Source organism: Pistacia vera, unplaced genomic scaffold (genome assembly GCF_008641045.1).
Source record: "Pistacia vera cultivar Batoury unplaced genomic scaffold, PisVer_v2 Contig363, whole genome shotgun sequence".
NCBI lineage: Eukaryota > Viridiplantae > Streptophyta > Magnoliopsida > Sapindales > Anacardiaceae > Pistacia > Pistacia vera.
In genome coordinates, this window is record NW_022196183.1 from 361,973 (window position 1) to 431,380 (window position 69,408).

Here is a 69,408-nt window from a genome sequence, read left to right on the forward strand (position 1 = left end):
TTTTGGGAATACTACTTTTAGTATTCCCAAAAAAGTTAAACAGTAAAATACCCAAAAACTCAGATTTTTGGGAATACTACTCCCAATATTATTCAACTTTTTTTAAACCCCTTAAATTTGATAATTTAATTAAATACCCCTAAATATTTTTTTTTAAATTACAAAAACACCCCAATAATCCACATTTACCAGATTCCGGCCACCACCATCGGAAAATGGTCGGAATCTGGTAGGATGGCGCACTACCGGCTGAATCTGGCCGGTAGTGCGCCGATCTAGACTTTTCCGGCCAGATCTTTGGCCGTAACAGTCGGTCACGACGGCCAACAAACGGTCATCGTTGACCATCAACGACGACCGTTTGTTGGCCGTCGTTGAGAGCAAATACGGTCAGATCTGGCGGTTGACGGCCAGATCTAGCCGTAGATCTGGCCTTTGCCGGCCAGATCCACCGTGGATCTGGTCGGAAAAGGCCATATCGACGCATGACCGATAAGATCTAGCCGGTCATGCGCCCAAGTGGTGGCCGACTGGGGGTGTTTAAGGGTGGGTTAGGGGTATTTTTGTTAACTTTTAATATTTTATTATAGGGGGTGTTTTATAAAAAAATAAATATATAGGGTATTTTATTAATTTATAAATCCTACATCGTAATACCCGCTTAATTCAACTTTTTTTTTTAACTTTTTTCAAAAAAAAATTCTCAAAACCATCAAATTTTGAACCAAACGGAGCTAATGTGCCCAAGTTTTTCCCTCTTGGCCTTTTTTTGGTTTGACAGACCGCTCTATTGACCAATAGGCTTTTAGCTGTTAAATAATTATTAAATCAAAATAATATTTTAAAAAAAAAATATATAAATATATATATATAAGGTTTAAGAACCTTAAAGACACATTGCTCATTAAAAAAAATATTTGCTCCATTTGGTTCATTATTATGATGGTTTTTTAGAATAATATTTTAAAAAAAGTTAAATTGGACGGGTATTACGATATAGGATTTAAAAATTAATAAAAACATTCTCTATGTTTGTTTAGTTACTAAACACCCATATAATAAAATATTAAGAGTTAACAAAAACACCTCTAACCCATCGATTAAATACGAACAGTCGGCCACCACCGTCGGAGTGTGGTTAGAGTGTTTTTACAATTTCTAAAAAAAATATTTGGGAGTGTTTAGTTAAATTAACAAATTTAAGAGGTTTAAAAAAAATTGAAAAATATATAATAATATTTTGAGAATAATGACATTTTACTGTTTAACTCTTTTGGGAATACAAATAAAGCGAACCAAACGGAGCTATTCTTTCATTCATCACCTCTCATGTTAGTTTATATAAAAAAATCTTTGTAAATTTGTTTATACGTTTAGCATCAGTGTAAATATACATAAAAATTCAAGAAATACAAGAAATTATATTTTTCCCAATCTTACAAACAAGATCCAAAAATCAGAGTTGGCTTGATTTATTAGTTCAAATGGCTAACTTAAGCATCCAAGAAGCCAAATGACAACCCCATTGGTGTCTTCTTTAATAATAGATTCATCTTTTGTGGTTGTAGGGAAAATAATTTAATGTTCAGCTTAGACGAGAAACTAATAGCTCATATTTTTGTTGAAACAAAGTAAAAATTTTAATAAATAATATAACAATACTAAATAACAATGTTTTGAGACATGTCTTGAAATGTAAAATATTGCTTGCGCAAAAAACAAGGTAAACAATATGCTTAATAAAGTAATCTATCACTCCAAAGTGAGTCCATTACGGCATTACTAACTACCCATATAAGCCTATGAAAACAACCCATAAGAGGCCCACTATGGCAGCCCATAAGGCCATAATATACTTTTTTTTTTAGATTAAAGAAGTCTCAGTTTTTAATAAATTTTATAATGATAAATTTATCCCTATATTAAATTATTAAAATAAACTTTAATTTCATATTTTTTACAAATACTTTTTGACACCCCACTATTATCTCATAAATCTTATTATTATTATTTTTTTATTCAAATCATTCTTAAAACAAACATATATAGTTTAAGGGAGAAAGAAGATTTGCAATAGAATATCTCATATTACAACCAATACAAAATTATAAGTTTTAATTGCTTCACATATAAATTTATTGTTTTTTTTTCTTTAAAGTAGTACTAGCTATTTTAATCTATATATTTTGACGTTGTTTAACTGTGTTATGTTTTTGAGATTATTTGTATGGATTTCTGTTACCTTTAATTATTTCTGAACTTTCAAGTTAATCATCTAAAATTTTATTTTAGAAATAATGATTGTGAGGATATATACATAAGTGAAGGGAATAAAATGTTAAATGTTTTAAAAAAAAAAAAAAAAAAATTGAAATGAAGGGAGCAAGGGCGGACCCATGAATGAAACTTAGGAGGGTCAAAGGGTAAAGTAACAATTAACATAAATATAAATAAAAATAAACACAAATATTTGTATTAATAAAATTTTCATAAACTGATATATTTATAATTGCTCTTGACGAGATTTTATCTTTTGAAAATATTGTATAATGATTTTATTATCAATACTATCAAATACATTTTTCTCGATATACATAACTAAACTATGATTCAACCATTAATCACTTGTTCTATTTCGCAAACGATTGTTCATAACATTTATTGTTGAAAATGCTCTCTCTACATTAGTAGTGACAACCAGTAAAATCAATACTAATTTTATCAACATATAAACTAATAGAAACATTTTATCCTTCTTAGTTTCAACAATCACTCTTGCAAGATCTTCAATCCCATTCAATTCCATAAATTTGACATTAGAGCGTACATCCAAAATATAAATATCAAATTGAGAATCAAGCACTACAAGTTCTAAGTTAGAAAAATCTTTTAAATAAAATTAAGCAAGGCGCATCAATTTTTGTTTATTAAAAGCAACAAAATTTTCATTTGGGCATAAGCATGCCAAACAAATAAGCAATTTAATGTTTACCTTATTAAAACGATTATTCAACTCTTGAAACTGTATATATAGGACACTAAAATTCTTTGATACGATAATGATGTACGTTTGTGATACCTTTAGTCTTCCGTTGTGATCGCCCTTTAATAAAAAAATTGTCATCCATATTTGAAATATCAATGTCAGGTTTGGCACAAAAAGAACAAATTTTGTTGAGTAAATTCTCTCATCCACTATTCCTCATCAATTGTAAAGCTGGCTTACACACTTCAATCAAATTTATAACATTTACAATATCTTGATCTTTTTTTTGTAGTGCTTGACAAAGTTTATTTGTAAAACTAAGTAAATCTTTCATTATAAATAGACTAAACACAAAATTAAATGATTGTATAAATTTTAGTATATTATTAGAGAAAAATAGGGATTTGAGAAATGGAGCGGAGCACATTGGAGAAGAGAAAAAATTGGGATTAGGGAAAAAAAGGGAAAATATATTATTAGTGAAATTTAAAATTTTTAATTAATTTAATTTACTATAATTTTGTAATTTAGTTTTTTTATGGGACAAAATTGAAAAAAAAATATTTTAAAATAAAACCCAAGTGAGGTCACTTGACCCCATGTGGGTCCCCCCCTTGGAAGGGAGTTTATGGAGTGTCATAGGAAAAAAAAATATATATGTATAATTTTAGAACTTCGAAATTGGATGTCTTAAGAAATTGAGCTTCTTTGGTCCATTAAGGCGGAGGAATGGGTAATCACTCATACATCGCCCCATGTTTTGCAATCCTTATAGGTGATTTTAAGTTATTTAAAAAACATGAGGGTTTAATATAAATGAGAATAGAACCAATTATATTGCCTCAGAAAAAGAAACTTTTTGATGAAATTTCAAAGAAGTTCTCATTTCCAAGTCGTTGTCAACAAAAAATCTTAAATAAGAGTATTATTACATATACAAACTAAATGTATAAATTGTTGTATACAAACGGATGTGATACCACTTTTCTATTCACTGTCATTTATCTATATTTATTAAACATTTGTTAAGTTGACTTTTTTATATACATAATACATTTATCTATTTACTTTTTGACATATTATCTTGTATAAATTAGTTTGTATAAAGAGTTTATACGTTTAGTATTATTCTAATAATCATCTCATAATACAATATTTATATCAAACTAACATTATCCTTAGATAAAAACAGTAGATGCGTCGTATAAGTAAATTACGAATTTGCCCTTAAAAATTATAAGAAGTGTCCAAGATCCAAGGTTATGGGCCCAGGCCTGGGCCGAACCAGACCCTTTTGTCCAGCCCATCTCTACCATTCTGAAATCTAATCATGAAAAAATGGTGCAATGATTTTATTTTATTTAATTTTTTCTGTTTTATCAATAATTAGATCTGGGTTATGAGGGATGCTCTGTAATTTGCTTTGAAACCCAGAAATCTTCAAAGCAAAATTCATGTATATATTTTTTTTCTCAGAACTCTAAGAAAGAAAACAAAAAAGGGCCAAGTTTTAGTTTTTACATTAAAATTAAAACCAGAGATAACAACAATTTATTAGGCTGAGAAATAAGAAACTTTCCAGAAACCATGGGAGATATCATGTTTCATATATTAACAGTCTGGACAGACAACCCCAGAACCATTTCAAGGTAGCAATCTTGTTGATCAGAATTTACAGATCCCAAAAGGGTTATAAGTATAATTCTATTGAACATATTTCAAGAGTTAAAATAATATTCTCCTTATTCAGACATTATATTGATTACACTAATGCAGAGTCATTACTTCATTCAATTACAAGCTTCTCCTCTCCAGCTTCATTAAGTTAAAATTTATATGAATTGCAACTTCTACTTTTTCTATTAATTTACCAACGATTTCCTTCCTGATCAAATTTGAACTGAAAGTCATTAAAGAACAACTACAATTTCCAAAATTTGGTAAATCACAGTTGTTGTCTTCTCATAGGACTACTGCATCATGGACATATTTAGCTTATGGGTAATCACGTTGCACATATTCGATCTTTGTTCCTGCCATCTGCATATGAAAATACGAGAAAAAGCCAAAGCTGAATCCGTTTCAAGCTACCTTTTGGATGTTTTATATAGATCCTGATCAGAACTTTGATTTGAAACACAAGAAAGAAAGATCCAAATCCCTATGAGAAGAGATGCTTCGTTACATTAATATTTTTGTCATCCAAGTATATAACTAGGGATTGGGATTAGGATCAGGAGTCTTATTTTTTTACACAAATTTTGACGCAAAAGACATTTGAATGGCTGAGATTGAAACTAAATTTTGTGTTATTTTTCAACTGCATCAAATGTGCAAGTTGCATTGAATCTTAACCATCCAAAGTGCTAAATCCAATGCCTAAAACTTGTTGTCATTAATTGTGTTAAAAAAAAAAAGGAACCCTCCCACTAACTAGATTTGTACTTCTTTGCAAATTATAATATCGAGATTCAGAAACCCAAAGTATAAGCATTATCAAGTAGTAATCTCTTAAAATAAGACTATCGTTTTACCAAGAATATTAAACATTTTCGTTATTTAAACTGTTGAAAGGAAGAAGAACAAGAGATATGAACATAGTAAGTTGTAGAAAGACTTGGCCATGGCAACATGTAGCAGAGGTACTGCAAAATAGTGGCAATTTAACATGTATATATATATAACAGACCGCGGCCCTGCTGCTATACTGTATTAGTTTAATTATATCTTAGTGCTTTAGTTTCAACTGCTAGTTATATATTTTATTTGGTTCGTAACTAGGGACAGAAGAGTTGGCAGATCCATTGCCGCCTACACAGAGTCAACTTTCAACTTCATGAGCTGAAATTGCTCCCCACAACTAACTGTGGCATTCCTTTGCTAAGGAAAAAATTAAATAATAGTAACTATAATAACCTGAACATTGCAGCAACATATCCATATTCTTTCGTTGACTCCTTTGCTGAGATAGCAAACAAGTCCATTAGAAAGAACAAAGAAAAGAAAAGAAATGATTGGTGTAGAAAATGTTTTGACTTTATTGCATAACTATCTGATAATGATAGAGCTGGATGCCGGCCTTGTCTATCTGGCATGAAAATTAAGCCTAAGATTGTAGGAGAAGAGCCAATGTTCTGAATTCCTAATATGTACCGCAAGTCAAGAGTATTTCAGAAGATTGTTATCTTTTGCATTGTAATATAGTAAGTTTGTTTGTCTTTCTAATGGCTTCAGGTTGTGGAATTATAGCTATCAAGCGATCCCATTTAGACCGACTTTGGTAGTAAAACCTATCAGCTGCCCAAGATATAGAAGTCTCATTAACCCAAAATGAGAGCAAAATTTTGACATTTTAGTTAAGATACTTGCGTGGCACTTATTTGAGAAGATGCTAACAAAGAATTAATCATTTGATGATGTTTTTTCTTATTTTTAATTTGATGACAGCCTCAGATAACTACCACTTTAAAATAGTCCGGGGGAACAGCTAATTTGAAGCTTAGTTGATGTGATAAGTGAATAAAATACTTCACCAAACCTGGAAAAGATGTGTGCCCCAGTACTTTAGCCAGACCACACCAGCGACAATTGTTAGTGTGATGGCTTGAAACGTTGACGTTTTATGACTTAAATGAGACGACGTCGTTTTGAGCTAATCTGAAGAAGTAATCCTAGCGTTGATGAAGAGAAGATCCAAAGGCTGGAAATTAACCCTTCGATCAACCATATAAAAGCTAAACTTTTTGGCAGATTGATATACAGTAATTTTCGAGTGAACTCTCTCTTCTTCTTTGATACAAAATCGAGTCTGTTAGGGTTTGCGATTTTGGGTGCTTGAATCTTGTAACTTGGTGATTGAGTGACTGGTTCAAGTCATTCTGGGTGTATTTGTATACACAATTAGTAGGGTTTCGAAGGGTAGAGTCTCTAGGGTGAGTTACAGGTTGGAGAAGAGATTTAAAGGGTTTTTCATTACTGTGTGTAATCTGTACTGTAATCTTGACAGTGTTTAGTGCAGCAAGTTTGTGTGTTTCTGGAGCTCAACGTGGACGTAGCTTGCTTAGATTAAGCAAGTGAACCACAGTAAATTCTTGGTGTTCGTTTGTATGTGTGGTTTGTGATTCTTGATTGTGTGGTTTGTGGTTGGTTGATTTTGTGGGTGTGGTTATAACAACAATGAATTGGAATACCACTATTCGAACATCAATCTGGCATCTGTCTGTTAAACTTAACAGAGATTATTAATAAAAATATGATTACCAGCTATGATTTATACAATCATAAGTTTAAGATATATAAGACATATAGACATTCAATCAACATTTTGCATATACTGAATAGTTACAAACTAAGATAAGAAAACATGCTTACTGACTCACTGCAAGGGTTGTGTCAGTGAGTAAAGGTTCTGCGGGACTGGCTAAATGCGTGGGCACATGATAAATAGGAACTGGCATCTTCACTGGGAGATTCGGCATTGCAGCCTCAAACTGAAGAGCTTGAATTGCTTGCCTTATTGAAGGTCTAATATTGCAATCTGGGTGAGCGCACCAAAGTCCAACGATCATCGAACAATTGACTTGTTCCGCATCAAACACATTCTCCAATCTTTCATCAGCAGCTGAAAGAAGACTTCCAGTTCCATAGAGATCCCAAATCCACTCTACCATATCCATTTGAGATCTCTGCTCCACAGGATCAACTGACCTTCTTCCAGTAGCAATTTCTAGAACAACCATCCCAAAACTATAAACATCGGATTCTTTACTCGCTTTACCCGTTCTTATATACTCCGGCGCCATGTAGCCTAAAGTTCCGGCCAAAAGAGAAGCTGACTGTGGACCCAGCTCATGATCCATAAGCCTAGCTAGTCCAAAATCACCAAGCTTCACATTGAAATTAGAATCCAACATTATATTGCTGGGTTTAATATCACGATGAACAACACACTGCTACCATTCTTCATGAAGATAGAGCAATGCAGAGGCTAATCACAGAGTTATCTTGTACCTCAAGGCCCAAGTTAGAGGACTCTTAATCTTGCCAAAAAAATGATAATCAAGGCTTCTATTTGGCAAGAACTCATAGACAAGTAAAAATTCACCTTTATCGTGGCACCAACCGATAAGTTGAACCAAATTCCGGTGCCTCAATTGGCTAATCACCTTCACCTCGGTTATGTACTCTTTTCTTCCTTGTTTAGAACCCTTGGAAATTTTTTTCACAGCCACTGCCATATCTGTATCATGAAGGAACCCTTTGTAAACGGCACCGAACCCTCCTTCACCTAACTTTCTGTCATTTGAGAAGTTATTGGTGGCCACAACAAGATTATCATAAGAAAACCTTCTTGGTCCTGCTCCTCTTTCAAGATCATTATTAATCGATGTTAAGTTAGCCGCATCTCTTGCTGTTTCTCTCCTTATTCGTTTCTGCCTCCGCACCCACCAAATTCCAAATGTTATAAGAACCCCACATGTCAGAACACCTAGTGATACTATTAGGCCAATAGCTAGCTTAATCTTTTTCTCATCTTTTCCCTTACTAACTTCTTTTACATCCAAACTTGAACTGAACTCCCAAGTTAAAAGTTGATGTCGCTCTGTAAGGAAACAAGTGGCAGCCGAAAACCCAATTGTGACCCACTCAGGTAGAACCTCCATAAGATCAACTTGAAGTGAAAGACTAGAATTTTCTGAAGAACTAGAGGTTGAGCTATAGATCCATGACACATTCAAAGTCTTAGTAGTAGCATTATAAATGATCCATGCTTCAGCAGTATCTCCACTGTGCAAGCTGGCATTCCAGTATGTGTAATTAGCTGAGGATATCGAGTTAGTGTTGATACCAACGTGTTGAAATTCAGGATCCCATTCCTCATTCGGGAAAGTGTCGAACTCAACTAAAACTATTTGGTTCTGAGACGAGTCAGAAGTGGTGGTATTAAATAGGCCTAAAAAACCGCCAGCTGAATTGGGCGGGATTTCGAATCCAACAGGAGCAAGGAAGAAAGCAAGCCCGGCTGCATACGCAGAAGCGTTCTTATTTTGTGTGTCGATAATGAAGGAGAAATGGTTTGTAAAATCAGCAAGTTGTCTTGTTTCAGAGTTCCAGAGCGGGACTTTCTCAGCATACTTGACTCGACCAACCTGACATATATAACTCAGACTGTTGAATTCAACAGCTCCAACATTAGGCTTTGCATCTCCTTCATAGAGTAAGTTGTTTCTGCCATTGTCAAACCGAGTTATTTGGAAGGAAACTGAAGCGGCAGAGGGAAGAAGGAACATAAAAGAAAGAAAGAGTTGTAACATGGCAAGCTGTAAACTAATCAAGTTGCAGAAAATAACCATGGCAGGTTTTGCTGAAATGGGCTTAATTAAGACGTAGAGTTTCATCATGATGCGTGCCAATTTTAGTCTATCTCTTGGAGCACAAGATTCAACTACTACCAAATTTTTAGATGGTATGAAAATAGAATAGAGATAAATGAGGTTATAAAATAATCAAATGGAACGTTGATTTTAGCTGTTCAATATTTTGAAGAAATTTCACAGAAAGACCATCACTGCAGAGTCGTTGAAAATAAAAAAAAAAAGTTAGCCGGCATAATAGTGTGATGTTGAAGTGAAGTCTAAAATAAATTTTGGTTTCATATTTGACCCAATATTTTTAAGTAAATGTTATGAATCGGGTTTTTTTCAAAATTAACGATTTCATCAAACAATTGAATAACAGAATTTGAAAATATATTTTGTTAAATCATCAAGATAGGGTATAGGATTTTTTTTTTTTTTTTTTTGTTTCCTTGGTGTATTCATGATATCATTCATCCGAACTATGGATTATAGCACTTTCTTTCCTTTCTTTATTAATTTAATTTTGGGTATTGTCCTAACTCTAAATTGGAGAGAGCAACAATTTGTTTATTAAAGTCTTTGAGCTATAGTAAGAGCAGTTTACCAAGAAAGTTTGACTAAAATTAAAGTAGAATAACAATTTGTTTTAGAAAATTATGTCTGGAAGACAAACGTATAAACAATAAAGAAATGTAATTTGACATTTCAAAATAAAGAATTATAAAAATGTGGCCTTGCGCTATTGGCTTAAGTTGTCTACCCCTTAAGAACATCTAAAAATCAAACATCTGGCTTAGTTGACCAATTGACTAAGCCAGGTAATGTTGAAGATCGATGTGACTTGCATTTCTTATGTAAGTTTTAGCTTTATTTATATACGTCAAATTACATCACCGTTGATTTGAACTAAAAAATATAAACTAAACCAATTAACCAAAAAAAATCACAACTCTTCCAAATTATATAAGCTAAAAACCTTTATATTATTTGTAGAATGTTGGCATTGCATTACTAAATAATTTTGAAGCTTGGGAAATTAAGACGGTGATTAGAAAGAAATTGTCGAGCTAAGAAAAGAAAATTAACCTAGCAATTAAACATATTGCCTTAACCAAAAAAGAGTTATCAGTTTAGAAAAAAAAAACTTTTAACAAAAAAGATTGTTTTCCTTTTAAACGTGTCCCTAGGTTTGGCTGTTTATAAGAGAATTTCTGCCAAAGCAATTTTTGATGTATAGTCATACGAATAAATCAAATCTCTTGTATAAAAATTTTAGCAGTCTACTGGAAACATGACCATGAGACGTTGAGTTAACATATATAGCTCTGATCGATGTTAAGTTGGTCTATGTCCCTGTTGTTGGGTCAATCAATAACGTAAAAAATGTTAACAAGTATAACTTTTTCAATTCACATTGTCAAAATTAAATCCTATTATTACATCTTCGCAGGATATATAATGAATGAAACTCCTCTTCTGAACATTAGACTTAGGCCTGGAAAAAATATATAAAAAAATTAGGGGGCTAAATGAAATTTTCAGGCCCATAGGACTGGTCGAGGCCCTAACAAAAGTCTTAGGCCCGGTCCCAATTTAGGACCAGTCTTTAAGGGCCCAGGCCTAGGCAGTACCTCTATTCAAATATTTTGTTGTATGTTGAAGAAACCAACAAGTGGACTTAAACCTGACAAAACGGGTGGGTGGGTCGGGTACGAGCCTAAAACGGGTTGATCTAAACAGGTCCAAAATATTAGACTCGCACCCTATCCTATGCAAGTACGGGTGGGCCCGTAGTTACTTGCACTGTTTATAACAATTTTCAATTATGACAATTACACCCCTAAAATTCCTGCAATTTTCATTTTTTGCAATCACACCCCCACAATCAACTACTCCCAATTCAATTCAATTTACCACAATCAACTACGCCAAATTCAATTCAATCCTCCACAATCAACCACAAGTTCAATTCGATAAAAACTAAAACACAAATACAAATACAAACACAATAACACAAATGTAAAATTACAAATTCAAAAACATAACATAAATTTAACTTGGCAATGTTAAACTAAACATAACATAAAATTACAAATTAAAAAAACTTAACATAACATAAATCATCTTCATCCCACAATGTTTGTGTTAGTGGAGTCTCTTGATTCCCCACTCCCCGGATTAGTTAATGGCACACGAATAAGATCATCACCCATATCATCATCTGCAATTAACAATGGGGAATATTAATAAATGAAAATAATAAAACATATGAAATATTATTATAATAAGTTGTTAAGAAGACAAATCAGCTTGTCAAAACCTATTTATTTATAAAAATATTGCATCAAAATTAATACTAGAATAGATGTATGTATAAGGGTTCGGCTTTTAATGGGATTAGGTGAGACTAAAAGCCGAATGAAGTAAAAGATCCATCTCCGAATAAATGAAAGGAAAATGATAGAGTTACCGAAAATTACATACCGAATATATGCACCGAATGACATGACAAAATCTTGACCGTTGATTGATATTAACTTATAATGAATCAACGGTCAGGATTTCGTCACATCATTCGGTGTACGAATTCGGTGCACATCATTCGGTAACTGTAGCATTACTCTAAATGAAAACCCAATTTCCCCATTACCCAAAAAAAAAAAAAAAAAAAAAAAGTTATCAGACATAATTAACAAAAGAAGATGCTTAAAACTACACATTTCAGACTTAATAAAAACGAAAAAGAAAATTAACATAAACAAACTAGTCGATAGATTCTTAATTTTTATTGGATCTTAAAACTATGTGCTATGGTGAGTAACAGACAACTATATAAGTTGATAAAGTGACACTGATTTTTGTTATTTGGCGAATTCCATAGATATCAAAATGTTGGTCTCCAATTGTATTAGGCAATCACTAACTTGGTGGTTCTTTCAGATTCAAAAGTGTGAATGGACGACACATTGTCATAATGAGAAAAAGAAAATATTAATGAAGAGGACTATATATGTCACATCCTAATCCTATTAGCTCAATGTCAAATGCTTGGTCTACTTAATTTCCTTAATGCGATTACGGAGAGGTGACATAAATTAAGCATATGCTGTGATAACTTTAATGTATAATAAATGAAAACCCAATCAAACGCACACACGAAGAGGGTAGACCACATAAAAACAACCTATGGCAACAACTTCCAGCCCTCATAAAGCTCAACAAAACTACCACTCCGAACAATCACCTTAGCAAAAAACAGCCTACACCCTATAGAAAATGAAGAAGCAACAGTGCTAATACAACCAAACACTCCCAAAAAACTAGCAAAAAACACCAACTGAAATAACCCTTCACCACTTTTAACCAAACACTCAAGCACCAAGTCACCACCAAAAATCTCCAACAAAAAATCTCAAAACTAATCCCAGTAGTCAGCAAAAACACAATCTGGTTCATTAAACTAAGGAACATTAAAGTCTAGCAAAAAACTAAAGTTCAACCTGGACAATAACCATATTAAGAGAACTATGCAAAGGGGACCTACATAGGTTAGCATTGTAGACAAAAAAAAAAAAAAAAAAAATAGAACAAAAGCATGGATCATCCCATTACAAAAAACAAGAGGCAATCCAAGAGAAAAAAAAAAATCGTCAGATTACTCTTCCCACATTGATCTCTGCGTCCTGCCACTTCACTCAAAAGCCTAAACTATATATTCTTTTCAAGTTTTATTTAATGCATTATCACCCAAAAATTTGCTCAGCCGAAACACGCAAGCCAACGCTTAGCAAATAACATACTCAACTCAAGAGTTTGCACCTAAAACATTAAAATAGAAATCAATAAAGCAATGAAACTAACCTGATTCGCCAAAGGAAGTCTGATACTTTGATTCGCTTATGGTTTTCAGTGTTACCTAACCCTGATTCGCCAAAGGAAGTCTGTAAGGCTAGACCTATACCCCATATTTTTGGGGTAGGTACAGGTCGACATGTAGGTCCAAACCCATTTTGCGAGGTTTACAAGTGGTATTAGAGCACGTTACGATCTTGAAGCCATGGCGTCCAACCAGGTGCAGCTCTATGACCTATGCTAACTAAAGACAACTATGGGAAATGGTGCATTCAATTCAAGGCACTATTCGGCTCACAAGACCTGTAGGATATTGTTAGCAATGGCTATGTGGATCCTACTCTGAAAGAAGAAGAAGAGTACACTCCAAAATAGAAGAATACTCTGAAGGACCAAAAAAAAAAAGACAAAAAGGCTTTTTTCCTCCTTTATCAAGGATTGGAGGATGACACTTTTGAAAACATTCAGAGGCCATCACAAGCAATGAAGTGTGGGCCAAGCTGGCCATTATCCGCAGAGGAATAGAACAAGTTAAGAAGGTGTGTCTACAGACGTTATGAGGGGAATTTGAGACAGCCCACATGAAGGAAGGAGAAACCATATCTGAATATCATTCAAAGCTAATCAGCATTGTCAATTAGATGCATAGAAATGGTGAGAAATTTGAAGATGTACACGTAATTGAAAAGACATTACGCTTTCTCACTCTGAATTTTGAGTATGTAGTTACGACAATAGAAGAGTCAAAAGACTTGGAGACCATGACCATGACCATCAAGGAGTTATTGGGATCACTTCGAGTCCATGAATTGCGCATCCGAAATCATGATGACATTGCATGATAATGATAGGACTTTTGGGATTGATGTTGCTGAAATTGCAAAAGTTGTTGAAGCTACTGGAAGGTACTTTACAAGGATTCGGAAGGCTGCTGTATGGGCAAAAGACTATCAAGAGGGATAGATGGGGATATTAGAATTATTATTATGAAATAAGTATTAGGAAATATGATATTATTAATTATTATTACGAAATAGGTATTAGGAAATAAGATATTTTTATGGGAATCATTAGGGATAATGCATGGGTTTTGAGTGGTAGAATTGTTGCCTTATAAGGTTACTTCCTTAAGTAAGGTTATTAGGGTAATTTTAGGATTATCTCATTGTAGGGTTTTTATATATGTCTGGACGCTCATAATAAAATCATTGAAGAATTTTAGCAAACTCTCTCTTCTTGTTTTCTTAAAGAGGCGTTGTTCCTTCATATAGACAGCATATCCCCGTCATTGGTGTTTTCGTTCTTATCAATGGCTGAAGGCACACGTTTGAAGACTTTAGATGAGCAGGTGCATAAATTGATGACCACTCAGGTTGCTGTGCTAGAGAAGCTTGATTTGTTAGAACAGTTTATTAAGGCGTTAGGCGTTAAGGTGTCTATTTTGGATGCTCATTGGGAGCAGTTTCAGCATCAACAGTCAGGCGGTTCTGAAGAAGTGCCAGGGGCAGCCTCCTTACTGCGATCTAACATCAGGGCCTTCCATTTAAGTCTTTCCGCCTTGATGTTTCTCACTTTGATGGACAAGATCCGCGGGGATGGCTATTTAAGGCTGAACAATTTTTCAATTATCATGACACCTCGTCTGAACAACGTTTAACAATTTCATCTTTTCACATGGATGGTCCTACCTTGTCTTGGTATCGTTGGATGTACACCAACAGACGGATTCGATCATGGCATTTGCTTATTCAAGATTTGCAAATCTGTTTTGGGCCCTCGGAATTTGTGGACTTTCAAGGGCAACTTTCGAAGCTTTCTTAGCAAGGGTTAGTGGCCGAGTATCAATCTCAGTTTGAAGAGTTGTCCAATCAAGTTTCTGGCCTATCAGATTCCTTCTTCCTCAGTTGTTTTGTGTCGGGATTGAAGCTGGACATTCAATGGGAGGTTTGATCCTTTCAGCCTCAGTCTCTGTCCCAAGCAGTCGGGTTAGCTCGACTTCAAGAGGATTGACTTCAAGACTCTCGCCAACATTTTTGAGGTTCACGTTTTGGAGAAACTGCTAAGTCAGGTTCTAGCACTATCGTGATCTAAACTCCACTACTGCCTTCACCTCCTACTGTTTCGTGACATGGTTCCTTGCTAGTGAAACGCCTGACAGTGGTGCAACTTTAGGAAATGAGGGATAAAAAGATGTGTTTTAATTGTGATGAGCGATTCAGTCTTGGCCATCGATGCAAAGCCAAGTTTTTTATTCTTCCCTTAGACGTTGAGGACGACTCCTCTCCCGAACCTATGTTGGATAAGGTGACTGATGGTGAAATTGAGCTAGAAATGGCTACAATTAGCTTCCATGCATTGACAAGTTAGTCGAATCCAACTACGATTCGCCTTCGGGGTAGTCTAATGGGAAGGTCAGTGGATGGTGGTTCCACCAATAACTTCTTGCAGGAAAGGGTTGCATCCCATCTAGGTATTTCGATTGTAGTTTCGCAAAAGTTCACCGTTATTTTGATTAGGAATGGAGATACATTACATTGTGCAGGTATGTACCTTGTTGTTCCTTTGGAGTTAGATGGCCATTGTTTTTGGTGGATCTGTTTCTTCTTTTGATTCGTGGGGCTGATGTTGTCTTGGGTGCTCAATGGCTTGCCACCTTTGGACATGTGGTAATGGATTATTCAACATTGACTTTGTCCTTCACACAAGTAGGTCATTCCTTGACATTGCGGGGCACACAACCATAGCATGCTGAGCCATTACATTTGCATCAGTTAGAACAATTATTCCGTGTGGATTCTATCACTAAAACCTTCCCAGCTTTTCAGTCTAGAGGAACCAACTACAGAGTGTTCACCTCAGGTCGAGAAAACCGTTTCCAGCATGGTTGCTTCAGTGTTGCATCGATTTTCTAAGGTATCTGAGACGTCCACTCAGTTGCCACCACCCCAGACTCATGATCATCACATTCCTTTATGGTTGGGAGTTGAACCAGTTCGTGTCAGGTCGTATCGTTACCCCTATTTTCAGAAGGGGGAATTGGAAAAAATGGTGTGTGACATGCTGGAGAGTGGCATTATTCGACCAAGCCGAAGTCCGTTTTCATCACTTGTGTTGTTAGTTAACAAACGGGATAGGTCTTGGCATTTTTAGTAGTGGTGGATCAGCTCACCAAATATGCACATTTCGGGCCACTATGCAGTGGATTTTCTGCTGGTAAGGTGGTTGCATTATTTATCCATCTTGTCTACAAACTTCATGGGTTGCCTAAGACAATTCTTAGTGACGGGGATCCAATCTTCTTGAGCAAGTTCTGGCAAGAGTTGTTCCGTTTGAGTGGCACTACTCTTGTTCATAGTTCGGCATACCATCCTCAAACGGATGGCTAAACTGAGGTGACTAATCACTTCTTGGAACAATACCTTCGTTGTTTTGTAATGGATCAGTTGTCCAAGTGATCGGAGTTTTTACCTTATGCAGAGTACTTTTACAATACTTCATTTCATACGGTTGTCGGTACTACACCCTTTAATTTGGTATATGGTAGGGATCTGCTAGTCATCTAGCCTTATATGGTAGGGGAATCTAATCTTGATGCAGTGGACTATGAACTAACCAACGTGATCGTTTTTTGAGGGAGCTAAAGGTGAATTTGTCAAGGGTGCAACAACAAATGACCTCTCAGGCTAACAAACAAAGGCGCCATGTTGAGTTTCAAGTGGGACAATAAGTGTATGTGAAGTTGCAACCGTGTTGTCAACTATCAGTTTGAGGGAAGACTTACTCAAAGCTTGGTCAGAAGTATTACGGCCCCTTTCCAATAGTGAAGCGCATTGGCAAAGTAGCTTACAAATTGGACCTTTCTCTTGGCTCGAAAATTCACCATGTCTTCCATGTTTCGCTATTGAAACTGTGTGGGGCAATTCCTGAAGTTTCACCATTGACGTTGCCTCTTTTAGTGTATAACAGCCAACCCCAAGTTACCCTGCTAGTAATTATGGGGCATCGCTAACTGACAAGGCAAGGGCAACAGGTACCGCAAGTGTTGGTTCAGTGGAATGGCCTGCCAGTGGAAGATACTACGTGGGAGGATAAGAGGGAGTTTACTGCCACTCATGAGCAGTTTCCTTATAACCTTGAGGACAAGGTTGTCGTCAAAGACGGAGGCAATGATAGCACTTTGGGGATTGATGTTGCTAAAATTGTAGAAGTTGCTAAAGCTACTGGAAGGTACTCTACAAGGATTTGGAAGGCTCCTGTATAGGCAAAAGACTATCAAGTGGGATAGATGGGGATATTAGAATTATTATTATTATGAAATAAGTATTAGGAAATAAGATATTATTAATTATTATTATGAAATAAGTATTAGGAAATAAGATATTTTTGTGGGAATGATTAGGGAATAATGCATAGGTTTTGAGTGGAAGAATTGTTTCCTTGTAAGGTTACTTCATTAAGTCAGGTTATTAAGGTAATTTTAGGATTTTCTCATTGTAGGGTTTTTATATATGTTTGAACACTCATAATAAAAACATTGAAGAATTTTAGCAAATTCTCTCTTCTTGTTTTCTTAAGGAGGCGTTGATCCCTATCATTGTAGCTTATGAACAAGCTTTAGAGTAAAAAATGTCATTTGAGAATAATGGTGGCAAACGGGGAAGAGGTCATGGAAGCCTCAGTCATCAAGGTCATGGATGTGGACGTGGAAGTCCATTCAAGCTAAGAAGTTTGCAAGTTGGTGAACGAAAAACAATTGTGCAGTGTTGGAACTGCAAATAACTCAACCATTATGCCTCAAAATGTCCAAGAAAATATGACAAATTTGCAAACATTGCTAAAAGGTCGAACACTATGGAAGAAAAGCCAACACTTTTGTTCATTCATAATGAATCACTCAAAGGCAATAATGTGTGGTACCTGGACTCAAGAACAAGTAAACATTTATTCGGAAGAAAGGAACTCTTTGTCGAACTACACAAACATACTTGTGGACTTGTTAGTTTGGGAGATAACTCAAAGTTGGTAGGTGCTGGAAAAGGAAAGGTGGCCATCTATCAAAAAAATGGAACCATGGCGTTTATCTCTGATGATTACTAAATCCCAAATATGAAAAGCAACATCCTAAGTCTTGGATAGTTGCTACAAAAGAGCTACGTGATTCACATAGAAAGTAATTTCCTTGAATTGAGAGATGCACAAAGAAGACTCATTGCTGGGATCAGAACAACAAAAAAATGAATGTTCACTTTGTACTTAAGTACAAAGTTAGAACATTGTTTATCTAGTCTTATTGAAACCAAAGTTGGTAAGTTACATCTACGTTTTGGGCATCTTTACTTTCATGGTTTGTAGTTGTTATCCACAAGTAGCATGGTACAAGGTCTACCAAGTTTGGGGGTGCTAGAACATGTATGTGCCACTTGTGTGCTCNTATCCTCATGTGAAGCAGAGTATGTTGCAGTTGCCTTCATGATTTGTAAGGCTATTTGGTTGAAAAATTTATTGTCTACTCTTAAGCATCCAGAGCAAGAGCCAATTTTGACTTATGTAGATAAAAAATCTGCAATTAAGTTAGCAAAAAATCTTGTACAACATGGAAGGAGCAAGCACATTGATACCAGATTTCATTTTCTTAGAGATCATGTTAAAAAGAAAACTATTGAGCTAGTTTATTGCCACACGCTTGAGTAAGTGGCTGATATCTTCAACAAGCAACTATCTTTTAAGAGTTTTGAAGTGCTAAAGGACATGCTTGGGATGAAGGAAATTTAGTGTGAATGAGAGTACAAACAGTCCTAGTTTGAAGGAGAGTGTTGGAAATAAAAAACCAGACTTGTTTGTGACCTAGTCTTTGTTACAATCAGAAGCAGAACTGCAGAACTACAATTATCATTAACAAAAAATGATCACGTTTCAGATCAAGATAAGTGGCTGAGATTTACAACTCTTTTGCACCTTATAAATTTATAATAGCACTCACGTGTACTGTTTTAGGAGTGTCATTTGCCTTGCCACTTGCATTAGTCATGTTTAGAACTAGTATAAAAAGGCACTTTGCCTTCACGTGTATTGCATCGAAGATTTTAATAAAAAAAATTAGCCGATTTTACTTTCTCTGTTTTTTTGTTTGGCTTCTTAGAAAGTTTTGCAACTTTCTTGCTTTTGATTCTAGGACCTCTTCATGGTATCAGAGCACTTTAACTATCACTGGCATGGATGCTCTTGAAAACTTATCTAGCTCTAAGAGCAAGATTAAGATGACAGAACTGGAACAATCTATTCACAGCAACGATCAGTTGAAGAACTTCAGCTTTCCAAGCTCCTTACCTATTGTTGTTGTGAAGTTAGGAGAAAAGAATCACAATTACTGGAGGTCTCAAGTACTACTAGCTATCACGTCATTTCAACTCGAAGGCTTTGTCAATGGTGAACGACCTTGTCCTGAACCTTTTGTTTTGAGTAAAGATGTTGAAACTGGAGATCTGGTAAGAAAGCCTAACTTTGACTATTTCTTATGGAAAAGAATTGATCAATTCCTTATAAGCTAGTTATATTCTTAAATTTTTTAATCAATGTTTGGATATGTTGCGAAATTTTCAAGCTCTTTTGAAATCCGGAAAACCTTAGAAAATCATTTCGTCACTGAATCAAAGGCTAGAACAATGCATCTTAGAAACTTACTGCAAACACAAAGAAAGAATTCTTAAGTATTAACGAATTTGTGCTTAAGATGAAAGGATATGTCGATTCTCTTTCAGCCAGTGGAGTGATTTTGAGTACTAAGGAATTAATAGCTTACATTCTAGATGGCTTAGGTCCTAAATATGATGTTGTTATCAGTGCATTTATTAGCTAGAGAAGATGATCTTACTCTTCAAAAGGCACAATTCTTACTCCATAAACTTGAAATTAGACTAGAAAGGTACAATAGTGCACATAGTCGATATCATGATAACTTTGCCCTGATAGCACAAAAACAAACTTCTGTTCACCCTTATCATAGTGTTAATTCAGGACAATTACCATATATCAACACAATTCGATATCTGGCACCTATGATAGCACCAATACCAGCACCATATACTCCACCAACACATTATTCTATACCTACAGTACATTACAATTCATCAACACTAGATTTTAGTACCTCGACCAACACCTTTCCAACTCATAACTACACTCAAAACTCATCAGATCATATATCAACTTCTTCTTTTTATCATCATAGTGCCTTAATGGTATAAGATGTAAGAATGATAAATCCAAACTCTGGACGAGGAAGAGGCAGAAACTTCTTTAAGCCTAGATTTTTTTGTCAAGTATGTGGAAAACCTGGTCACACGGCTATGCAGTATTATCATAGACTTGATTTGTCCTACAATGGTCCCCAAAACCAATCTCAACAACCTGAGTATCATCAAGCTACTCAACAACAGTCCTTGTCATCAAATCAAACTGAATTCTTAGAACAAGCAAATCAAGTATACTATTTGCAAAATGATCCTGGTTTTGTAGATCATTCAAAAGAAATCAAAACAACATTTACACCACAGTCTCATCCATCACAACCATAGCAACAGCAGTAGCAAATCTCTTAGAATGTAGCTCCAATGTCCTACTTTGCTCAGCCAATTTCAGTGGCAAATTCTCAATAGTATCTTGATTTTGGAGCCACCAGCCACATCAATTCAACTGTTCAACCTCTTGATACTGGTAAAGCTTACGGTGGACCATAAAAGTTACAGGTTGGAAATGGTCAGTGTCTCTCTATTATTCACATTAGTGATCTTAAATTTCCTATCTTATTATCTTCACATAAATTACTAGTAAAAAAAGTGTTAGTTGTACCACAAATTACAAAAAAAAAAAAATTGATTAGCATATCAAAACTCACTCAAGACAATGCAATTAGTGTTGAGTTCTTTGCTGACTTGTGTGTTATAAAGGACAAGGTGACACAAAACTCCTCTGTTTCTCGAAGCAAATCTGCAAGACCATCAGTATTTGATTTTGTCAATTCTGCTCCAAGAATAAATTCCTCTGTATATACAAATGTTGTTTTTCCAGTCAATAACTCAAGTTTTCAAAAGTTGTATTTGATAAATGTAGCTACTGCTATTAGTAAACCTGATCTAATTGTATGGCATATGAGGCTTGGCCACCCTCATTATAAGATCTTTGATGCTGTTATACATAATACATTAAATAAAAAGTTTACTGCTTCAAAATCAATATTGCAAAAATGTTCAGGTTGTAAGTTTGGAAAATTGCATCAGCAATCTTTCTCTCAATCTGCAACAATCAGTACAACGCCATTAGAATTAATCTTTGCTAATTTATGGGGTCCTTCACTAGTGGTTTCAAAGGAAGGATACAGATATTACATAGTTTTTCTAGATGATTTCAATCAGTACTCTTGGATATATCCATTAAAACAAAATTCAAAAGCCTTTGATATTTTTAAACAATACCATGTGTTTTTGGAAAGACAATTTGAAACTCAACTAAAGTGCATTCAAACAGATTGGGGAGGTGAATTTCAATACTTTTTACCTTACTTAAACTCCCATGGTATTAAATTCAAACATCCATGCCCTCATGTCCATCAACAAAATGGAAAAGTTGAGAGGAAGCATCGGCATATTACAGAGATTGGCTTAACCTTGCTGGCTCAGTCTTCAATGCCCTTTCACACTATTGTTTACTTGATAAATAGACTGCCAACTCCATTTCTTCAATACTTATCTCCTTTTGAGAAATTAATTCACAAGGCTTCTGACTATAATTTGCTAAAGGTCTTTGGTTGTAGATGTTTTCCCTACTTAAGACCATACAACTCTCGTAAGCTGGATTATCACACCAAAGCATGCATTTTTATTGGGTATAGCTCTTCTCACAAGGGCTATTTGTGTATAAGTGAGACAAGAAGAGTTTACATTTCCAAGCATGTGGACTTTGATGAAACAAATTTTCCATCCAAAAATGTACAACTTACCATTTCAACCCCTCAACAACAACCAAAAGAGTCACTTATGTACTCTTCCAACTAGCAATTTCCATGTGCCTTACTTGCTGATTTTTCTTCTGATTTTCTAGTCCTTCTATTGATTTTCAACTACTATAGTTAGTAATTTAGATTCAATGACTAAGCTCTTGGATGGTAATCTAGCAACATCATTTTCAAATCAATCTCAAAGCAAGAATCCTGAAAATGAAGTCTCTGAGAATGCTGAAACATCAGCAAAAAATAATCTCCAGGGATGTGCGAAATTGTGCACAATAATGCATCAACATTAGTTCAAACTATTCACTTAGAAGTTCAACTTCCTCTGACTCAAAGTTCATCAATTTCACAGCCCACAATTACCAATAATCATCCTATGCTAACTAGATCCAAGACTCTCAACAAGAGCAAGACAAATGCCCTCGTTGTAGTAACATCTCCTGCAATAACAGCCAAATATTCATGAAGCTTTGAGTTCTCCAGATTGGTTCTCAACCATGAAGCAGGAGTATGATGCTTTGCAAGTCAACAACACTTGGACATTAGTTCCTTATGAGAGTCAAACGACTTTGGTAGATAACAAATACGTGTTTCGCATCAAATACAACATGGATGGTAGCATTCAAAGGTATAAGGCTCAATTAGTTACTAAGGGGTTTCAACAAACTCAAGGAATCAACTGCTTTGAACTTTTTGCTCAAGTGTTTAAGCCTTGTAGTATCAGAATTATACTTGCATTGGTTGTCTAATTCAATTGGAAAATTAAGCAAATCGACATCAATAATGTCTTCTTGAATGGAGAACTTATAGAAGTAGTTTACATGACACAACCAGCTAGATTTATAGATCCAAACAAGCCCACTCATGTATATGTAAGTTGAACAAGGCTTTGTATGGCCTTAAGCAAGCCCCTCGGGCCTGGTTTGAAAAACTCAAAAGAGCTTTGTTAGACGCAAATTTCCAAAACTCTTCTTCAGATAGCAGCTTGTTTATTTATCATTCTTCTACAAAAGTTGTTTATCTACTAGTATATGTGGATGACATCTTAATTATAAGTAATGACTTCATTTACATTTAGCAGTTAGTTCATGAATTACACAAAACTTTTGCCTTAAAAAACTTAGGAGAATTGAGTTATTTTCTTGGCTTTGGAGTGGTAAGAACTATTGTTGGTTTCCACTTAAATCAAACTAAGTATGCTGCTGATTTACTCAAAAAGGTCAGAATGTTTGATGCCAATGCTAGCTCAACTCCTATTGCTGCAAACACCAAGTTAGTTAAAGATGATGGTGCTTTATTTGAAAATCCAACTTTATACAGAATTGTTATTGGCAGCCTGTAGTATTTAACCATAACTCGACCAGACTTGTCCTTTGTTGTGAATAGACTAAGTCAATTCCTTCAAAGTCTATCTATGTCTCATTGGGTTGCTTGTAAAAGAATCTTGCATTATAATAAAGGTACTCTCTATGTTGGTCTCAAGTTTTAGCCCTTTCAAAACCTAGTGCCCTTCTCAAAACCCAGTGCTGGAAGGTTTTGCAGATGTAGATTAGGCTAATGATCTTTATGATAGAAAGTCTACTAGTGGTTTTTGTGCTTATCTCTTTGGAAACTTAATCAGCTTGGTATCTCACAAGCAAAAGGTTGTGACATTAAGTTCTACAGAGGTTGAATATAGATCACTTACTCAAGCTTCCACTGAATTTGTTTGGTCTAACAATTGTTGCAAGAATTACAGGTCTCTATTCCTACTTAATCAATCTTATTGTGTGATAACAAAAGTGCAAATGCATTGGCTGCAAATCCTGTATTTCATGCTTGCACTAAACACATCGAAATTGATGTGCATTATGTTTGAGACTTGGTTCTTTCAAAAAGGCTAGTTGTTCAGTATATTGCCATTGAATTTTAAATTGTAGACATACTTACTAATCCTTTACCTATCACACGATTTCAAATGTTGTGTGATAAACTTCATTTGACCTCTTTTGTTAGTTTCAGGGAGGACATACAGTCCATTGCTACCTCTCTTATGAGTTTCAGGGAGGACATTATGTCCCCTCACTCTTCTTCTAGTCAACTTGATCAACCTACCTCTTCATCAATTAGTGCATCTTCAAGTCAAAATGAATTCATCTGTAACAATCCTCCTTAACAAAACCAATCACCTTGGTCTTTACAAACTTTTGTAGCCTACTGCTACTTAGTTCGAGGAATGATGTTACAATATCAAAGGTGTTGGAAGTATTGCATTGCAGTTGATTGTTCTGCTTTAGATTATACAAGCTTTTGCAACCTATTGCTCAGCTTGAGGGAAGATGTTACAATCAGAAGGAAAACTGCAAAACTACAATCATCATCAATAAAAAATGATCACGTTTCAGATCAAGATGAGTGGCTGAGATTTACAACTCTTTTGCACCTTATAAATTTGTAATAGCACTCATGTGTACTGTTTTAGGAGTGCCACTTGCTCTAGTCATGTTTAGAACTAGTATAAAAAGGCACTATGCCTTCACGTGTATTGCATTGAATTTTTCTAGATTTTAATAAAAAAAATTTGCAGATTTTACTTTCTCTGTTTTTCTATTATTTTTCTGTTTGGCTTCCTGGAAAGTTTTACGACTTTCTTGCTTTCGATTCTAGGACCTCTTCAGTCTTCAACAAGTGTGACAGCTGAAGATTAATTTTGTGTCCTAGTATTCAACAACTATGTTAGCTAGAGACTAGATTAGGCTTGACCACCTCCACTTGCTAATTTTTTGTTGGTTTTTAGGATTGGTTTCTTTTTTCATTTTATCCAAATAATAAGCATGCAATTCCCCTATAAAAGGGTTATGTAAGCCAATTCATTAATATGAGATTAGAGTGTTTTTTTTTTTCTATGTTGTTTTATCTACCAAAGAGTATCCTAGTTTGTTTCAAATATTTTTCCTGGACGTTGAAGAAACTGTGGAATATTCATATTTGTCAAACTTATGAGTTATGTGTGTACAACAATTATGTGTGCACACTGGTTGCCAATCTTATGATTTAGCTTGTTTCATCTGTTGTGTGTGTGCACGCAGAACTACCATACTTGTGTCTTGGTTTGTTTCATTTCGAGTGTGTGTACACAACAGGTTGTGCTTACACTCTCACTACAGACATTTGCAACCTAACACGAGTTGCATGTCTGATAAAGTGAAAAATATATTGTTTATCTTTGTCTCTTACTTTTTAGGACATTTTTTACATGTGTCATTGTATCCTTAAGTGGTCCTAGGGAATAAAACTATTTTCCCAATTTGTTTTGTGGTCCAAAATAAAAGAATGAATATTTTCCTTATTTGGACAAACATTGGTCAATCCCTTGTTGACTGACTTGGCACTATATTGGTGAGCAAGAAATCCTCCATTATATAATATTCTTTCTTGTGTGTATGAATTTAACCTTTTGACAATTTGTTTCATTGTACTATGAATTTCTTAGAGTATTCTTTCTCTTAAGGTTCAAGGTTTATTTCCATTGTATGCCAAAACCTCACCATATCAAACATAGTCTTAATGGCTCTTGGAACGTGGTTCCTTTGCTGATGCTGGTGCGTGACATCGGTGCGTGACATCGGTGCTTGAAGCTTGGTATTTCACAAGTTATTCTTAGGTGTATTCCCAGTATGAAGAATATCCAAGGAGTTGCTATACGTTAAGGATTCAGAGTGTGGTGCTAAGTGTAAAGTTGAACAGATGGTTCTTTTTATTGTAACTTAGATCAACTTTGAACATTATCTTGTAATGTGTTTTTCACTTAGTGGATTGCTTTGATTTGGACAAGGTCCCATGGATGTAGGTTAAAAGTGGATTTAGTCGAACCATATATATAGTTGTGTTCTTTATTTTTCACACTTATGTTTGATGTGTTCAAATTGGATTTGTATAATCTACTTGGTAAATATTTTGCTGCACTTTAAAATGGGCACTTAAACACAAAGTGAGTTGGTCTGAGTTTACCAACTCCAACAGAAACCAACAGTTTGTGGGTATGAGTTTTTGTCTTTAGTAAGAATTACACTAGCTAGTCATTAGATGAATGTTAACTAATTACAATATGATTTCTCTAACAATAATTTTCGTTGAGTGAAGTCGTTAGAGACTCAAGTTGACTTTGTACCAAAATTTAATAAGAATATAATATAGATATTATAACTAATTAGTCTCAACAACATTGTAGACATCTTGAGAGCTGAAACAATATATGTTCACAATAGTATATTATGATCTCTTGAATAATTGCAACTTTACACGGTATTTCACTTTCATTTATAACTTCAGCTACTTATGTTGTATGTGATGTCACATATATTGTCAGACTTTTCATTTCATTGTAGTTATATATATCCGGATCATCTTTCTCCAGGTGCATATTTCTTCTCCTCATATAATTTTTGGGGCGAGGCGCAGTCAGATTATTCTTTAGTTTAGTTCTGCAGTTTCAAAAAATATATGTGGGATCAATGTTGAAATAGAAAAATTAATTAATTCGTACCAAATGTATATTTTTTTCCTTACTAATTTGTTCCCTAGTTTTCTTCCTCTAAGGTGTGAAAAATATTATTCTTATACCTTTACTTGTTGCTCTTTCTGATGTATCATAAGGCCGTTGCTCAGGCTGGCTCAGTTGAAGATGAACTGGGATATGTGAATCTTCTCCATTGCTCAAACTGTATTGAATGAAGGCATTTCCGCTGGTTTCATTCGCTTCCCTTGAGCCATAAACCTGAGAGATATGGTATGCCTTATTGTTGGTCATTAGCTTTACATGCATTTTACAGTTTCAGATGAATATTTAAAATAATTAACAAGTTTTCCGGTTTGAATTAATTATAATACATACCTTCTTGTATAACTCCATATTTTCTTGACGAATGAGGTTTACCTTCTTATAAAGTTCAACATTTTCCTGATGTATAATAGTCCCCTGAGATGAAAATTTTTTTAAAAAAAAAAAAAAAAAGAAAGGTAATTGGTACTAACAAATTAATTGATTATTAACAGAAGATAAAGAGTGAAGAAGGTGTAATTTCAGAATTAATTAAGACCTTTTGGTTTAGCTCTTGTATTTCATCGGTTAATATTAGTTCCTGCAGAAAATTAGAAGAACATGTTAAGTGTAATGCATATGCTACTGTATTTCAAATGGGATGCCTTTATATTAGTTATAAAATTAATAAATCTGATAAAAATTGAAAAATTTTGACCTTTTTGAGACGAATGCCCCGCAAACTCATTTCCAATTGATTCTCTAGATTTTGTAGGTCTTTGAAATTCAAACCGTAAAGTTGTTCCCCCATCAAAAGTCTGTCATATAAATAAGAAAGTAGAGTAAAACTTGTTGGAATGTAAACACTATTTGGTAGTTGATGAAGATGTTGCTGCAGAAGAAAAAGCAAGCAAGAAGAAACAAGAAATTGTAGCTAGGATCTCGCCGCGGCAAGGAAGGATGATGAGTTCCGGAAAAAATTCCAAAAACTCACCACCACGGCGTGGAGAAAGTCATGCCACTGTGTAAGTTCGAGTTAATGAGCTCCAGAATTTAAGTCTTAGGAAAATTCCTATTTTAGGAGTTTGAGTTTATGAATATTTGTTTTCCTTTTCCTATTGTGAGTTGAATTAGGGAAGTAGAATTGGTTTAAGACTTTACTTTGAGTTAAAGTAGGAAATTAGGTTAAAATATGAGTCCTATTAGGATACAAAATATGAATCCTATTAGAATTTGGTTGTCCCATAAACTACATACAAATATAGAGGTGAGAATCAATTCATGATTATAAGAGAATGGAGATTGAGAAAATGTGATAACACAGGGGTTATTAAACACTATAGGTGGAGTGTCCTAGAAATTGTAATTGTTTCTGTCTTATGTACTAGATTGATGGCGTTATACACTCTTGTATATCGTGTTCATGAAATTATAATAGATTTCTCTCATGGATGTAGGCGAGTTATGTTGAATCACATCAATGTTGTATCTTTGTGTGTGTGTGATATTCTTCATATATTATTTGTTTACTTCCAATTCCAACAATTGGTATCTGTGCATCATCTTAATTTCCAACAAAGCTAACCATTTGTCATAGAGCGGATGATCTTCTTAAAGAGTTTCATCATTGTGATATTCTTCATGAGCTTATATCTATTGGGAATGGTTTTCCTATAAGGTCTTATTTTTTTAGACAATAGAACTTATATATGCAGGTTAGGGGCGAAGTTTTTATCACATGCTAGTGAAAAAGAATTTATAAACAACAAAAGGGCCGTGTGAAGCTCTCTAAAGAACCTAAAGAAGGCAAAAGTGAGTTCCAGTGAGAGAGAATATAAACGTTTGACTGGCAAAAAAAGGGGAAATATTTGTCGAGTAAAAAGATTAAGAAGCAGTGGTTTCTCATCATCATAAATCGTTGGTATATAGTGAATATAAGCTCTATCATATTGGTATCTAATGTTATTTGATTAGCTGGGAGTGTGCTACATAAGATGTCCTATTTATTTTTCTTTGTTTATATTTTCTGTCCATGATTATTCAGTATGTCACAAGACATTATTTTAGGGTTATTTCATTTTCGCACTATTATACAACAAACTGGAAGTAGAATATGCCGATTTGACAACAGCAGCAACAAATACTAATATTAATTTTGTATCAGCTGATTGAGTAATTGTTGATTACAAACATTGATTTCATCACGAGGATTATCTTTCAGAAATCAAGTCATAGGAAGGCTCACTTTTGCTATTCCTAAGATTTTGAGGCGCCAATCTATGCCAGTGACACTTACTTTTTGAAATTCTGAGGAAATATGTAATTTCGATTCTCTCTTAATGAGCTTAGTATGATCTTCTGGTGCCTTCATTTTCAAGGTATATAATTTCAGCCTGCTAATAATCAAAATTAACCTAAAACTATTATATAGTTGTGTTTAACTGAATGAAGGTCACAAGCATTGAAGCAAATCACTACATACATATATGCTAAGCATAACGTGTGTATTAAATTGAACTACTCTTACAGCCTGCTATGAATATTGAGTAAAATCAAGACCATAAATATTGGTCAGCTAGCAACATGCATAAATTACATGATGCTGATCATTTTTTTGTTAGAGAAACCTATTCTGTTATGCCATTCTTTCTTATTGTTCAGGGATATATGTTTATTGTGAGTCATTAATCTTTTCGTATATTGTTTGCTGCTGACATAACTAACATTCGTAAAATGTAATCATGTTATTTGTCAATTCATGTTGTTAACATTTTTTCATAATTACATGTATCTAATTCTGGGCTCTAAGAGAAAGAACATTTACCGATGATTTTCTTGCAAATTGTGTAGTTGTTGCCCCAACATCGCTGCCTCCCTTTTCCAAAACTAGCAGTACAATAGCACAAATTAAGCTCCACATGTGTAATTTTAAGATTTTGTTTATTTTCATAGAAGTGGCATGTTATTTATTAACTAATGATGCCCATAAGATGACATGAGGTAAAGCAAGATAAGCAACAAAGATGTTGAACAATCTACATTTTTCATTACACATTAATTTGGAAAGGCTCTGGGAACAAACCAAACTAAAGCAAACATTTGGGCATGAAATGCAACATGTTTACGGTAATGCCCAAGTGTGAACATCAATACCCTTCACATAGGATCTTGCAGAGACAGTATATATATACCACGTGGATGTTGTTTGATGGAGACTAAAAATTAATATAACTATGTTGTTTATTTGCTAATGATATGTTAAATTCATGATTTAGTTTCAGAGCATATCATATGTACTCAGAATATAAAAGGAAACCTATTACACAATTAGTATATGATATATCCCACATTTGACCTGCAATTGAATATTTTTGTCCATTGTGGTGCTTCCAAAACATCTCAAATACATATGGCTACTTAATTTTGCTGGAAATCTAACTGTGAAAGCTGAGATTGTAGTTAACGCAGTATACCTTTACTTCTGATGGTGGATTCAGAAATTGCTGATGATCCTCTTTTAAGTGGCTATATCGTTCAAAAACTTGTTTCATGCTGTGGTAAGCCAATCAAATGGTAAGATTCTTGCACAATTGACTGCATATATATTTTCAATCTATATAACATAAGATCATAACAATGCAATAAGAAAGGCTGCAGCTAATCAGTAGTCAATGTGTTACAGAAAATTGAAGATAAAGATAATAAAGGCCGCAAAGTATATCAACTAGAAGAGAATTATTGCATGTTGTTGTCTGGATTCTATGATTGTTATGCTCATACATTAGTAGGCAACATATATGGTAATCAAGGAAAAGTCCATGCGAAAACCTTGGGAAAATTACAAGGTATTAATTAACAAGTTTTTTCTGTAATTTTTGAGTTCTTGGAACCTCAGATCTCCATGTTTGAGCCGCTAAAGTTTTGACTTACACTGAGCGAAGTACTCAAATTAACAATAGTAACTTATCTTTTCATATTTTCAGTTTGTGTCAGTAGCTTCCCAAGATATTTACAGTGAGAGTAAATTAACTACTGATATAAGTGAAGACACAAGTATCTAAACTAATTAAAATACTAATCTGTTAAGCAGAATAACCAATTATTTTCTTAAATCTTACGACTCTCCCTTAACTATATGTAATAAAAGACTAATTAGAAATCAACGTTATAAAAACTTGAAAGGCAAATTGTTTGGTTCTGAGAAAGGCAAATTGTTTGGTTCTGATGTCATTTGACTTTGATCATCAATTCATTGGCATATGATATTGCAAATTAGTTGTGACAGTATAATTACTCGAATTTATCAATGTGACGATCAACTCTTATAAACATATATAGTTCAATGATTATCAACTTCTATCCCTAGCCATGATTTGAGCAACTTATACGGGGTAGCCCTCGAAGTTTAGGTAACTAACCCCAACCCAAAATTTAGTTATTATTTTCAAAGTTCTTAAACATTTTATTCATAGCATTTGCTATGGCTATCAATAGTTGGAAAGTTCTCACAGCATTTACTTATGAGAAGTAAAATCAACTCTTATATGAACTAAAAAATTTATATATTTTTCTTATATCTTTAACTTGATATTAATATCAAAAATTTATGTATATGAATGAAATTTTTATGTGGTTTGACCTCCCATTCATAATAGATCCAGGCTATGCACTATCCTGAGAATCTGATGCTCCATACAATCCTCATTTGTCTTAATTACTCTATATAGATTATACCGGTATACCCCAGAGCATTGGACCATGGATTTCAAAAAAATTTCCTAAGGTCATAATAAGTTCTTTTTCTAATAACCAAATGTGACATTCTGATAACCAACTCACTTAATCTATTTTGATCACTCTATCCAGTACCTCAAGAGTCTGTCCAATGCCTCAAGAGTTTGATTATGAATAAAGAGTCATAAATTCTCATGCAGATTGCTCGCTTTGGATCCAATTTACATATTGGATCTAATTCACAAGATTTTATTGTTTACAATCATCCCAAAAAGAAAATCTTGCAACACTTTTTTAGAAGGGATTCCACGTAATGAACCTCTCTTTATTTTTGACACATTACTCTCCCCCCTCACCCCCTCTCTTCATCTAGTCCATCTTTATTAATAAGCAATCTAAGAAAAGTTTAATTCATAGAGTATTAACTCTTATGTGGGTTTATTTGGTTGATCTCATCGAGCCAACGGGTTCATCTACCTCAACATTCTGCTTAGATACCCTTATCCTTTACTTCCCCAAAAACCTTCTCTCCATCAGCCACCAAAAACTAGAGCCGGCTCAGGAAATTAAATTGATCCTTATGAAAGTTCTAAATTAGGCTTTGTTATATTCATTAAATAAAAGCAATTAATTAGAAAAAATATTATTGAAGGAAAAATATTTTGAATTTAGTTGAGCCCCAAAATAAGTACGCATTTAATTTTTAAATTAGCTGTTCCGTGGTAGTTTTATGATATGTTACCGTTTTGCTTTAACATGTTAAATGTTACTATAATTAACAACCATATTAATATCCTAAAGCATTTCAAAATGTTAATCATTTCAACTGTTTTTGTTTACAAACAGATATTATAATACTTATATTCAAGCATGAAAAGAATACAAGTATACAATACTTATTTAAACAATTGAATCCATATTAAGATCCATTTTTTATTTTATGAAGAAATAAAAATAAATATTTATTGTTGCATAATACAAACAGATATTTTAATACTTAATTTGTCAGGACTTTTAATGGAAGTATGAGCACTTGAGCAGTCCTCCAACTTTTGGTTTCTAGAAGTTTCCATCTTAGGTTCTCTGCACATTATCTAACGTAATATTTATGATTGTCTTTCCTACTTATGCAATAGTATTTAGTGCTTCTTGATATATTTTATGTGATTGTTTATATGTGAAAATTTTGAACTCATGAAAAATTTTAGATCCTAAGTCCTAACAAAATTTATGAACAGTTATTGTCTTTGATAACTAGTGGTAGTATACTCTTAAAGAAGGAAACTATCACCTCCAATGAATGGAGACTCACTTAAAAGATGCATCAATCAACAAAGAAGTTTTTCATAATCGACTCATAACACGAACTTTTTATGGCTAGAGGAAGGTTAGTGACAATACCAAAAGCAAATGAAAATTAATCGATCGATATCAAAGTCTCAACACTACAGAAGCTGATTGTACCAAGCATCACAAAAAAGGACATATGAAAGATGTTGAGTGCTCTAATTAAATACCAGATATGTCTTCTCACTAGCTAAGTGGATAAAATGCTTGATTTTAATTGTTCCAATCACCACATATATATGTTAAAACACTGAATGGTTTTTCAATGACAAAGTGGTGAATGTTGAAATCATATAGAGGGGAAACAAACAACATCACCAATAAAAGGTTGGAAATAGCTAGAACAATTAAATATCAAGTTAAATGATGAGTTAATTTTTATGATCATGATAAATGTCATTTGAACTAAGTTACAGATTTAAAGAGAACCTCAAAACTTGAATGGAAGAAAGATTTTGAAATAGAAGATGAAGTGGTTAAAATTAGGTTTACATAATGAAAGGTAGTAAAAGGAAAAAACCTATGTTAATATCTTGAAGGGTATACGTAACACCGTGAGCCGGTGACATATCGGATTATTGTGTACCTCTATAACGATAACTCTATTTGAAATTTGTTTTAACTGGTCACTACCAATATCTAATGATGATTCATGATATGCATATGAACCAAGAATATAGAAAAGAGTGGGGGCGGTCTAATTCTTTTAATTAAAAAGTTGAAATAAAATTGCTTTACATTTAATCAAAGTCGTTGAAGTTGCCCAATAAGGATAAGAATGCTGAAATGTTTGACAACAAAGATATAAGCTTGCTACATAAGTTAACAGTAATTCTAATTAATATATGATCAATTGGACTTTAATATATAAATTAACCTTATTAATTATCAATCATCATTAACTTTTGTTAGTGGAGAAAATTATTATCCTTATTAATGACCAAGGTGGAGTATGATAATACAAAATTTATATTATATGGTCCTAAATCGAAATTAAATATTAGCTTTAGGATCAAAATATGATAAAGGTTTCTACCTAACGCTATAACTAGCTGTACTAGTTGGACTCCCTTAAAGCATGAAGATGGCAATATTAATTTGCTTGTTCAATGTAAAATCACTATCTTATATTAAAAAAATAAAAAATAAAAAATAGGGATGCTACTGCTAATGGGATCATACGATGATTAATTATGGGTTTCTATCGACAATTAGAAAAGCAACTTAAAGGCATGGAGAGTATACGATATATATCAAACACCAGTAGCTGGGTAGAAGATCAAAAAGTTTTAGTCACCACTAAGGTCATGAAAAGAACACAAGCAAACTGAAGAAATGATATTATATATGAGAACACCAGTTTGACGATGGGATAAAAAATATAGAATATAAATCATGCAATTCAAGCTAATTAGAAATGCAAGATATCCTCTTGGATAGGGCTAAAGAACTTACATATATGATATATTTACAGTACCTTTAAATATTTTGTTGAACTGATGAGCTGAGGATGTTAAAGATCAGTATGTAGCTTTATTATTTAAAGAAGCAGTGAAGGCTTAAAGGCCTAAGAGGAACAGTTTCGCTCAACTAACTAAATCCAAATTTTACAGAGACTGAATAAGGAAAGGGCTAAGGACTAGAAGATTCAGTTATCTTTTTGTGTATCGCCTCCCCTTATGTTGAATGCAATTCTTCACAACCACATTCGACATTTCATTCCTTATGTCAATCAAAGATAATGATAAATCAGTCCTATTCATATCATTTTATTTGTTTTCTTGCAATATCCCCTTATCTATTCCTATAGTTTCAACACTATAAAACAAAATTTCATGTTCACTTAACCTTGTTGAACCGCGATTTTGGAAGCTATACATATTCCAAGCTATAGCTGAAGGAGTGAGACCGTGAGACGGATGATATAACACATTGTATAAGCAAATTAGGCATGCGAATTTTAGTCTCTCGTAATTGCCTTTTTACATTTATCAGTTTACTCCATCTTTCGGTCTTTCCCCATATCCATCTTCTGCACCGGAGTTGGAATTTTGTTGGTTTTGATAACGCATTCTATGGCACCAAATTAGCTCAAGGCTTAGCTATCCCATCTAATTTTTCGTAACAGGGAGACTATATGGGGTATTATTTCTGCTATATATGATGCAGCTCTTCATTTCCCTATAGAAAACAAACATAACATCGTATGGCCATGCCCTCCTACGAAAGTCTCATTTTTTTGCTGGTAAAAATGAAAGTGATACCCTTGCAAAATATGTTTCGGTCCAAACCTAAACCCTAGCTAATACAAATCTTTATAAATGAAAATTTATGACTGTTATTAAATGTAAGGAAATCTAATAAACAGCAGAAAGAAACCAGTTAAAGTTTTGATATACTGAACATTTATGCAGTCATGAAGTCCTAGGAAGATATATATGATTCAGGTCCGAAGACTTTCTTGATTCCAAAATATGATGGCTTATTAACAAGAACGAAAAAACAGCAAGAAAATAATATCAAACCTGGTGCTCGCAAACTCATAGAGCTTTCCTGTGCTTGAGAAGATGGCAAGTCCAACTTCTGCATCACAAAGAATTGCCAACTCCTTTGCCTTCTTAATCAATCCTTTTCTTCTCTTTGAGAAAGTCACTTGCCTGCTTGTAGAATTATCGATCCTTCGGATCGCAATCTTCCCCCTCCCCATCCTTTATCAGTTGTGTTCTAGGGTTTCTGCTCACAGTATGAAAAGATACAGAGTTGGTTCATTTTGAAGGATAAATCAAGGATTACTATTACCTTCATAACAAGAAGAAATTAGAAGAACTTACTGTGGAGAGCCCCAAGGACGACTTAGAAAGGATCAGTTAGTGATTTTGGTGATGAAACAGCTTTATAAGAAAACAAATGATTGTGGGGCGCATAAATGCCTACTGGGGATATTAATGGAGTGATTTTGAAGTACTGTAAGGGGTACAACAGGGAGATCCATTTAGACTACTTTACATTTATTGTATGTAGAAAATTTTGATTGTGCCGTCACCATATACAGTGATGACACGTGGAAATACGAGTTTATCGATGACACGTGAAAATACGAGTTTATCTATGACATCTTCAAATATAAATACATCAATATTATTTATTTTTTCTATATTAAAATAATTGAGCAATATTAAACTTAAAATTTTTTCATACAACACTAATATAAAAGTTTAAGATTGATCAAATCGTAGTAAATTCCGTCTACACAAATACAAACTAATAAATAAAGAACTACAACCTTAAGGATTATATAAAAAAATTGTATAAAAAAATTGTAAGTGTAGTTTTATTGTAAATAGTTTATCTATGAAGTTGAGATTAGCATTATATAATTTTTAACTATTCTAAAAGCAGAAGCATGTTTCATTTAATTACTATTTAATATATTTTGATAAAGGAAGAAATTAAAGATATGGTGAGCGCTCCTTAAATTAGATTAATGGTATACGTATACATAATGTTCAATTACATATTTGTTGTTGTTTTCTTTCTTTTTGGATGTATAAGATACAATATTAGACGTGCATATTAATTTGGAAAAATATACTGCGAAACATAATTTTCTTTTTAAGCTTTAAAAAATGCTTCTTGTACAATTAACAAGAAATGTTGCCAAAATCTGTCAAATAATATTTAATTAATATATCCACAAGTCTTTTTATATCTTTTTTTTACTAAGGTGTTATACACTTGCATTTCCCAAGTAACCCTAATTCTTTTTTTAACTCAGCCAAAATTACTGAAGGCAATCTAAATCCAAAAGCTGGTGAGTTTGCAGGTGGTCGGGTAAAACAAACTAATTTCGGGGGATTCTCCACGTGTCAGACAAAACATTGGGGTTAGAGAAAATGGTTTTGTTTGAGGTTTCCAAATTAGGTAAAGATAAATCGGATTCATATGCAAATCCAAATGTAAAGGACTTATTCTTTCTTGGTTGTTGCACGTTTTCTGGTTCCTAAATATTTTTCTCATTTGGTAGTTGGATCGGAACTCCCTCTAGTTAATCTAACTTCCATTACTTTTTATAATCAAAAGCAACAAATTACATATAGAAAACGTTTACACACAGTCAATTTCCTTATCTATAAAGGTGCCAAAAGGAATTAATCCACAGCCTCAAAATGCCAATTCGATCTTTGCCTTTTCTATACTTTCTTGACCCTGAGATCAGCATTACAGGAAAGATGTGATATCTTTAAAGAACATAAAATACCCATCAAATTCAATTTATTGATATAATTTAGGAGAAATTATATAATGCAAGTTGCATGAAATTAATCTTGCAAACACTGACACACACATGTGAAAGCCTAGATTAAGCATCCGCCAATCGAGGGAAGGATTGGCACGCTTGTATCGTTCAAAGCCAATGGCAAACAGTCCGTACTAACCTTCGTCAAATGTGTAAATATAAAGGAGATATTCTACTAAGATAATGAAGAATATATATTAGTATAATGTATCACCCACATCTTGGTTTCATTATCACTTTAGATTTTAATACTTAATTAATTACTTTGTTGACCACATCTATGCAAAGATTAGGGGCCTGTTAAGACACCAATAATCATAAAGGTTTGGTGACTGTCCCTATTCTGAAATTGCCATTGGCTGAAGCCCATGTGAACGTGATTTGTTAGACCAATAAGATTCGATCTCGCCTTAAATTGTATTAAGGTCCTTGGATTAAGAAGTCGCCTAATTCAAGATTAATATTAAATTAGTGCAGCAATTATGCCTCAGGTTACGAGCTTGGCCAGGTGTCAATCATCAACAAATGATAAATGTGATTAGACCAAGAATAAGTTTTTATGATGTATACTTTTTCATTAGTTTATCATCCCAACAAATGAAATGTCACTTTACTGAGTCATCAGACAATTGAAAATGGCTTCTTTCTAGTTGCGATGTTAACATTTGTATATGATAAAGTAACTTTAGTTTAAGACAGGTGCACATGAACGTCATCATAATTCTCAAATTTCTCCACCCTAGGAAATTAAGGAAGATATGCATTTTTTTTTTTCTTGAGGGGGGAGAGTTCTGTCCCTTTCCATGTTTATATTCTCAAAGTTCACATAAATCATGGATTGACCCAAGTTGCAATTTCATATTATTTTGGACCAAACTTTCTTTACTTTGCATATGCTTTGATTTTTGTCGGAAATTAAAGATGGAAACATTCTAATGTACTCTACCGCTGACACTTGTTAACTAGGGTTTTAAAACTTCTAGGCTAAGCCTTGGTTATATCTTCCTGTGTCAAAAGGCATATATCAGAGTAAATTGCCACTGTTTCCAGATAACAATGTACTTTTTATAGCCGGCTCTAGCTGGGAAAATGAAGATGATAATGCACAATTTTTTCTGGCGAGCTTTTGAGTGTTTATACTTCATATTTGGCATGACACTGAAAATCTCTAATCTTAAAAATCTGATATAGTAACAATAACTTCTCCAAATGACACTAAATTCCCAAATTCCAAAGACTTATGATGTGAATCTATATACACGAAGAAGTTCACACAAAAGAAAGAAAGAAACAGAGAACAAGAAACTTTGAGAGAAACAAAAAAAAAAAAATTACTTCTATCGTGTTATTTCAAGTCAGATCAAAAGAGTTTAAAAAGTGTTTATATAATACAAGTTAGTCCAGGCTGGTAATCCTTGTGAATAACTAGCTACAAAATCTCAGCATTTCATTTTAATCAAACAAACACACTCTTAGCATAATAACACCGTAGGATCTGTTCTTTAGTAGCTACAACACTCATTGACCTTTATAACTAACATCAGCTTCTTTCTAACTAAACCAGTTTCTCTGTTTTTACATATTAACTACCTTAGCTTCTTTCTGACTAAAACAACTTCTCTGCTTTAACATCATCCCTCAGTTTGAGACTCAGATGCTCACTAACATCTTCCCTACAGTAATGTAAACTTTCCCATACTTATTCAAACAAAGACAGCCTTTATGATGGAAACTATATCCAAGAAAGAGACATGGTTCAGTATGATAAGAGAGTTTGTGTTTTTGGTATGCTGATAAATGGAAAGCATAAGCATCCAAAAGTTTTCAAAAGAGTGTAAACTGGATCTTTGTGAAACAAGAGCTAAATGGTGCATGATTTTTTAGAATAGGTGAAGGTAATCTATTTATAAGATAAACAGTAGTGTGAAAGGAGTACCACCAATAATGAGGCATGGAGGCTTGAGCAAGCAATGTCAACCCAATTTCAATTACATGTATGTGTTTCCTCTCCATCTTACTATTTTGTTGGTGAGTATGTGAACAAAGATGTCTAAAATGAATACCTTGACTAGTAAAATAAGTGACTAGAGGTCTAAACTTTCCTATCCAATCTGACTTAAGGTCCTTATTTTGGTGTAAAATTGTTGTTTCACCAGTTTGTGAAATTGCATGACTATAGTAGCTACTTCAGACTTGAGTTTCAAAGGATAAATCCATGTATACTTGGTGAAATCATGAACAAACAATAAGTAATTTTTGTAATCAAGTGAGGAATTAACCAAGGTAGGTCATCACACATCTGCATTCACAAGTTCAAAAGGTGTAGTAGACTTAGTTGTAGTATAAGCAAATACACTCTGATGGAGCTTTCCAAACTGACATGTTTCACAAAAACTCATTTTATTGATATGTCTATGATTTACAGATATTTGAAACATAATCTAATCAAGTACAATAGCATAGGGGTGCCCTAAAACGTCTATGCCATAACAATTGGCCTTTATTTTCTTCATCTATTTCTTCAACGGGTACTATGATTTTTATTACACGTATCAGACATATAACTTGTATCAACAAGAGAGCCAATGTTAGCAACAGTGAGATCTGAAAATATTTGAGTAGTGGATTGATGTAAAGCTAAAGATGGTTGATCATATTACTGATGTCCACTGTTTTTCCAATTGCAATAAAAGGAATGTTCAATTGATACAATCCATTTCGAAGAACTCCTCTAAGTAGCACTTCCTGCGAAACCTTGTCCTTCACAACACAATCGTCAGTAGAAAACTCTACTAAGACATTATTATCTTTGTTATTTGGAGATACTAAGGAGATTCTTAGTAATCTAAGGAACACATAAAATGTTTTTGAGATACAATGATCTTGTTATATTAGTAGGGCAATGGTTGAACTTGTGTGTGATATGTTCAAGTATTGGCCATGCCTCCTTGTAACTGATTTGGTCCATTGTAATTAGTTTTCAAAGGCAAGTTCTAAGACTCTATGGCATGTGATGAGTTGCTCAAAATAATGTACCAATTCGGATCAATTACTGTTGAAGAAGATGTTATCATGTGAGTTGGACTGATGTGAGATTCATAACCTTATGGCATTGAGGTAACACACTCCTATGTTGGTTTGATTGGTGTTTCTTGGAAGAAAATCTATGACTAAATTCAGATGATTGTATGAAGTTATGAATTTGGTAGATAATTCATGACATAAGTATTTGGTATCCAGACTTATGAGAGTACTAGAACAACAAAATAGCTTGAGCAGAAGCTACAGGATGATTTTTCTGAGATGAGCTATTTAAATTGGTTTCATAGTATTGAGGTGGTTGATTCCTTGAAATGATGTGTCAAACCTATGTTAACATTGCAACACAACATGTCTTGATTTCCCACACAATTGGGTATAACCTTTAGTTTAAGGAAATGTTGACCTTTACCTCTCCCTTTGCTAAATCCTTGATTCAAGTTAGAAGGCAGTTGGGTTGGTAATGTGTGAGGATGATGTGGTCTTGATGTGAAAATGGTCATGTATGTGGGTCATAGTTTGAGATAAAATTTGGTTTGTAATGTTATGAGCAGGTTATTTGATGGAACAAAACGTGTGGTGAGAGATAATTATGTGATGGTGAGTAATTTTGGACAAGTGTAGTAGGTACAGTGTAGGACTACGATGACATTTGGTGTCCTTTTGATTATCAGTGTATGGTTGTGATAGGGGAGTGACTTTGATGACAGAAAAGCAAAAGCTTCATGAAACAGCCAAAACAGCATGATGTTTCTCTAATCTCATTTCTGTTTGTGTGTAGAAACCATGCCTCTTACAATGATACATCTCCCTCTCGAGAAGTTAAATTTGCAACCAAAGCATCATATTTTAACCTGAGTCCATCTACCACATACAATAGTAACTCTTCATCACTGACTACTATACCTAGCAAAACAGGTGGGTTGAGTGGGTATAGGTCGGGTCAAATGGGTATGGGTAAAAAATGACTAATTTTATACGGGCCCAAAATATTGGACTCGTACCCTACCCTATGTGTGTACAAGTCGACCCGTGGGTACCCGCATTTTCTCACCAGTTTTCAATTTTGCAGTTACACCCCACAATTTCTATAGTTTTCATTTTTTGTAGTAACCCCCAATCAAAATACTTCATATTCAATTCAATTACCAAAAAAGTTCACAACCAACTCAATTTCTCATCAATTAAAACCAACAAGCATATGAAGAATAAATACATAAGTCATAAATACTAAAACATAAATACAAATACAACACAATATTCCAAATACAAAAACATAATATAAATTTAACTTGGTATTGTTAACTAAAGATATTCTGATCCATTTCCAACCAATTCAACAATACAAATACTCTAAAATCAAGTACATTAACTAATCACACTTACTTGCAAATCCGGACCAAGACAAGTAAAAACACTTCAAGCCTAAAGGATTACTCCACCAACTTGAATTGATTCACCACCAAATCCCCTTGCCAAGACTTGGATAAAAAATGCACACTTAAGAACACAAAAGTTCTCTCAAATGGATAAACCAATTTCATATATTTCAAAAGCTAATTATTACAATGAAATAGTTGCCCTTATATAGGCAAATACAAGGATAAACAAGTAATTGACAAATACAATAAAATGAAATAAATTTAACTAATATTACAAGCCATTCATTCAAAAAGCAAGGTCATGCCTATTTAATACAAAAGAGACATAATTCTCTAATTCTAATATCTATGTCTTTAACCACCCCATTAGTTGAAATAAGCTTGCTTTCATTAGATCAAAATTTGATCAATAATCCTAATGAAGTCTACTAATAAGGGTGTAAGAATTTGGGCCTTGAGAATCATGCAAATGGATCCAATAAGGATTCATGTGGATCTTCCCCTTTGGAATGAGACTTGGGCCAGATTGGATCATTTCAACACTTGGATTTCTTTCTTGGTGGGCTTAAACTTCCCTTGTTGAGCTTGGACTTGGAGTGGCTTGGGCCGAAATGTTTGGACTCTCTCCCTCCTTGGAACTTGCTTGGGCTGAATATCCTCCATTGCCTTCCACATTCCACAATCTAACTGTTTTAGGACTTGGAGTGAAATTCTTCAATTCAACCGAATTAGCAAGTGTTTTAGGACTTGCAATTCCTTATCCATTCATGTTTACAAGTGTTTTGTAAACGTATCACATTCTTGGTTAGCTCATGTTGATTTCACAATAGACCGATGGTGGTGTTAGTGGAGTCTTTTGATTTCGCAATCATCAGATTAGTTAATGGCACATGAAGCTCATCATCATCTACAATTAACAACTATAAATATTAGTAAATGAAAATAAAAAACATATGAAATGTTGAGTTAATATGTTACCTTTAATTTTATATCGATATAGCCAAGTTCGAGTACATAACAAAGATTGTGCATTATCTGGTTTAAGTGAGCTTCGATATTTATTGAGCACTTTGCTGTCAATACTAAAAGTGGACTCTGAAGCAACGGATGTTATTGGTATATTCATGATGTCACGAGCCATCATGGCAAGTGTCAGATAATGATCACAATTTCTCTTCCAATGTTTGAAGATATCCATATTATGATGTTTGATGCGATCAAACCTTGGCTCTTCCAAAAAAGATCCAATTCGGACTTCTTAGTTACACTAAAGTTGTCAAAATCTTGCACCATTTAAATAGTTAAGTATCAATAGTTAAAATTACACAATAAAAAATACTTTATTAATCACAAGAATATAAAAAAGTATGGTGACTTACACAAATATAATTTTGACCTCTAATAAGAGAAGAACCACTCCCAGGATAAGCATCTGAAGAGGCGACGCTGGGAACTTCGTTGGGACATATTGTACCTCGTAAGCTTCAAAAAGTTTATACAAGTTCTGCTTAACAACCTCCATCTTTCTTTGGGTAATAAATAAGTCATAAACTTTTTTGTAAGCATACTCCACAAACTGAATCTTTAAACATGGGTCAAGAATAGTTGCAATAGTTAATGCAGCACTATAAGAATCCCAATATTTTGTAAATTTTGGGATCATTTGTTTTGCCATGTTACTAAGAACTTCATCCTCACTCACCATCCTTTCATTCAATAGCAATTGGATTTGACACACATTTTTAAGGTACAAGTTTGCTATGGGGTATTTGGAACCCGAAAAAAGAGTTGTAATCTCATAAAATGGTTGCAAGAATTCGCATATCCTCTCCCCCTATCTCATTCTTCATTTGATGGACAATCTTTATAATTCGAATCCATCAAAGACAAATGCAAAAACACATATCGATATATTAACACAGTTTCAAGCATTAAAAAAGTAGAAACCCATCTAGTGGGAACATCCATTCGCAATCTCATTGAGCTTTTCACACCAATTTGAATAGCAAGTTCTCCAAACTTGATTCTTTTACTCTCACTTCCTGTAATATATTTCACACTCTCAAATCTTATGCAAAGCCACTGTAGCAATTTTTAACCTTTCTTGAACAATAAGATTCAAGATATGTGCAGAACACTACACATGAAAAAAAATCACCGCCACATAACAAAACATTTTGCACACAAAGTTGCCTCTTTAAAATATCTTTCATCTTATCATTATTACTTACATTGTCCAAAGTAAGAGAGAAAATATTCCTTTCAATTCCCCATTCTTTTAAAAAACCAAACACTGTTTCTGCCAAATGCACCCCTGAGTGTAGAGGAGGCATATGGCAAAAGTTGAGAATTCTACTTTGTAACACTCAATTCTTATCTATGTAATGAGCCGTTAAAGAAACATACCAATCAGTCGTACAAGAATTCCATAAATAAGAAGTTAAGCATATTCTACTAGTAAGCCTCCCTAATTCAAGTTTAATTTTTTCCATTTCCCTTCTATGTATTTTTAAGTAATCCACCTTAGCAGTGTTCCTAGTATAAGGCTTAACTTCCTTATTCAAATAGAAATGGGCATCCCTAATTCCTTCATGCTCCACATATGAATATGGCAAATTATGTTTAATAATTGATAATGCCATCTTCTCATGATAAGTCTCTTGACAAATCTTGATACTTTGCAATTTATGCTCAATATCAATCATTAATTGCCATACATCCTTGTTGACACATTTAACACAATCTCCCATATGACGCTTCAAATTTTTAGTCCCATGAGAGGCACTGCCATATGCATAGGATTTTTTGCAACTCAAACACCTTGTCCTCTCATTCCCATTCTCCTCAAAGTAATTCAAACATCTAAAGTTTTACGTTTAATTCTAGAAATAGGAGTAGTACTAGGAGGTTTCATTACCTTAGAAGCATCATCGCTTTCTCTCACATTAACCATATCTATAGACTGAGACTCCTCGATGTCAATGCTTGAGAGTTGAGACTACTTGAACAAAGATGAGTTAGAAATTAATTACTATCATCAAATTGAATTATTAACTGACTTGAATGAGTGATAACTAAAGACTCTCTTGTAGTACATATGTTCATAAAATTAATAATTATGTAACATTTCATTTAAAAAAGGACTTAGTTTTTTATGCTTTGAATATATAAATTGACCTTTATATTATATATAAACTAAACTATATCTTCACTTTGTTACTCGTTAATTCTTTAATGTATGTATGTTTGCATTTTTCTTTTTTGTTTAGACCACCATTTGCTACTATTAATTAATAAACGATAAAATAAATAAATAAACTGTTTGTCCATATTAGAAAAAAATGCGAATGCTTGAAGCCTAAGAATTTTCATCATACATTAATTTGTTTGTCACAAATCACAATGCCTTAACAAGTGATCTTATGAATTTAAGAGAGCATTTGAGATTGCAATTTCCAGTACTATTTGCTAAATAATTAAGAGATTTATTGAATAAAAATAGAAATAAACTATCTCAAAAGTACAAGTGAATGAAAGTAAAATACACCAAAGAAGTTACAAATCACAATGTGGTCTGGGCAATTTATCAAGCAGGTGGTGGGCAAGGTGAAAATGGCGAACAACTTCTCAAGTAAGCCATTCAACACTTCCAAATAACAACATTTCAACATTTCTCCCAACCAACACAACAAGTGAACAAACAATAATCCACAAGAGATTTGTCTTGGAAAATTAATTAAAATGAACATAGTATTCATTCATTTTAAACCAGAAACACACCTATTGCAAATAGTGGAAGTTGTTGATGAAGTCGCTTGGAGTAGGGAGTAACAAAGATAAGAGAGCAGCGGCGGCTAGTGCGTACAATGACTGTCTCTCTTTGTCGGCGTGCGGTGGGCGGGAAATGGGAATGGGATGCGGTAGCTGTGTCTCTTGGTTGGCATGCGTCTGGTGCGTGCGAGCTACAACGGCCAATATTTGGGTGATAGGGTGTGGTGTGGTGTGGTGTCTGCGGCTATGTCCCTTTGAGTTTTTTTTTTTTTTTTTTTTTTTTGAAACTTGAAAAAAAAAACCTAGAATTAAAAATATGAAATAACAATTAACAAAGTGAAATAAAATAACTATTACTTTATTTTTTCAAAATACAAGCACCCGCAAGTATAGCCAGCTCAATCGTTTTGAAAACGGGTAGGGTTGGGTACTGGTTACATGAAAACGAGTCCTAAAATGCCTACCTGTACCCATTTTCAAAAGGGATACCCGTGGGTATAAACCCGTTTTGCCAAGTCTATTGACTACCACTCCACTTGCTGTTAAAGAACCAGCAAATTCCTTCATCTTCATTATGTAATCACTGATGGATAACTCATCATTTCTTGTTGTTTGAAGTAAATTGCACAAATGGAACACTTTGGCTTTGGATTCAGTTAAGAAATGTTGTTATAGGGTATACTAGATATCATACACAAATTCACAAGATGCAATATGCCTAAACATGGTTTTCGATATCGTAGCAATTAGCCAACTGACTAAAAACTGATCAACTTTTTTTCCACATGCCGTAATCAAGATTGGTTTGACTAACAATCTTCTCCAGTTCATCTAATTTTGGTGAAACTATAGGCGAAAGACATGGTTTTTCTCCAGTTACAAATTAAACCTTCTGATTTATAAGCTTTTAGGGTAGGAAGTACCTGTTATTTCCAATAAGCATAGTTTTTCTCTCCCAACTTGACTATAATGGTTGGAAGAGAAGCTATTGTTGACAAAATTGAATTCGAAATCTGCATTTTGTCACTTGTTTTGAAAAGAGGAGAAGTAAAGATTGATTCTGCCATTGACGTTAGTCAAAAGAGCTCTAATACCATGAAGAAGTTTATAGAAAAGAAAGAAAGAAACAGAGAACAAGAAACTTTGAGAGAAAAAAAAAATTACTTATATCGTCTTATTTCAAGCCAAATCAAAAGAGTTTACAAAGTGTTTATATAGTACAAGTTAGTCCAGGCTGGCAATCCTTGTGAATAACTAGCTAGAAAATCTCAACCTTTCATTTTAATCAAACAAACACACTCTTAGCATAATAACAGCGTAGGATCTACTCTTTATTAGCTGCAACACTCACTGACCTTTGTAACCAACAACAACTTCTTTCTAACTAAACCAACTTTTCTATTTTTACATACTAACTACCTTATATTCTTTTTTACTAAAACAACTTCTCTGCTTTAACATCATCCCTTAGTTTGAGACTCGGATGCTCACTGACAAGGTTCAACAATAATGAGTTTTGAATACCCTAAAAATTATACTCTCATATGTTAGAATCCCTAGCTAAAAGATCATAACGAAGTATTGTAATGCCCACTTTCAGGTACGTCTTTGATTTATGTTCAGTTTGCCCTTAATGTGGTTATTTGGTGCCTGGTTAAGTTTGTATGTTGATATGGTTGTGTGGATGCCTTGATTTTGGTGAAGACTTGGTGAATTTTGGAAATGCAGACTTCGCCGGGGTGAAGAAAAAACTTCACCGCGGCGATGTAGGTTTTGTAATTTTTCGCCGAGGTGAAGAAAAATCTTTGTCGCGGTGAAGAGTTGGCTAATTTTTCTTATGAAGTTTCTAGAGAATTTTCCATAAGGGTGAAGTAACCATTCTACCCCTATTTAGCAGGAAAAGTGGGGAGTGAAACGTAAAAAAATTTCATGGAGAATGCTTTGGAGTGGGGGTGTATTTGTAAAGAATTAAAGGACAAGGATGGAATTTTAAGAAAGTGTAGGGGCAAAATGGGAAAGAATGTTTAATTACATGAGATATTAAGGGTTCGAGCCCACAAACCTTCTCATTTGCTTTATCCCACACGCCACCTTTACCCCCAATTCTCTCATCTTTCCATCAATTTTCCAAGGTTGATTTGAGGGCTTTTGGTTGGATTTTTATAAGGATTTGATCGTAAGCATCAAGAGGTAAGGATTCTTACTCTAGATATGAGACTACTTTATGTTAGTATGGAATTCTTATAGAATTTATGCTTAGGGTTTGAGAAAGAGAACAAGTCCAACAAAGATAGTGAGCTTTTGTGAAACTACTCAAGAAAAAGGTAAGTAAATCCAACTATAACCCTTGTTTGAGCAAGTAAAGCATAGAAATTGTTTTATGTGAATTTTATATGAAGTTCATATGCTTGAGATTTGTGTATGAAACTTGTTATTGAGTTTGATGATGATAATGGGTTTTCTACATGAGAAGGGTTGGTTGAGTTGATAGAATTTGATAGAAGTTGGGTTGAATTTAGAAACAGTTTAAGAGCATTTATGAAGTGTATTTTCTTGGCTAGGATCTATGGCTATTCAAGGGAGTTTTACTCTAATTATGGATGGTTTAAGAAAGAATAAGAAGTATAGTTAAAGTAGAATTTAAGTATGCATGCTTGTTGTTTGATGAAATGCCTAAGAGAAGCATATGCATGAATAGAGAAACTTAATTTTGTGCAACATTGCATATTTGCATTGCATAATTGGACCTAAGAAAGAAGCATAAGTATGAGCCATCCACATGCATATATGTGCATATGCATAAGAACTTAAAGAAAGAATAAAGAACTTTAAGACTAAAGAGAAAGAAAGAAAAACACTAAAGAATTAAAGAAAGAAAAGTGCTAAAGAAGAGAAAAGAATGGGTTGTTGCAATGGGGAACCCGTGAGTGCTAAGAAGAAGAAATTCTCATATACATGCCACCTTACTTGAGTGGCATAAGAAAAAAAAGAATTTGTATAGCCCGTAAGAGTGTATGTGGATGAAGGCTGTACCAAGAAGAATTTCCTACATGCACGCCACCTAAATTGAGTAGCCTAAGAAGAAGAAAGAATTTATACAGTCCGCAAGAGTGCATGTAGATAAGGACTGTACTCACTTACACGATCAGGGTTCCAAATCCATGCATCAATCGACTCCGATTGGCACAGAAAAAGAATAAGAATAAGAATAAGAAAGAATGAGAAAGCTTGAGCCAACAAGAAAAGAAGAGCTTAAGTAAGTAAGAAAAGAAGAAGCAAGAAAAGAATAGAAAAGAAACAGAATAAGAAATAGAAAAGAAAATGCATTTCGGTGCATTATTGCATGTGCATTGCATTCATGCATATTATTATGATTTCCATCATGGTTAGTGAGAATAGAAAGACAAGAATAAAGACAAGAAAGAATAGAGTAAGGAAAGAACCCAAAGTATAAGTCATGGGCATCGAGGAGTAGAGGATTTACTTACTGAGCATTTTTGTGCTCACCCTGTTGTTTTTCCTTGCTTTACAGGAAATAGGTGAGAAGCGGTCAGATGGATGTCGACAAGCGAAGAGAAATGGCATGATTGTCCACTGTTGTAAAAGTTTTTGTATATGTGGTTTTGCTATGTACAGAATAGTATATGTTAAGTAAAGAAAAGTTTTGGGTCCAACTACTTTTCATTTATTAAGTATGTATATTTTTCATGGTCTATGTTCTAAGTATACTAGTAGAAAAGAAGTTATTACAAGTATCTAAACAACATTTAACAGATCTTCAACATTCAATTCATGTCATTTGGACAAGGAAGAAGAGAAATCTAGTATGTCTTTATATTTCACTTGCCCTCTGATATATTATTCAAAGATAGGTTAGAGAAAGAAGCTAGTAAAGGTAAGATCAGATTCAATGATAAAGTAAATAAAAAGCTGAAAGTCTTTAAGGCCACCATCTATATCATTATCTAGCTTCCACAAATTCCAGTTTTGAGGCAAAAGCAAGACTTCAAACTCAAGCAAAAAGATTTTTTTTTTTTTCAGAAAAATAAAGGTGCATTCTACACTAGCCCTTTTGTTTTTTGTATTAGTCCTTAGTCGTATTTGTTTTTGTTGAGATTGTGGAGCCAAATTCAATCAAAATTTGTGTTGCATTAGGACATGGGTTTTCCTAATATGTTTTTAATGTACAATTGTTTTTCCTTTAGGAATACAGTTAAGAATAAGAATATAATTGTATTAGGAATTAAAATAAAATTCCTATTAGGATATTAGATTAGAGTCCTATCAAGAATAATATCTCATGTATTATCTTAAAAAAGGGGTTAAGTCCCATAGTTAGGTAATTGAATTGAATAGAAGGCAAAGCCACAATTAGAAAGGGAGAGTCACCAAAGAGAGGTTTAGTGAGAAAGCCAATTTGTGAGGCTTGTGAGAGACTCTTGTAATTTTTCTTCTTCTTCTTCATAGTGAAATTCCCCAGTGGCAAAGTGAACGTAACTCTCATAGGTTGAGTGAACCACTATAAATATTGCGTTTGTATGTGTGGTTGATTATTTGTCCTTTGTTCGCTTTATTTTCGTTTCATAGGGATTTAGGATTTGCTAGCATCCTATTAAATCCCCACAATAGTTTTTTGAATCCCAAACTAAAATTATCAAACATACCTCAAAGGTCTTGAACTTCCATCTATATAAGCGGATCAATTTCAACACCAAGTTGAAATAAGAACAAATTTTTCTATATAACTTTTATTACATTGTTTGGTTTATAGATTGTATGGAAATAAGAATGGGAATGAGAATGTATGAAAAGATGGAATGAGATTACATTGGTTGCCTATAATAATTAACGAATGTTGATACAATGGAACAAAATTTATGTTTTTGGACGAAAATACTCTCAAGTTTAAAAAGATTATGCATGTAAAATTAAGGGATAAGGGTCATAAATTAAATCAACAAAAGTTAACCAAGTCCCCAAGCCCTATACATTTCTATCCAAAACATGTCCTTTTTCCCAATTTGATACTCATATGAAGAACAAATTTATTTTACTTTACACTTATTTTGTAAAATCAAAATTCGGAGTTACTCTTCCTTCATCAAATTGGAAAATCCCTACTCTTCAATTTGTTATTCGAATCAAGAAACCTAGTTTTCGTCAACCATGAGGAAGAAGGTAATTTCGAATTTAAGATTAAATGTTGTTTTTATATTTGGTTTTTTTTTTTTTTTTTTAGAGGTTTTGTTACGGTTAGGGTTACATAGATTGTGATATTTTTGTTGCTTGGATGGTGCATTGAAGTAGTTGTTGTGATATACTTGAAGTGTAGGAAGTGTCTTTGTGTTTGGGTACTAATGTATGAGGTTTGATTTGGGTTTATTGCATGAAAATTCATTTTATTAAGTTAGTTTTTTTATCTTAAATGCAATGTCCACCTAATTTAGACCTAGCAAAACGGATCCAGACCTGCAGGTGGACCGTACCCAGGTAAATACTATAAGGTACAGGTAGGGCTGTAATCGAGCCAAGCCAAGCCAAGTTTTCGGCTGATCGAGGTCGGCTCGATTGCTACAAGATCGAGCTCGAGTTCGAACTCGAGCCTGTCGAGCCTATGAAATGGTGTTCGAACTCGAGCTTGTTATGGGCGGTTCAAGTTCGAGTCGGCTTGCGAATTCGAGTTCCACCATACCGAGAGTAACTTCCACCAAACTAAAAACCCCATAACATCACAACCATCACCCATTCCCATTCCCACAATCGAGCCAATATTAAAACAAATTTCCACACATTTGCAGAACCAACATAAAAATATAAAGTTTCAATACAAAATAAAAACCCCACAACATCACAACCATCACCCATTCCCATTCCCACCACCTGTAGTAATCGAGCCCTACCCACCACCCACCACAACCTACCTTTAACCAAGAAAGGAGAGTGAAAGTCTACGGCATCAAGCACTCACCTCTTTTGTAGAACCCATGGACTGAAGCACTAGAAATTGGTTTCACAGCTAAATTCGATCGGCGTGAAGCACTTGTGAGTCGTGAACAATGTCAATTGATCGGTGTCGGCCACAACGGCGTCTTTGACGCCAAGAGCTAGTCGATTTTTGGTTAAATGTCGATTTTTTGTTTGGGTTTATTGTTTGTCGATTTGGGAAATTAGTTTAAGGTTTTTAATTTCATGTTTTAGAGCTAATTACATCAGGGGGTTAGTTGCCAAATTTTTACAAATTTTTTAAATTAAATATAACACTTCAATCCCCTACAGTTTGTAAAGCTCACAAAAAAAACCCAGCTTATGCGAGCCTATCAAGTCGAGCCACCCTCTGATCGAACTCAACTCATTCCATGTGGCGAGCTCGAGCCGAGTCATAAACGAGCTTTAGACAAGCCGAGTCGAGCTGGCTCACAAGCCACTCGACTCGTCTGACAACCCTAAGTACAGGTCGATGAAACTGGACTAGTACCCGACCTAGCATGTTTTGCAAACAATGAGGTGGGTACACCCACAGGTACCCGTTTATAATTAAAAAAAAAAAAAAAAAAAAAACCCTAAATCTGAAAACTTAAAATCCCTAATTCACTCTCGTCTCCCACACTCACTCACTCACATACAAACGCAACTCCACCCCGCTTTCTCTAGTCTCCAATGCCGCTTCTTTAGTCTCCAGTGCCGTTTCTCCTTTCAACTACCAAAAAGCATTTTTGTCCTATTATATATTATAAAAAACCAAGCCTTACCATAAATTTTCAGTTTTTATTGTATTTGGTTGTTCGGTGCTCTCATCTTCTTCTTTTCGTCTACTTCTTGGCCTGGTTCATGTTTACTTCTTTCTCTTTCTTATTTCTTTTATCAAGCAAGTTAAAATAATAATTAATTGAAAATATGATTGATAATATGTTGCATGTTAGTGGTTTTAGCTATCCACGCATTCTCTTTCTAATTTTTCTTCTTTTCACTCGTTTCTCTTCTTTTTAATCAATTTCAAGCCTGGTTTCTTAATTTGCTTCATGGGCTTCTTTCTTTTCATACTATTATGTGCGACTACTATTGTTTTTAATCAATTTTGTGTTTAGCATTCCTTATATTCCGTGTTATGTGGCTTTGTTATCAATATGAGATAGAACTTGCTTTTTCTTTTTTTTCTTATATTATGTGAATTTTAGCTGCTAGTTGGTATATGTAATTGTGAAAGTTGATTAATTATTCCCGTATTGAAACCTATGTCTACAGATTCAAGAAGCATATTAATTTGATGGTAGCCTTTCTTTTCTTTTAGTTCAGGCTCAGAAAGGATCTTTTTACAAGTGCTTTTGCCTTTTGTGTATTAGTGTTCATGTATTTGTTTTTCTATATGGTTGTTGGTCTTAAATTGATGAGAAATGGAGTTGGTTGTGAAATTTTGTGGTGAACTAAATTGAATTTAGAGTAGTTGATTGTGGGAGTGTAATTGTAAAAAATAAAAATTGTATGAATTTTGGAGGTGTAACTGTCATAATTGAAAACTACTATGAACAGTGTGGGTACCATGGGCCCACCCGTACAAGAATAGGGTAGGGTGTGGGTATTGGACCCACACCCCGTACCCATTGATAGGAGCTTGAAAATACATATTTTTTTAGTAATTCAATTGAATTGTTTGTGGAAAAATGTGTTTTTAATGTGAAATTTGAGTTAATTATTTCATAAATACCTTTAATGGGATCACTGGTGTATTTTGAGTATTTTCATGTTAAAAATGATATTTGAATAAAGAAGAATGATGTCGATAGAATTAGTGATGAGTAGGAACAAACGGTGGAAGAATCGGAGTTGAAACGAGAAAGTTGTGATACATTGAAGATGAAACGTAAAACTAGGAAATTCTTCGAGATGAGCATGCTTCGATGTTTTGATCATAACCTGAGCTGTAGAAATCAGAATTTGATGATTCTTATGGTGTTGGAAAGCTTATTCAGAAAGCTACAAAGTTTGTGTTGATTACTTCACCATATTCTAAAGATTCCAGACTTGTGGGACAGAAAGAATGATCATTGCAGTGATTTTTTCTGTCGCCGCAACGATGGATCACGAGCCTGTTTGGGTTATTGTATTTTTCTAGTCTGAATCTGAATGGTTTAAGGCATTTAATTCTTTCCTAATTAATCTCCAAACCCTAGCACTATAAATAAGGGTCTTTATTTAGTTTTTAGGGAGGTTAGAGAAGGAGAAAGAGCAACTACTATTTTGGAGATCAAAATTCTTGCAGTTTTCGTTCACCAATTAGAGAAGTTTTTTTATTTTCTTTCTTAAACTCATGTTTGTTAATACAGTGGTTGTTTTTATTACTGAAATTATAAACTAAATTCCTTTTCTAGGGCTAAAGATGTAGTGCAATTTATGAATATGTGTTGACTTTATTGTTGTTAATTTTAATTGAGCATTAATTCTAAATTTTATTGTTGTGTGTAATACTTTCAATTCTTAAGGGCCCGAAAGTTGAATGATTTTATGGGTGGGTTGCATCAAGAGATGAAACCCGATAGTCTAAGGTAATAAAACCATAGATTGAGTGAATTAGATAGGTTACCGCGATCTGTGAGGCTCTGTAAATTACATAGAACTTAATGATCTTTAGCTTCTAAATCCACTTTAGAGATATTTTGGGTGTGTTGCTTAGGGTTAATTCGCTAATTGTTTGAGAGAAAGTTAGTAAAATATTAGGAGTTTGGCCTTTAGAATAAGTTAATTAGGTTAACAATAATTGTCAATATAGATTAAATTGATGTGAAATCTGTGCCCTAGGTTTAGTCTTATTGATCTTTTTACCAAAGTATTAATACAATTCTGCTTTTGTTTACTTTTAGTTTGTTTTATTTTTCATTAATTCATTCTTAAATTATGTTTCATCAAATAGAATAAAATAGACTAGTTTGGTATTGGTAGTATTCTCTTGGATTCGACACTCGTTTACTCAAGCTTAACTATTTATGCGATTTTAACACTTGCGAATACCTGTACTATTAGCACATTGAAAATTCCGGCCCACATGCGCCAAAGACTACTCGTTTCAGCAATCAAGAACTTAATATTATGCGCATATATTGGTTTATACATTGGCATAAAAATTTGTCTATGAATAATAATAGCAAGAAATATACTTATAAACCCAAGGAATAGTCCTCGCCAATATAAGTATCAGTGAGAAAATTTCACTTAGAAATATTATGTCCGAATATAGGTTTCCACACCCTAGCATTTTTTTTTTTTAAGTAATCAGACCACTGGAGTTGTGCTAACAAGGGTCACTTAAATGAGGTATCCAAGCCTACATTAAAGCCTAACTAATCCTCAAAGCTACAGAAACCTACAAGTCCAATGGACCAAGATAATTATACAAATGTTGAAGTATTCTGTGCAACTCGAACACAAAACCCCCTCTTAGTATAGTAACCCCAAGGCTAAAGGATTGTCATCCGACCACCACAAAGGAGAGGTCACCTAGCATTTTGTGAGACTGTTTGGGTGAAAAAAGGTAAAGAAATATTTGTTAGCCCAGAATTTTTATGAGGCAATTACTGCTTATAGCGGAGAAAATGTTTCCTCCCAAAAAATAAAAATAAATTTATTCCAGTGAAAGTGTTACTTCTTTATAGAAGTAGAAATAGCAAGGAATACGTCTAAATAAACCAAGATTATCTAAACCAATTTTCAGATGATTTCGGTTTATTTACCCTATACTTCCTTTTCTATTTACAATTCACAATAAATGTTAGTAGTTTCAATCTTCAATTTAGGACAAGCACCTTCGGAGTTGGGTATGAGTGTAGACGTAAAAGTCTTACCTGTACGGAAAGGGGGGTCTAATCCGTGAGGTTGAGGCCACATAGCAATCTGTTATACCTGCACACATAGAGAAACACACGAGTGAAGGCGAACGGAACCACCAGGGTGGTGTTTGCCGTAGCACTCCGACGCTAAGTCAGCAAGGCTGAAAAGGTAATATAGTGAGGGCTAGGGAATGAGAGATTACGGAAGTCTAGTCAGGGACCGGACTACGGCGAATAAGCGAAACTCTCAATGTAGGGTTGTGAAGGTGTAATGTCCATGTCCCTTGTGAGAAGGCTGGCTCTCGCTATATAGTGGGTCGTCTGGTCTTCCAATCCTGGGGGCAGCAGGAGTCCTAGTGTGCTCTAATGCCAACCTAGAAGGAATCAAGGCCGTAATCAGCTTCTTTATCAGTGTCCAGATAGGAAGTTAATTCATTTAGGAGAATACCCCCAAGTGGAAAGGCGCCAGGAAGAGGAAGGCGACCTTAAATAGGGGTTGATCAAGAATGGGAAATATTGAAGGGGCTATGGGCTCTGGACTCACCCCTAGGCTAGAAATTGGACAGGGCTTAAGAGGCTCGCGCCCAGTAGTTCGGGCCGGCTATACTCGTATCAAATAGGGCTAATAGAATTGGGCCTCTGCAGATTGAGCCTGGTCATTCTTCACCAGCGATCTGTTTCCCTAATTGGGCCAAGGACGATTTTTGGCCTAACAGTTTGTCCCCCAATCTCTGAGTTGAGAGTAACTCAAGTCAGAGAGAGGTTACGCAGAAGGCGAGCTCGGTCTCCCTCATGGAGCACGACCATTAAAGTGATCGGTCGACCAGTAGGTGATCTTGATTGAACTTGCTCGGTATCCTTCCCGACCCAAAGTTTCTTATCCTTGTGAGGTGCCTAATCGGTTCGGCAAGCTGAAGAGTAGAGAAGCCAGATGCGATCGGTCGTACAGTCGCCACGACTAGCAGGGGAGGTTAAGAGGCACTCATTCGTCATGTCGGGTCGGACAGGTTTAGGAAGTTACTAAAAAGCTTCATTCGGTCGGGATGATGGGACGACTAAGCGGGTGAGGCATCTGGGTACAGGTGTCCACCGTTCTTCCCGGAGGGTGATTGGGCGAGATTCTCAATTTTGTTTCCGAAGATGGTTCGACACGGACCATTCTCAACTCATGTATGGTCGACCAGGCTTCCGGGCCGGCTGAGCATGGGATGCTTGGGAGGGCCCCCGAACCAAAGAGTCGGTCGGTGGATCGAGTGGCCAAGTGAATTTGTGGCGTTGTGAGATTGGATGCGTGTCGGATTCATTCCAGCAGTGCAAATGGGTCGGTCGGAAGAACGGGCGATCAAGATGCAGCTTCCATACGGAACAACGATTTCCCAGGTGATTCGGATCGCTGACGTGTATGGTGGTGATGTCGCGTCGTTTAAGAGCGGAAAACGAGAGGGACTCCTGACAATTGACCAATCATAGCTGCCACGTGTTTGCACTTCTTACAAAATTGGGGAGCAGACTGTTCATCTTCCATTCGCGTTGGTTTGGGTTTTATCCGAAAAATTCTTCCCTTTTTCTTCGTTTTGTCCAGTTTCTTGAGGAAGGGGTCTTTTTACAACATCCAAGGTAATTTTTCTTTTTTAGGCCGTTTTGCTGTTCTGTAGGTGATTTCTTTTGTTGAAATTTCTGGGAAGCAGGTAAAAGGTTGTTTTGAATTTTGAGGGGTTTAAACTGGGTTTCCAAGCATTTGGTGTGTTAGGATTTTGGTGAATAGCATAGGTTTGAATTTTCTGGTGGATATCCGGGAAGATCCGGTCACTAGGTGAATATTTTCTAGGTTTTTGGATTGGGTCTGGAAGACGAAGTCGACTAGGCATTATTTGGGTCGGCGGTACGTCTAACCGAGGTGCGAGGAGGCGTGTGGTGTGGATTAGGCGATCGGTAATTCAGGGCGAGTGAGTCTAGGTTTTGAGGGATTGGTGATCGGGGTGAGTAGGGACTAGGTTGAATTGGAGGTGGGATCGGTCGTCTGGGGCGAAAGAGTGGTGCTCTACTGATTTTGGCTTAGGGTCGTTAGGTTGGAGGTGTCGACCAGGGCAGGGGCTCTCGTTGTCGGGCAGGTCGGTAGTAGTGAGCTTTTTCTTTCAGTCGTTGGTTAGTGGGTGGACGACTGGCTACTAGGATCCCCTCGGTAGAACGGTCGACTGAGGTTGAAGAGAGCCGGTTTTGAGGGACATCGTGCGGGTGTGAGGGCGAACGGTAGTTAGGTTGATACTAGTGGTTCAGTTCGATCCCTAAGGAAAGAGTCGGTCGGTTGGGAGGGGCGAGTGATCCGATGAGACGATACGTCAGCATGTGAGTCAAGAGGTGGGGACATTGGGACGAGTATGAGCGTGCCCCGACTATGTGATGATGCCTAAAGGGAGCATTCGGTCGGCGTGCCGACCACAGTTAGTGTTGTTGCTCCAGGGTCGAGTGGAGCTGGGCCAGTGGCTCGGTCAGTCTGGTAGGAGTGGGGAAAGCTCCGGAGGGGCTGGCAGTCCCTCTTCATCCGGTAGTAGCTCTGAGGAAGAGCGAGCCAGCAGGGCAGTGGGATTCTGACCAGGGATTATCCGCCGTGCTGAGGGATAGTGACGTGTGTGCGTATCCGTACACTGTATCATATCCCTGTTGTGTCAAAGTCCAGACCCGCAGTCGTAGAGCGGGTTGATTAGGAAGCTGAAGGTTGGGTCTGTGTGTATGAGAATGGTTTCATGATGGGTAAGGTTGCCGTGCCTCGCCGTGGGAGGTGCGTGAACACTTAATTATCGCCCCTTCCCAACTTATGCCGAACGCCTGGAGACTGTTGATGCCTGGAGGATTGTGTGTTCGGCATCAAATTGTGTCGGGTTGCACGAGCTGCTGTACTCATACTCCTGAAGGAGAACAATAAGGAGAAGGGCCGATATCTGCTAACTTGAGGCACGATCGTCTCATCTAGTGACCGACCTGCGGTGTTAGTGATAAAAACTGGAAAGACCGCTACTTTTCTTGAAGGGTCAGGCCGTTTTCGGAGACAGGGGCACGGGCGAGCGAGATCCGATGCTGGCGAGCCACTGGTGAGAACTTTGTCGTTTCTTTGTACTTTGATACTAACTTGATTGTGTTTTTTGTTTGCAGAGTCGATTCAATCGCGCTGGGCAGAGCGGGGAACGGGTGGACGTAGCTACCCAGAGGGTGTTAGCCATCCCGTTGGAGCAGAGGGATTGGCGAGTGGTGCTGGCAGAGTCTAATCTGAGGAGCAGTATTCTTTGGGCGGAGTAGAGGCTATTCAGAGAGGTACTCCCTTCCCCCACTGAAGCAGACTTGGGATGTGCTCTTGAGTCGATACTGCAACCATATCATTTTTGGTGAGTCCGGGCTAAACCCACTAACCGTTGGAGAGTTTGCACTTGCAGAGTCGCTGATGAAGAAGTTGACTGTCCTGAGCGCAAGCGAATCCATGCCAGGCGTAGAGAGAAGGGAAGGGGAGTCGTTGGTAAGGGCGGAGATGCAGGGTTGAGGATGTATTGGCGACACGCCCAGTCGGCAGCCACGAGTTAGCAGCCTTCAGCGGGAGTCAGGTCGTCCCAGGCTGCCGTTATGGATGAGGAGGCGGGACTATTACCATCACGATTCTGGCTACTGTGCGTTGACTTACTTGACCGACATCTATGAGTAAGCTGGCCGACTCCTTCTGTTCCCAGCGGACGAGGCGCGCCTGAACCAGATGGGTGCTGTTGCTGCCGCTGATTGGGGTGTATCCCGCGCCGTTCAGGTATGGCAGTACTTGTTCATTTTTCTTGTTTGACTTGTTCTCATGCTCAGTTTTGTTGGCAGGTATCACTAGCAGTCTCCATCTAAGGAAGTCTGTCGTGGCGCAGGAGAAGCGGATACGAATGTATCCAAGGCCACGCTGGTTTGCGGCAGAAGGAGGCAGCATCCCGGAAGGCTGAACAGGAGAGTCAGCAGCGCCTCGGGATAGTGAGGCCGAGGTCGAGAGGCATGGGCGAGTTAGCCGAGAGGACCGCGGAGGTCGGTCCCTCAGGGAGCAGTGCATCTCCATTGCTGATGATGCCATCCTTAAGGCCCGAGGGAGCTCATGCTGGAGTTTAAGGAAGGGCAAACCTTCATTGGGATCCGGATGAAGACATTCTACTCATGCAAGAGTTGTGGAGAGGAAAATGGTCATCCGGTGGGACAGGAAGAGGAGCAGGGCCTGAGCTAGTTAGCTGGTGTGTTGGTGACGTTAAGAACCTGGCTGCGGGGCCGAGCACTAGTGGTGCTTGCATGGCGACTGATTTGATTGAGGATGAGACTCATGCCGAGATGCTTAGTACTCTCCACCCTTTTTTGTTATTTTGGGGGCCTACGATGCCCTTTTGTCTGGTGTCTGTCATTTTTGTATCTGAACTGGGGCGTTTTGACGCCATATATATTACTTTGATTGTTCTAGTTTCTCGGTTGTCTCTTGGATGAATGAACTGTTCTTTGTTTCTCTCTTATTTTTGTGGTGTTACCTCAGCGTGGCCTGAGGCTAGCCATGTAGGCCTTATGTTGGTCTGGGTTGGTGCTTTGCTTATCGGTATAGGAATCATTCGTTCATCGGGTTGACCGAGTGTGTAGTCCCCTGGATGAATGGCTTTATCTTGGTTCAGTTGTGGGTGGATGGGGCCGGTCCCAAGTGCCAAGTCTTGGATCGGGCAGGGCCGATCTTAAGGTATTCTCGAGAGTCGAGCGGGGTCGATTCGAGTGTAAGTAATTCATCGACCGGGACGACTTGAGGGTGTCCGTACGATATCGGGCAGGGGATTGAAGGTGTGTACGTATATCAGGCAGGACGATTTGAAGGTGTCCTGTGTATCTCGGGTAGGACCGATTTGAAGGTGTCCGTACGTATATCAGGCATGGCCGATTTGGAGGTGTCGTACGTTCATCGGGCATGGCCGATTTGTAGGTGTCCGTACGTTCATCAGGCAGGGCGATTTGAAGGTGTCCGCACGTACGTCGGGCAGGGCCAATTTGAAGTGTCCGTACGTATATCGGCATAGCCGTTGAAGGTGTTCATACGTATATCGGGCATGGCCGATTTGAAGGTGTCCGACAGTACCTTGGGCAGGGCCATTTGAAGGTGTCCGTACGTATATCGGGCATGGTGATTTGAAGGTGTCCGTACGTACAGCGGCAGGGCCAATTTGAAGGTGTCCATACGTACATCGGGCAAGGCCAATTTAAAGGTGTCTGTACATAATCGGGTAGGGCCGATTTGAGGTGTAAGTAATTTGTGACCGGGGTCGATTCGAAGATGGGTACTACTGATAATACTTCATTAAATATCGGCCATGAGGCCAACTGTCTAAGAGGAGGTGGGAGGCCCACTCATCCTTTTATTAACAACGAAAGAAATGAAAAAACAAAAATTCCAACAAGGACGGGTTACCTACGAGTAGTAACGTTTGAGGTGAAGGCATTCCAACTGTTGTTGATGTCTTTGCCCTGGGGGTCTGGAGTTTTTAGGCGCCTTCCGCTTCTTTGATTATCTTGTAGGGGCCTCCCAGGGGGGCCGAGTTTGCCCGAGTATATCCTGGTGTTTTGGAAGACCTTACGAAGGACCCAGTCGCCTATCTTGAAAGTACGGATCCTCACGCTGCGGTTATAATGTCGGTGGCCTGTTGCTGGTAGAATGCGTTGCGATGCTCGCTTGTTCCCGTAGCTCGTCCAGGTGTCTAGGTTCTGGCAAAGGTTTGACTATTGATTTCTGTCCGCCACTGGAGCCTGTGGACGGAACTGTATTTCGGCTGGAATGACTGCTTCTGAACGTATGTCAGGGAGAAAGGTGTTTCACCAGTTGATGACGAGCCGTGTTCGATATGACCAGAGGACTCGGGTAGCTCGTCCGCCCATGCGCCCTTAGCTTTCTGTAATCGCTTCAGTGTCTGCATGATTGTTTTTTGACGACTCGGCCTGGCCGTTAGATTGGGGGTTACGGGGGTGTTGAGAAGCTTAACTTTATTCCCCACATGTCACAGAAATCCCTGAAGCTGAACTAATGAACTAGGACCCATTATCGGTGACACTCCTTGTATTCCGAACCTGTGTCAGTTCTTCCAGATGAAGCTTTGACCTCTCGGTCTCTGACTTGAGCGAAGGCTTCGGCTCGATCCACTTGGTGAAGTAGTCATCACAGCAACATGAAGACTCGTTGCCCGGAGCAGTAGTAGTCTTTCCACGATGTCCATTCCCACTTCATGAATGGCCACGGTGGAGATGGAATGAGTCGTTTGGTGGGAGGTGTGAGACATGAGCAAACCTCTGACAGCGTCGCATCTCTTTGCGTAAGCGGGGTCGAGTCAGTGCGGATAGTCGCCAATAGTACCCGCAGTGATCACCCAGTGAGCAAGACTGGCCCCCTACATGGTTGCCAACATTCGCCTTCATGGAGTTCGGCTAGAACACTTTGGGCTCTTTTAGGCTTATGCATTTGAGGTAGGGGCCCGAGAACGACTTTCTGAGGGAGTGGCCCTCATGTAGGGTGAATCTGGCAGCTTTTGCTTCACTCGGCGTGCTTTGTTCTTGCCAGCCGGGAGCTCATCGTCTTCCAGGTATTTTACTATCGGGGTCATCCAACAGTCGGCTTGTTCAACGCCCATGGCTTCTACAGGAGACTTGTTAGGTGGCGGTTCCTTCCAGTTGGCTAGCCACTGCATGAATAAGAGGGGGATGGATGACTGGAGGAACATGGGAGTGCTGAGCCAAGTTGGCGAAGGCGTCGGCATGGTTGTTCCAGCTCTGGGGATCTTACTATGAGAACTCTTCGAACTCGGCTTGTAGCTCTTTGACCATGCTCAGATAGGATGTCATTTTTGAATCACGTGCTTGGTACGTACCTTGTAGTTGATTGACCACGAGTTAGGAGTCCGACTTTACTTCTAGTTCTTGGCGCCAATTTTTCTGGCCAAGGTAAGTCCAGCTAGGAGGGCTTCGTATTCGGCCTCGTTATCGTGTACTTGAACCCACACGGACTGCTCACTGGATGATGTCCCCCTCTGGCGCGATCAGTACTATCCCGAGTCCGCTTCCATTGACATTACTCGATCCGTCTACAGGAGGGTCCACTTTAAGGGTGGTGCGGCGTTCATGCATAGTAATTCTCTTTCTGGCCTGGGTGGTGGCGCTTGGTGTGAAGTCCGCAATGAAGTCTGCCCGTACCTGGGACTTGACGGCGATGTGTGTGGATGGATACGTCGTACCGTTGAGCTCTACCGTCCATTGCATAAGTCGGCTGATAGTTCTGGTTTGTGCAAATTTTTCTTGAGCGGGAAGGAGGTGATCACAACTATAGGGTGGCATTGGAAATACGGTCTAAGCTTCCTGGATGCAGGATGGGGCGAGGGCAAGCTTTTCCAGTTGGCTATATTGAGTTTCTGCGTCGACGGAGCGACTGCTGATGTAGTAGACCAGTGAGCTTTTGTTCTTCTTCCCGAACTAGCACCGCTGATATGGCGTCTTTGAGACCGCTAGGTAAGTGTAAGTTTCCCCGTCTATGGGTTTGGAAAGCAGCGGGGGGTGTCAAATAACTCTTCAGCTGTTGCAGGGTCTTCGCATGAGGGGGTCCAATCGAACTTGTTGGATTTTTGAGGGCATGGAAGAAGAGGTGGCACTTGTCAGCTGACCTGGAGATGAAGCGGCTCAGGGGGGCCACTCGTCCTGCAAGGCGCTAGACATCTCTGATGCAAGTCGGGGATGGTATGCTGAGGAGGACGTCGATCTGGTCGGGGTTTGCTTCTATCCTCGCTGAGTAACCAATAGCCTAAGAATTTACTGATGAGACCCGAATGAGCATTTTTCTGGGTTCAGTTCATGTTGTACTTCCGGAGAACGGCGAATGCCTGGCTAAGGTGGTCAAGGTGTTGTTCGGCGATCAGGGATTTGACGAGCATGTCATCAATGTACACTTTCATGGTCTTCCCTAAGTGATCGGAGAACATTTTGTTGACCAGACGTGGTAGGTGGCTCCAGCGTTCTTCATCCAAACGGCATCACTTTGTAATGGAGGTTCCCTCTCTGTGATGAAGGCTGTCTTCTCCTGGTCGTCCGCATGCATCAGAATCGGTTGTATCCCGAGAAGGCGTCCATGAAACTGAGGAGTTTGTGCCTGCGGTCGCGTCTACCATCATGTCGATATGTGGAAGGGGGAAAGAATCCTTGGAGCAGGCTTTGTTCAAGTCAGTGAAGTCGATGTAGACTCTCCACTTCCCGTTCTTTTTCTTTACGACTATAACGTTTGCTAGCCATTCGGGGGTAATGGACCTCTCTAATCATGCCGTTGTTTAAGAGCTTTTCAATCTCTCATTGACGATGGTTTCGCTCAGGTGCGAAATCCTCTCTCTGCTTGACTGGCGGGTGATCCGGATCTGCCTTGAGCTGGTGGACCATACGTCTGGATTGATTCCGATCATGTCAGCATGGGACCAGGCGAAACAGTCTTCATTCTGTTTTAGAAATCTATCAGTTCTCTCTGTCTCAGGGTCGAGGCGGGAGCCTATGTGTGTTTTCTCCCAGGTCATTTGGATGTATCTGCACTTCATCCAACTCCTCATGGTCGGTTGGTCAGGCTTCGTTCGAGGGGTTTGGACGAGACTGTAATTGCTATGAAGAGTTTCCCTTGCTTGAAGGCATTTTTGTAACAGTCTGGAAGCTTTAGGGTCACTCTTGATCTCCCGTATTCCCCACTTGGTTAGAAACCTGATTGTCTGGTGGAAAGTAGATGGGAGCCCATATGTCGTTGATCCAGGGGCGGCCCAAAATGACGTGTAGGGGATGGGCAGGCGATCACCAGAAAGACTGTCTGTTTGTTTACTCCGCCGGCATAGATAGGAAGGATGATCTCCCCGATAGTGTATTTCCGCTCTGAGCAGAATCCAACTAGCAGTGTCAGTCGCCTGTTGATATTTGCTTCTTCCAGCCCATTGCTTTGACTGCTCGAGGAATAAGATATTTGCTGACGAACCCCCATCACGAACACTCTCTTCACTAGGATGTTGGCTATTGCAGGAGAGGACTAAAGCGTCATGGTGAGGAGTGGCTAGGGTGACCAGTTCATCATCCTCGAACTGATTACTTGATGGGAGTATGACTCGAGACGGTGGATGGACTGGACTTCATGTAGTTAGTTTTAGCATGCTGGTTCGCTGATGAGTAACCTACCCCACTGATTTCTGATCCTCCGGAGATTAACGAGTGAAACCCTTCGGTGTGGGTTCTCGCGGAGGGGGGATGTTGTTTGGAGCTATTCTGGCTAATGGTGTTCTTCCCTCGTCAGTGAGTAGATCACGGAGATGTCCCTCTTCAGAAGTACAGCAACCTTGAGCCGCAGGCGATGCAGTCTGCGGTGTTGTGCCGTGATCGTTGTGGAACTCGCACCACTTGGTTGTGTCTCTCCTGCCTCAGGATTGAGTTTGCCAGGCCAGTTGACTGCGGATCCCATTCCTTCATTATCGCTACGGCCTGGGTTGGTTCGATGTGAGACTGTACTCTGGTATTTTGAACTGGTTCGATCCGAAATGCCTGTTATCATTTCTCAAGGGTTGGTGATCATATGGTCTTCTGGCTCTGCCCATATGCGTGCGGGGGGTTGGTACGGTGTTCTACCGATCTAGGCTCTGGCTTCCTGTCGTTCCGCTGGTTCGTATCTGGAATGGGCAGCTCGGTTCATCTCATCTTCCTCACCTATATGGATAACGGCTCGGGCTAGAGCGTCTCATAGTGGTGCAGCCAGCTTGTAAGCTCTTTGTATAGTTCTCCATCTGGGAGGAGGCCTTTTCTGAAAGCGTCCACAGCAGTCTTGGGGTTACAGGAGGGAATAAAGATCTTCTCTTTGTTGAATCTGCTAACATACTTTTATGGTTCCCCCCTTCGTTGGTATACTGGTACAAGTCGGCCGACCATCTCTTAGCTTCTTGCTGCTGGCGAAATGTTCCACAAAGGGTCAGTAAGCTAAGCGAATGAATCGATGGATCCATTCGGGAGGTTCGTGTACCATTGGAGCGCGGGCTGGACAAATAGAACCGAAACTTTTGCACATGTAGGCTTCTCTAAGCGTCGGGGTATAGAAACAGTGAACATCCACTGCTTGTATGAGCTATGTGGTCGTCCGGGTCAGTGGTGCCATCATATGGTTTCATGTGGGGATAGTGAATTTCTGGGGCATGTCAGCCAGGGCGATCTCATCCACAAAAGGTGAATCGAAGTAGCCATTCGGTCTGTCTTCTTGGTTGGGATGGCATTCCTGGGATGCACCTCATACTGCCTCAACGTCGGCCAGTCTCTTAGCCAGTAACTGTTCCAGGTGAAGGGGATACTATCGGGTCATCCCGTCTTACTGGGTCTGGTACGTTCGTGGGATCATCCCTCGGGGGTAGTCTGATAGGTCAGTGTGCGCTCCTTGGTAGCATGTGTCTTCGTTCATCCCCTCTGGTTGGACGAATCCCATTGTCACTATTGTTGTTCTTCCCACATGCCCAGTCAGGGGAGTTGTCTGGTAGTCGTTCGGTCTTTGGGATGGACGGGCTCAAGAGCTGGAGCTGGAGTTGGTTTGGTTTAGCCATTCATCTCGCGAGGGGTACAAGGGCAGGATGGGGTTTGTGTTTGGGTTGAGCGAGGTGAAGTGGTATGGTGGGGATGGATTGATCCTTCGGGTTCTTATTGCTGGATCGTGTTTGTCATGAGGTGGGATGGGTCGACTGGACCGCGCACGTTGTATCTTATCTCTGTTAGTCAGACGAAGTAGTCGAGCGCCAGTGCTGAAACGACGCAGCCCTTTGCCAGAATCCGAGAGTTGATGCTCTGGTGTGGAGAAGGGTTGCATGGATGGGAGAGTTGTGCGGAATCGATTGGGGGGTGCTTGGTCAGGCGAGAAACCGAGTTCATATAATCGACTTACTTTCTTTTTAGCGACTAGTTCTCAACCCTGATGGATATGTTTTGGCTTCCAATGCGGCCACCTTGTTCAAGTTTTGTGCATGAAAGCGGTTAAAGCCTCCAGTCTGGCCTCGAGGCCGAGTTAACGTCGTCTGGATTTGCAGCCATGGAATATTCCTCCACGTAGCAAGGTTCGTCACACCGAATGATTGCTAGAGCCCCACGGTGGGCGCCAAACTGTAGACGTAAAAGTCTACCTGTACGGAAAGGGGGGTCTGATCCCGTGAGGTTGAGGCCACTAGCGATCTGCTGTTACCTGCACACGTAGGAAACACACGCGTGAAGCGAACGAGAAACACCAGGTGGTGTTTGCCGTAGGCACTCTGACGCTCAGTCAGCAAGGCTGAAAGGCTAATATAGTGAGGGCTAGGGAATGAGTGTCATACGGAAGTCTAGTCGGGGACCGTGACTACGACGAATAAGCGAAACCTCAAGTGTTTAGGGTGTGAAGGTGTAATGTCCATGTCCCTTGTGAGAGGCTGGCCCTGCTTATATAGTGGTCGTCTGGTCTTCCAATCCTGGTGGGAGCAGGAGTCCTAGTGTGACTCTGATGCCAACCCTAGAAGAATCAGGGCCGTATCAGCTGTTCTTATCAGTGTCCAGATAGGAAGTTAAGTCCATTTAGGAGAATGACCCCCAAGTGGAAAGTCGCCAGGAAAGAGGAAGGCGACCTTAAATAGGGATTGATACAGAATGGGAAAATATTGAAGGGGTATGGCTCTGGATTCACCCATGAGCTAGAAATTGGACAGGGCTTAAGAGGTTCGCGCCCATGTAGTTCGGGCTGGCTATACTTCATATCAAATAGGGCTAATCCGAATTGGGCCTCTACAAGATTGGGCCTGGTCATTCTTCACCAGTGATCCTGTTTCCCTAATTGGGCCAAGGACGATTTTTGGCCTAACAATGAGTAATTGAAGAAAAAGGTGAAAATGAGAAACGACTGCCTTTGAGGTGTTTTGTTGTAGCGTTTCTCATTTGTCGCAGCCTTTCGGTTAAATATAAAATGGAGACACTGATTAATTTCTGCCAAGTATGAGAGGCAGTTTGTTCTTATTAGAATCCTCAGTTGCTCGCCTCTGTCTTTGGAATGGTCTCCCATTGCTTAGAGAATGATTTGAAGGGCAATACTACGTTATCTTTTTTAATGTCATCACAATAATTATTATACAATAACACTACGGACACCGATTTTTTTACACCGAATTTTGTACGGCCGACGTGGGAACGCGTTCTCCCATTCTTTATAATTTTTTTCTAGTGAACGGCCGACGGCCGTTCATCACATGGACGCCGTCCATCAATATGGACGGGCGTCCATATTCCAGGGACGGCCGTCCATATGATAGGACGCCCGTCCCTATTAAAATAAAATAAAAAAGTTATAAAAGTTTAGGACGGCCGTCCACCATATGGACGGCGCTCCACATTTGGACGCTGTCCACAATATGGACGGGCATCCATATTCGAGGGACAGCCGTCCATATAATATGGACGCCCGTCCCTATTAAAATAAAATAAAAAATTTTGTAAAAGCTTAGGGACGGCCTTCCATCCACTAGGACGGCCGTCCATTAATTTTGGACGGGCGTCCAAAAATAATGGACGCCGGTCCTTCACCCAAATATGAAAAAAAATAAAATTTCCATTATGGACGGCCGTCCGTAAATTTTGGACGGCCGTCTTTTATTGTGGATGGGCGTCCGTAAGTAATGGACGCCCGTCCAAAAGTAATTCGTAAAAAAAAATAATTTATTAATTTTTAACCATGGACGGTCATCCACCATTATGGACGGCCATCCATAATGAATGGATGGGCGTCCTATGTTATTAAAAATTTTTAAAAAACAATTTTTGGTTAGTTTTAGGTTAAAACATTTGGGGAAGTTTCAAATTTTTTCATTTTCACAGGCAGCCATTACATCTTCTTTGTTCCATCTGCGTCTTCTTGTCTTCGCGGTGTTTTCTTCTGGACTCTCTGCGCTTCTTCTTCGTCTTCCATTGCGTCTTCTTCGTCTTGCGGTAATTAAACAGTTTCCTTTTCAAGTTTTTTTTTAAATTTTGTTTTGGTTGGATGAAGTGTGAGTGGAGTTGAGTTGATGAGATAAAATCCAGTCCATTTGGTGGGACTGGTTTGTGTGAGTATGAATAGAAGTGTTCTGCCATTGATAAAGTAAATGGAGTTATTTCAAAAAAATGGTTGTGTAAACTGCCGTGAATGAAAAATTGGTTTTAGGCTATGTATAAATTGATTTTAGGCACAATTAGACACATTTGATTCGAAAACAAGGATAAGAATACACGATATGGAAACAAGCCATAGACTTCCAGTATCTGTGCTTCAATGTTGTTGATTTCTCATTTCCTTTCTATTCTGAGGTGGAATTACAAAGCCTGTAAACCTCCCTGGCTAACCAACTTTACAGTAGCAACTTCGAATTCTCAATACTAAACATCTTCAATGTCATCAAATCTTCCTTCAGGTTAACCAATTTTAGACTCAGCAGTTTTACTACTTAAACAAACCATCTTGAAAACAATCAGGTATAATTCATGCGACATTCTTCCTTAAATAATAACTAGAACAACTTGCAACTTGTCTCTAAGTTGCTCAAACCCAGCAGCGACAGGGCCTTGGTTAAAATATCTCCTGTTTGAAACTCTGACAGAACGTGTGAATAACAAGTGTCTTATAGTAACTTGATCCCTAACATAATAAGCATCAATCTCAATATGTGTGTTCTAACATGAAAACAGATTAGAAGCAAAACATCCATCACTTTATTATTTATACTAGAATAGGCAAACCAATAAAAGTTAAATCCAATTCAGAGAACAAACATAAATCCAAGCAGCTTAGTAGCAATTTCAGCCAATGCTCCATATTCAGCTTTAGTAAAAGGAAGTGCTAGCAATTTTTGTTCTGGAGCTCCACTAGATTTGATTAGAGCCTAAAAACAAGCAGTAATCACTAGACCTGTGACCATGCATAGGTGTAGTTGAATGTTACAAAGTATTTTTACAAACACTAAATAAGCAGCAAATTAAAATTCTGTTTCACATACATGCCCAACACATCACTGCCTCAAGCTCTCCACTATGTACGAGGCGTACAGATCCCTGCAACACCAAATAATCCATTTAAGCTACAAATAATAATGCACAACTTCAAACCATACACATATTATATTAGGACAGAACAAGAGCCAACATAGTTTATTTTTTTAAAAGATAAAATGACTCACATTGGTATTTGATAGCTTCAACCGACGCCTCCGCTGGCAGGAAGTCCTCCACACAACTTTCTTGTT

At 37.0% G+C, this 69,408-nt stretch overlaps 1 protein-coding gene, 1 long non-coding RNA gene and 1 pseudogene across 2 annotated transcripts; all 3 read right to left on the minus strand.

The window, feature by feature from the left end:
- Positions 1-7,353: 7,353 nt before the first annotated feature.
- On the minus strand, positions 7,354-9,365 carry LOC116140109 (annotated as a pseudogene).
- Positions 9,366-26,446: 17,081 nt separating this feature from the next.
- On the minus strand, positions 26,447-27,164 carry LOC116140101. Its single transcript, XR_004129556.1, has 3 exons — positions 27,075-27,164; positions 26,804-26,957; positions 26,447-26,664 (listed from the first exon to the last, which is right to left on the minus strand). It is a non-coding gene; the product is annotated as an uncharacterized LOC116140101 (long non-coding RNA).
- A 232-nt stretch (positions 27,165-27,396) lies between these two features.
- Positions 27,397-35,508, minus strand: LOC116140122 (agamous-like MADS-box protein AGL21). The gene is made up of 4 exons (XM_031425749.1): positions 35,327-35,508; positions 30,194-30,272; positions 29,545-29,606; positions 27,397-27,538 (listed from the first exon to the last, which is right to left on the minus strand). Exons 1-4 carry the CDS (start codon positions 35,506-35,508, stop codon positions 27,397-27,399), a joined length of 465 nt encoding a protein of 154 aa, XP_031281609.1.
- Positions 35,509-69,408: the final 33,900 nt, after the last annotated feature.

Coding starts and splice junctions, on each gene's coding strand:
- LOC116140122 (XM_031425749.1), bottom strand. CDS start 35,508: ATGGGGAGGGGGAAGATTGCGATCCGAAGGATCGATAATTCTACAAGC. Junction 29,607..30,193: donor ATCCACCATCAGAAGTAAAG/GTATACTGCGTT, acceptor TTGTACTGCTAG/TTTTGGAAAAGGGAGGCAGC. Junction 27,539..29,544: donor AATTTGCAAGAAAATCATCG/GTAAATGTTCTT, acceptor TTTATATGACAG/ACTTTTGATGGGGGAACAAC.